The sequence below is a fragment of the Phaethon lepturus genome, unplaced genomic scaffold (assembly GCF_000687285.1).
Source record: "Phaethon lepturus isolate BGI_N335 unplaced genomic scaffold, ASM68728v1 scaffold18289, whole genome shotgun sequence".
In the NCBI taxonomy this organism is placed as follows: Eukaryota; Metazoa; Chordata; class Aves; order Phaethontiformes; family Phaethontidae; genus Phaethon; species Phaethon lepturus.
This window is the reverse complement of record NW_010561525.1, coordinates 3,536-64,611: the sequence shown is the minus strand read 5'-3', so window position 1 is coordinate 64,611 and position 61,076 is coordinate 3,536. Positions and strand designations below refer to the sequence as shown.

Below are 61,076 nucleotides of genomic sequence, written 5' to 3'. Positions count from 1 at the left end.
GATCCTTCGCTCCGTAGCCCTTCGTCTCGGCACCATGTTGATATTTTATTTCCAGACTGCAGCACCTGTCCCAAATGGGATTCCTGTGTCGTACAACTCAGCCTGACTCCATGCTGTACTCCACTCAAGGTACAAAACGGGGCAACAAGAGCAACCAAACCCACCATTTTCAGTAGAATTCCCCAGTGTCAGGACTGTACCGTTAAGTCAGCACGCACGTCTGCCATTTAGATTCAGTTATGCGACAGATGTTAATACCACCAATGCAATTTGTATTTGATTTCTTAGATCTAACTCCTACTCATGTATATCCTCATTCAGTAAGGAACACAGATCTCCAGGGTCTACTGGTAGTAAGCTCCATTGATCAACTTATTGACAAAAGAGAACGATGAATAAACTGACTGCACTGAAAAAGTCTGCAGCACCATAGAATTAGTACTACCAATCCATCATTTACACATACTCTGCTTCATTGCCCAAGTTAAACCTGGTAGTACTGTATGAATACATCACACAAATATATAATTGCCTTCGATGACTTTGATTACCTTTAGTACTTCCTGTATGTGCTCGTGCAGCTCCACTTCAGTGACTCGATCAATATGCCACTTCAGTACTTTTATAAGATCTCTAGAATAGCACATCAGAAAGTATTATAACACAGAGGTGGGAGAAGGGTTAACTTTGCATGTAAAATGCAAACCAACAGCTGTCATATGAGAAACGCTGACAAAATAAAAAAATACATGACTAGATTTCGCTAATCACTACACACCCAATATTACGCTTAGTTTTCATTCTGCTGAAAGCCACCTAGTAGATCCCTGACAACCAGCGTTACATACACAGTAGAAGGATTTTGACAGGGATACACAAATTCAGTTAGGCCAGAAGAGTCCCTGCCAGCATGGACTACCGCTGCTGTCCCATGCATCGCTTTGCAGTCTCATCAAACTGCATTGTTTTAATGGAAGTTCAGCTAGCAAATAAATACAAAGTACAGCAGCGTTAAGTGATTCTTGTTAGTGCGCTGCTCTGCACAGGCAGTGAACACAGTTGCAGCTGGATGATGTTAAGTTTCCTATGCTTTTCGAAGTAATTCAAATAAAGAAATCCACTGAAGAAAATGATATAAAAATGAAGCCAATGTTAGAGCATTAGCAAGTAACCTTTCTGGCAACTTAAAGGTATTTTATTCTTTTTTAATGGCCTAAACCTGGGCATTCATACGAACATTGCATTTTATTTCTAATGATACCGTTTAATTTAACCTAATGATTGATTCTGCTTAGTTTACCAATAACTGTCAGTATTCAAATCAGATAGAAAAAGTACAGACTTCACCTGTATGCCAGTGCTCCTGCAAAATGACTTTCAATGTAAGTGTCCATTACTGGTTTAAAGTGGTAAAACTTGCTGTCCTGCAGCAAATTTATTATGTGAACCTAAATGTGAGGGAAAAAGAAAAAAAAAAAAGAGCCTTTTTTTTTTTTACTTAGTTCTTAAATAGTGTTAAGCATCATCACATGATGAAACTTACCAAACAATCAAATACTTTTGATCCATATTTTTGAGAGTTTTCATCTAAAATCCCAAATAAAGTGTCTAGTGTATCTTGAAGAAACTGATCGGAGAGAATAAGAGACAGTTTGTTATTAAATAGGTATTTCTGTGACATGAAAATACATTATTTTCCTCATATTATCTAAAGGGATAGAAAGGTATATACCTTCACTATTTCCGAACCATCAATTTCTTTTAATTTTGAGAGGCAACCTGCAATTTTGTCTGGGTGGGTTCTCCATTTCAGAAGGTCAAGCATATCTCCTGCAAAAACAAAATGCGAGATGAAAGTTGGAAGCAGAGCAGCACTTCAGATTTTCAATTCTACTATTACAGTCCGCTCGGGAAAACTTGGCATCATTAAAACAAAAGAAAACATCTCAAGATTTGCTATGATATGATCTGTCCAAGAAAAAAATTTCATTCCATCCCATAACCGCTCCACCAATAGAAACATAAGAACATGGTACTGGGTCACTAAAATGAGGTTCCTGTGGCAATTATTTCATGCAATCAATGTTCAGATATTTGTCAACTGCTATCTTAAGAACAGTAATTCCTTTGCTGTCTCTCGTCCCATTGAAGGATGCCTTCCAGAGCTGTCATCTGGTGGCTAGAAATAGTCTCCTAATTACAAGTTTGAATACATTTAAAATACTCATCTTCCTATGTGTTTTTTAGGGAACAACACAATGCCTCTAGGATCCTGCTTTATTAATAAGTAACACAATCTCTTCTGGAAAATAAACTCTTCTGAGCTAAAACATACCCGAGTGTCTTCACACCTCCTCCAGTTTTAATTCATTCTCCTTCAGCTTTCTTGACCAAAATGAGATTACATTTGGTCAAGATTACAACACTGTTTTCTGTATCATTAGCAAGCTCATAGGTCTGCTGTAAACACGTGACATACATGTTCTAGAATTTGAGGGCTTTTTTAGATACATGATATTGGTCACACCAATAGGATTAATACTGTTCAGCTCCCTGGCTACGGCAGAATACCCAGGAGAGTCCATTAGGGAATGATCCTCTCTTTTGCACCACTGGATTTCATCTAATTTCTACTCTTTCTCATTAAGTATTTAAATCAAATATTACTTTGCTTTGCCTGTATCGTATTTGGACTTTGTCCTTCTCAACCAATGAGCCCTTTCAACTACATATTAGCAGCAAACTTCGTTAACAGGCTCTCTAGTGTCTCAGGTTTTAGTGAAGTAACTTCCATCCCTACCCCCTTCCACTCCTTTAAAAAAAGAGATGAATCCCAGGCCTAATTCTTCAGACCTACTAGTATTTTTCTTCCACTCAGGAAGGAAATTCCTTCCACTACAATGCAACCTGTTTATTCCCTTTTAGCCTTTATTTACCAGTTTTAAAATTCTTATTCTAAGTTGTATCTTTTCTAATATCCCAGGTGGTGTGCTACTGCAGTCCAGACGGTTTAGATATGCTACATTTCCTCTGAAGAATAATAATAAAAAAAGCTTTGAAAAGAAAGATTGAGTGTTTATTCTGGCATGATATGCCTTTGATAAACTCATCTTACACCACACTCCATTTAGCTACATGTCCATTTTTTAATCCATGATTTCTTGTAAATACTTGCATAAAATTCATCGAAGGGTGATGGCCCAGTTAATACATCTGCTCTTCCACCTGTCTTAAATGTAGGTACTATACTTATTACTTAGGTCATGTGTTACTGCTTTCAGCTTAGAGATGTACTAAAAAAACCCACCTCGCTATGAGATGGGGAATTTCATGCCCCATACCATTCAATATCCTCAACAGAGTTTTGCAAACTTGGCTTGGCTTTTCAGCAGTTTTCACTTGATCCTGACCCTTGCTGAACTCTGACATGTTGCTGTTATTTTTCACCCTTCTGTTGCAGCTTCTCTGCTTACCCCTCACGTTTTCTGCCCGTGACTCACTCGCTCAGGTCTGCAGCACTCCTTTCAAGTTGTATTCACATATTTTTGAATGTATTCAAATTCACATATTTTGAATTAAATAAACCCCAAACTTCCTTTACATTTAAATTTACTACTTCCACATTTCAATTTCACTAAGCAGCTTTTCAGGATTTCTCAAAGACTGGCCATTTGAAGCAGAAAACCTTAGCCACCATCAAATCCTTCCATCAGCTTAAGCTGAACCACTGTCTAGCTGATCACTGTCCAGCATCATGTGAGAAGGATCCAGCTCTTCTGAAATGTTTTCAGTACTTATCAGACAAAGAAGCTAATAGCAAGCTTTCCTCTTGGTTCAGCAACTCTGTGGATGCTTTCTACCACAGACTGTTTTCACATGTAAGTAACATTTGAGTGACACCCATCTTTGTCTCATTTCTTTCCCAGTTTGTTCCAGGAAAGCTCCTCTCTCCCACAGCAAGAAATGAAGTAATATTTCTGTCTTTAGTAACATGAAATAAATCACCTATATTCAAATCTTGCCAGAGGTCTTAAGGGCAAACACCCTACATGCTATTCCACTAACATTTTGCTGCCTTAATTGATTTTGGTGGGCACAAGTTGTTTTTATGCATTTATATGTTTCTCTTTTTTTTTGCTTCATGCTGTGGTAGTATGCAATGGTTTGGATTAAAAAAGATCTTTGAGTTGCACTAAGGGTGCTGAAGGTCCCGCACGTGCATCAGAGACCCACCCCAAAGATCAAGGACAAATGATATGTCTTATTATTCCTTCTGTCAGGAATTGTCAAGAAACAAGCATTACAAATCCAGTGAACTACATTTGTCTTTTGGATAATTAAATGGACTTCTACGCTTTATTCTGTTTAAGCCTCAACTTAAGTCGAGGAGTAGCGAGACGAGCTGAAGCTGTCAGTTCATAGCAGGAAAACCACTTCTTTACAGGTTTGCTGGAGGAACTTGGTGGAAGATGGTTGACACTGAATATTAGGGATTTGTTGGGGGATTAAAAAAGAAAGAGAAAGTAAATGTAAGACACTCACTTCAAAGCACTTATTTCAAGGGAAATGCTAAGGAGGAAAGACATTGCTGAGATAACATTAGCGAATAGCCCAAGCATAAATGACGCGAATAGGAAATCTGACATGTGAATCACAAGGGGAAGGGATAGCAACGTGTCATGTATTAAGAGAAATGAGAATATAAAATTGTCCCCCAAAATAGGCCCACTAGGAAAACATAGTTTTGGAAGAGGGAAAAAGTCAATGCTGCTGATAAATTTTTGCTAAAGAAGAAAAACATTTCTAATGCCATCTTTTAATCATGATCAGATTTGTACATTTAAAATAGGCTACACCTGACCTACCATTCCTACCAAACAAAACACTTCCCTTCTCCAAGTTTGCAATTTAACTCCAAAGCGCTAGGTTTAATAAAAGGTTTAGAATCATGTGTATAAGGAAGTGGTTTGGGATGATCTCTCCATCTCTCTCCTGTAAATCCTGAGACATCAGAAATCGGCCTGGTGTAGCACTACTGCACTTCAAAAGGACAAAGACGAATTCCAGAGCTGGCAATCTGCATTCCTCTTCCAGCAGGCTCGCTTCTGTGGTTTCCAACACTCCCTCCAAGCTGCGGTCACTCTGGAAAGCTGCCACCTGTTACTTCTGTTTCCTTAATAACCACTTCAGCTTTTTTTAAGTGCAACTAGAGGGATCACACCTCTGCCTCGCGATAGACTCGCTGTACGGCACGTTGCTCCGCCGAGGAACGGCTGCTGGCTGGGGATGTGCCGATCAGTGCTGACAAAGGAGTAGATGCCAACTCGCTAAAATATTCTGACTTGCTGGATGGATCCTGAGTCTCTGGCAGGCAGAGATCCCTCCTATATGTCAAAAACTAAGTAAGACTGTATTGATAATGACTCAGTAGAAAAATACTATGTTCTTTCTCGGTCTTTTGGGTTTGGTTTTTTTTTAGGATAATGAAGTTTAACTATCCAGCTAAGAATATAATATATAAAAGCTGGTACAGTTTTTTGCTTGAATTAACAGATTAACCATCCAGCATCAAAAGTCAAAGTAAGGAAAAGCTAACTGGCAGACGATTAGATAAGGACATGTTCTGATGAGATATGTTGATGAATGCACAGACTCCCCCGGTTAGAAGGTCTCTGAAAATTCTTTGGAAATAATCCTAAAATCCCCTCCAAAGTACCCAGGGTGAGGAAGTTACATATTCCAACAACTGGGAGTCAGCCTCCTTCCCCCAGTCCCCATAATTTTAATATGCATGAGAGCTGATGGCATGTGGGAACAATCAATGAGAGAATGACAGCTGAGTAAAATTTCCCAGCAAGCTAATAAAGCTGTGGCCTAATTCAGTCACACCCTTTACAAGTCTGGGTTTGGGGTCCTCTCCCACCCCATGGCCAGAACAATAACATAATTTTCAATTAATTTCCAGGCTGGACATTGCTGTTTGTAGACACAGGCAAGTTCTCTGAGAACTTCAGAAAAATCTCCAAACTTAAAAACAGGTTAAAAAATAATCATCAATTTTCAAAAATACTAATACAAATGTTTACTAAAAATGTAAAAGCACAACTCTTTTTACTCCTGTATTTTTTGATAAATATGCTACATTCTCTCAGGGATAACTGAAGTAATGCTCACATGACCAAATATCCACATGCTTTGCTCTATGTCTATTTTCTGAGCATGCAATAGGTTTTGGCAGATTTTTGTTTAAAAGAATGGGGATTTGGAAACTCACCAAGATGAACTTCCCAAAGAAGATCCTTGGAGAAAATATGAGCCTGTCTATTGAAAATATTTCCACCCTCTGAAGTACTGCTGAAATAATTGTTAACTCTTTCAGAGCTGAAAAGGGGATCAATATTATTCAGATATTCTACACCCTCTTACTCAGAATATGGTTAAAAAAAAAAGGAAATTTTATGCCCTATGTCACACATCTAGTTACATTAAGTAAGAAATAACTCCTCTATTATGAACAAAAATTAGTATTGTAACCCCAGACAATAGCACAACTATTTATCAGAGAGACACTTAAGTTCTGGGCAGCACTTCCATGCATGTGTAAGTACCAGCAGATTCATGTGATTTCCTAAATCAAGGTCTTTAACTGAAGAAAATTTAGTCTCTGATTGCCTATTAGCAACCTTTGGGAAAATCTTTTATTGGCTAACTTTTATTACTTTGAAGCTAATTGCTGTGAGAATACAGAATGGATGTGCACAGTGAAACAGACCACTTACTGTTTGCACATAGTTCTATTTTGGACACTTGCTAATAAATGGTGAAAATTAAGATGATTATTTAAATTTAAAAAGCTGCTCTAGTTGTTGTTAAACACCTATAATCAATTTGCAAGAAATTATCAATATTATCATACATATAAGAAGGGTAAAGGCACAGTCATACACACAAGAGAAAGCTAAGGAAAAATCTTAAAACTGTGATAAACAGTTTAGAAAAAATAATATACAACTGCGGGGTTATCAAAGAATGGTCAGAAACACGTTACCAAGCAAATACACAATAATTAGAAATTTGTGGAAAACTGTTTCACTTACAAACTGCAGTTAATATGGTAACTAAACAAGAATTTTATACAGAGCAATGGAAGAGCGCGCAAACGCATTTTCAAACATATCTCTGCTGCTCCTTATAGCCATTGTATAAGAGTGTTTTAAGTAGCAGAAAATGTTTGTTGGCTTAAAGGAAGGAAGTGATACAACAAAAAAGCAATTTGTGCCTAATTAAAACCAAACTGCCACAGCCTAAAGCCTAGAATAAGTATTTCATAAAAACTCTAGGAGAAATAGATTAAGAGGTTTTGTAAAGCAGATGGGTTTTGATAGTTGATTCCCAGAGTGCTGCATTTGATTCCAATATCGTGTTAATCTAAAAAGGATTCTTTAAATACTTAAAATCAGTGGTTTATCATGCTGCAGTGGTTTCCATCTGGATATAAAAAATTATGAAGAAAACCAGTTTGTAAAATGGATAGAACATAAGCTATTTTTGAGTACATCCATGCTTACTTGGCACGGAAAAGGCTAGCTATCACACTCATTTGAATTCGTCATGTTTTAAATAATCAACATATCCTACCATTTTGTGTGAGTTTAGTGGAGCAGAGAAAGGACGTAATCCAGAAGGACTCTTTAGTGGTTTTTACTGCTTGGCTGTTGTTTCCTAGGAAAATCCCCTTTGAAAAGGGGAGTTTGAGGTAGCGACCAGAATCCTGAAGGTTTGTGTTTTCTTCACACTGTGAAAACAAACCAGCTAAAATAACTGTACTGCATAAAAACAAAGGACCAAATCCCTAAATTGTATGAATTATTATTGTATCTTTCTGCCAGAAAGTGACAAATTTTCACTATGACTGTTGCAACTTTGGTTTTGGATCATAGCTTCATATCTCAAATTGATGTCTAAAAAATTTGCACAGGTTATGCCAAATGAATAGCTACAAGTTTTGATGTTAAAATCTAAAATTTATCTGGGAGCATATCGAATCCTCTGAACAAAGAGATAACTGTTAAATGTAGAAACAGAAAATCCACAAAACTAAAATATCTAAAAATGGTAACACTGAGTAAATCTGCATAATTGTGCTTGCTTGATTTTCCAACTTCTGCAATTCAGTAAGAGGGTATCATGGAGTTCATTTTGTGTGTTTTAACTGAACTGAACTTTGTGAAATCCATTATAAATACAATGGATATTGGATTTATATACTAATAAGTATAGTAAATATAGTAATATAATAGTAAGACCTAGTAAAACCAGTGCACTGAAACACATATCTAGATTCAATTGCAGTTTGTAACAGGAAGCTTAATATTAAACAATCAGCAATAGATATTTTAATGGTGACAAGATTATCACTCATTTGGTAATGAATGCAGACTCTCTGCACCTAATGTTTCTGGGCATTTAAAGTATGTTCCAGAGGAACCATTACAGATAATGATTACTAATTCAAATTACCTTGTGTACAATGAGTTCATGGGTGCCATCTGGCAGAGTCCTCCCGTTTTCCTGCATCAGTGGCACGAAAGAAAAGCCAAACAACTTCTTCTCACCCTTTTCTTTCGCTGAAATACATAGGTAAATAGCAGCATTTAAAGTTAATATTATACATTTTGGACAAAATAAATGGATATAATACAGCATAAGAAAGTATACTGGAAGATATTTGCAGCTAGTCAGACTAAGATTATCTTAAATTTCTTTTCAGATTGGCACGTTATCTCCTGTAATGGTTTCTTTTATCTCACTGTAAATCAGAAAGCAGTATTCTGGAATGATTTGATATTTATTAACAATAACGGAAGCCATCAAATATGCAGTCTCAGCAGCATACAGAATGCCAGGAAACCCAAATGAATGTGACCTAGGCAGTTCAGCATGAAGAGAAATGGGGTTTTTTTTGGTCACAGTTACCCCCTATAGTAGCTTCTGCTTATTGGTCTCCATTTTAGGCCAGTCTCAGACTACACTGCGCTTCTATTTTCAAATAAGGCATCTACCTCTATAGATATGACTGAAGATGTCACTGTTCCTTACATAAATGTTAGACAGCAGATAACGTTTTCAAGCTTGGATGCCTAAGCTGAAATTCCAAAAGTCATACATCACCTAATTATAAAGCACACTACAAAACACTGCGATGGCACAGATTTTACTGAAGCCAATGAGTGCAGATGCTGAACACATTTGAAAAAACAACCACTTTTTCATCAAATGTGTATATATGTCTTTTGAGTCCAGACTTTTAGCACAGTTGGGGTGGTGTAGGCAATCATAACAAAAATACCCAACTTGTACTGCACGGGAAAGATCGTGCAAAAATGTATCATCTGTTTGAAACACACCCTGATGTTTTTCCTTTATTACTTCATAGCTTATAAAAGAAATCTTAAAAAGAAATCAATGAAATTTCTTCTTATATTACCTGTTCCTTACATTTTGAAGTTAATGTTCCCAAAATCTAAATATACTATAACTTACTGTGTGTGCCACTTTCCACAAAGGCAATCTAAATAATCAAATCTCGCTATATCTACATCACCAAAAAGAGCCAACAACAACAGCAGTTTAAGGCGTACAATTTTATCCACCTTTCTCTTACAAGTTTGACAGCAGTCAGCACCATAGCTATAAAACCCGTCTCATACCTTGGTACTCACAACATCGACGCAGACCTCAATTATTACCGCAAAATCATCTCTAAAGTTGTACAGAATGTTTAGAGAATTTTGTAATTTTATTTTATAAGTAAAAAAAAAAAAAAGGCAATAGAAAAGTGGTGTTAATTGACCATGATGCATCTACGTACGTTTCCCATCGGTTGGATTGCTAAACATGTATTAAGGAACAAGTATAGTTTTGGATAATTCACCAGGTAAATTCTCAATTTGCATTTTGAGTTTACCTGAAATTCTGTTTACATTTGCAGCTGCAATGTTGTCTATTTCTATTTTATAAAACTAGACTGTTTTCTCCTGGTATTTAGGCTTTACCAAAGCACTGAGTTCCACCAAGCAGAGCTGCAAGCCTGAGAAGCTCTTCAGGTGTCACGAAAGCATTACAGAGAAAGTTCACGCAGGTGTCTTTTTCCTGAGGTATCATGGAAACTCATGTGCCGACTGGAGCTGTAATGGAGAGGACTAGGAGAAGTTGTGAACGCTGCTTACTGGAACAGTGCCGGAATTCACAGCGGATGTGTGCTCCTCTGAATTTATCCACAGGAATCGGAAGTTTCAGCAGCTCAGCCCATCTGGGGCCATTGTTATGATAAAGCACAAAGGAATGGTACTCGCTGGCTGGTGGCTCTCCAGAGCCGAATGAGATAAAATCCTAATGAAGAAAAAGTATTGATTAGAGATTAAAAGCAGGTTAGTTCACTAGTAAAATGGCACCAAGGACTGTTCGTACAAGGAAGACTATTTAATATTTACATTAATATGATGAATGACACATATGGTATAATGCTCAGTATCTTAAACCCCACAAAAATAGTAGCACTTTGTTAACATGTGCTGGTTAGAAAAAAAGGCAAAAATTATACACACCCATGAGAATCAAAGTATTATAAGATGGGAAGTGGGTGATTATAAAGGCTTAAGCAACAAATGTGATGTGGAGTCCCATGACACAGCGCGGTCCATCCAGTGTTATACCCAAGCCTCAAACAAGAATTTAACTGAGACAAGAACAGTCCAGGCTTAAGATCTTTAGTCCTCTGAAATAAGCCTATAACTCTGCTGTTATCAGTGATACGTCCTAGCATGGAAAAAGAAAGAAATCTGGATTCCCTGATTAGGAGAAGCAAAACGTTGGCTGCCTTTGCAACACCCATGACAGTTTCTCCGTAGCAAAGTAGACAAATGGATTTGCCCAAGTCCTGACTTGGATATACCTATTAATTCTCTGTGGCAAAGGTAAGTTGTAGCTTTTGTCCTCAGCAATTATAAGGGATCACCTTTGCATCTCAATATCCTTTTTTTAAAATGGGTGTGTATATATATAAATATTTATGTATTTTAAATATATAAAAATACATATACACACGTATATACACACATGTACATATATATATTTACACATATAAAAACATACATACATGACATGACACACATTTATATGCACAATCTCACTTTACACACACACACAATTTGCACCAGACTATTTGTGTCAGCCTTTCTTCATTTTGTCACCCCATAACCCTCAACATCATGCAGAACATGTGAAAAAAAGTACTTTCAAATAAAAGGAAAAAAAAATGATGGTAAAAGTGTATGGAAAAGGTTGAAGGTGAACAGAAATCTTTTGGTACAGAAAAAAATCTGAGAAAGTCACCCATTATAATTAATAATTAAAATATAAAACAGTGCCTGTTTGTAAGCTATCACCAGCAGCATGCAATCAAATCAGAAGAAGGAACATTAATTTATTCTTTTACTGATACAGGGTGGTGATTTTTGCATCAAGGATCTCTGATTTATTAAAATCAGACAAAAAATTGAAAATTATCAAAACTTGTTCTGTGTAACATGAGGAAAGGCATAGCTACTAAGAAGAATTATGAAATAAAAAATTCTCCAAAACTTGATCTTGCTTCAACATTTTCCAGCATCTTAATGGAATCATTAGTTATTTGGATGGCAATTATAGGTGTTTATCTGAATCATGTAATTGATCACAGAAATAAAAGAAACATGTATTTTATAAAGGTTTTAAACAAAGTGAAAATACTTTGAATATCTAAAGACAGCAAAAGATGCATGACAGCAACAGCATGACCTTTCCAAAGAGATTTTGTACTCTTCAGACAGTGACACAGATGATTCATGTCTGACAAAGTGTATCAAAATTAACTACAGCAAAGAAAAACATACAAAAAGGATACCTTTAAAATTTGACCACTGCTGTCCACAACATGCATTGTCACTTCCACATTTCTGGCCACACTTTTCCCTCCTTTCTCAAATTCTCCTCTTTCTACAGTGATATATAAATCATTCCTCATTTCACCTATTAAAAAAACCAAACAAAACACAAAGTGTGCAAAAGTCAGTTAAATCATTCCTCATTTCACCTATTAAAAAAAAACAAACAAAACACAAAGTGTGCAAAAGTCAGCTCAACTTGCTTACTTTTTCCTTTTAGGACTTTAGTAGACTCTCATCTTCTCTTCCAAAAAAAGGACAGAATCACACCCACAACTTATCAGTATTTTTGGATTTTAAATAATAACAATTGTTTTCATAAACCAAGAAAACCAGCAAAGCCTCATCGCTCTAAAAGCCCAAGAAATTACCTGCCATACTAAACCAGTTCTATGGGCTTTTACTTCTCTGTTAGCTCTTTTTGGTCTTTACAGTGGCATCTCCAGCTATACTGAAGCTGGTGTCTAGCTTCACCTCATTTAATTCCCCTTTTAGTCTAAGGCAATATTAATGTATTTTTTTTTCTTTTGCAATCTTTACACTTCTATTTTTAATGTCTCCTTGAAGAACTAATTACAACTTTTTTTACATTTAATCTTGGAAGAAAGTGTATTACTTTGAAAAAGCAAAAAGCTAGAGGTTGGTGTTCTTCCCATGAGAAGGGCAGGCTTCCCAGATTGCTAGCATTCATATCTGTCTTTCTGATCTAAAAGATCTCAACACATTTTACACTGACAGGGTGTTCCGAAGTTTTCTAGCAAAAAGTTAGCTTAGTTAGCTTGTTTTTTGCTTGTTGGAAAGGCTTCTGAGAAATTACGAATCTTCATCAACACATTCAAATACAAATCCAATAGAGGCACTACCTACGTGTTCCATAGTATGTACAAGTTATTAAATACTGCTAGCATGTTAAAATTGAAATTCTTTGCATGTTCATACATTAGCATGCTAAGTATTCTGTCAGACCATAACCAGATCTGGATGAGATCAATGGTAATTTAATTTTAGTTTCAATTGACACAACCACTAAGTTTATAGTTGATGAAAGGAAGAAAGATTGTTTGGCAGTTGGGGTGCGGGGAGAGAAGCAGTACTGGTGGTGACTGGAGTGCCATGGCAGGGAAGCCCCTGTTCTGTTTGAAGATGCTAAATATGTTTCTAAAATGTCTGTGCTAATCTAGCTCTGGAAAAACATTTCCAGAACTACTGGGAAGCAACTGGACTTGTGAAACACTAGAAAAAAGGATGAACAGTGTCATAAATAGGATGCTCAGAGCATAATAATCAGGAGCATCTTCTAAAATACTAATTTCTAGATTTGGTAGAAACAGATATTGAGAATATATGCTTTCATCTAGTGAAATCCAAGGGAATATCCTCTTTTAATAAAGCACATTTTCACTGAGCACTGGTGAAAAGAAATCAAGTATGACAGTTTTGTCTATTTACAGGTGTACCACTTAAAAATCAAACATGAGATGGATACTTGTGCTGTTGGTAAAATTAATTAAAATACATGTAGCTGATAAATAATTAGTGCATTTTCAATTTCCGGCTTCATTTTAATGTGCAAGCAGGATTTGACCTGCTTGAACTTTCCAGGATACTCTCATGTTTCACATTTCTTGCATTTGTTTTACTGCATGCAACTCTCCAGTGATTTTTAAGTACCAGAAACAATGCTCTTGCAACAGTCTTCTAATATTTTTATAACATTATTCCATCACTGTATGCAAAACAATTAAATCATTCCTCCAAAGCACAATCTAAAACATTGCCAGATGGAAAAAAAAAAAAGGGAAAAAGAGGAAACTGCAGTATTATCAAGCCCCCAAGAACCATGCCCATTAAAAAGCGGGGGGAAATCTGCTATTGTATTACCTTATCATCAATTACCTACTGAAACAACTATGGACAGAGGCTACCATACAGTTACACAGAATGAACACAAACAAGTACAAGGACCAGATGGTACACACTTCAGAATTTTGTGTGAAGTCAAGGATGAGAGAGCTGAATAACTAATAAGCATGTGCAAACACTGAATCAATCTCTGGTTCCCAGTGGGAACCACGTTCAAAATAAGCAAAAGATGGTGGTTATTCAGGTAATGGAAAGCAAGACTTGTTAAAAAAAAAAAAATCCATAAAAGGAACCCCAAACCAAAAGCTAAACACAAAACAAAACCTTCCCAAAGGATGTTGTGAATGTGTGAAATGTGTAAGGGCTTAAGGGGAGAATGGAGAAGTCGTGGAAGGAAGATCCACTGGAGGATATGAAACAGACAGTCACAAGTAGCTCCAGAAATCCCTTGAGCTGGAAATAACTGGAGGCTGGGAACGCATCGGGGGTAATTACCATATATGCATATATGCTCTGTTCTTATTCTTCCTTAGGTATCTGTTTACAACACTCTAGATGGGCCCTTGGTCTGAATCAGTAAAGCTGTTCTTATGTTTATTCAAGTCACAAATTACCCTTAAAACTACTAGATTGTGATTATTTCCACACTGCAGTAATGTTTTATTATAAATGTTTTAGAAGCTAGTACAGTATAGTTACCAAAGGGTCCTTGCTTAGCATGCGCTTATGCTAGGATTGGTTCTAGTTAGTGCTGGCAGTTGGTCACTTGCAAGAGTTTTACATTCAGAAAAAATGGCAACAAACAGTAATCAAAAAAAGAAGTTTGTTATATAACTGATTTTAGCAAACAACTTGTAGATGCAGCAATTTCTCTTTAAAGATTAATTTGACTTCTACATGCATTTCTGCTACATTCAGTCATTATTTTTATTTATCAGCAAGGTATTATTTCCGTTTTCCATGGGGTCTTCACAGAAACGTAACCAAATAACCATTTCCACTACAAATTTCATGACCTAGCCCAGAATAAACCCAGTGAAAACCAAATTTATTCCTTTTTAAACAGAGTAAACTGTACAGGACTTAAATTAAAATGAAAATTATAGTGGAACAAGTTGCCCAGAGAAGTTGTGGATGCCCTATCATTGAAAGTGTTCAAGGTCAGGCTGGATGTGGCTTTGAGCAACTTGAACTAGTGAAAGACATCCCTGCACATGGTGGGGCAGGGATTATAATCTTGGTCTTTAAAGATGATGTTTAAAGATACCTTCCAACCCAAACCATTCTATGCTTCTATGCAAAAATAAGAAAGCGTTTCTAAAAGAAGTAGTTAGAGCTTCACAGAAGTTAAGCAGGCTTTCAAAAATGGTGTCTGCATTTTAAGGTTTTTAGAAAAATCCAAACCCAGTGAGTTTCAGCTTTTTAATTGCTAGAAGAAACCAATTCACAGGAGTAGGATGTATTTTCACAAATACTGTCCAGTTCTCCTCTTACAGAGCCTTGACAGAGTTTTAATCAGTGTCATGAGAGGATAGTTCAGATGAATTTTGTCCTGGTCTACATCCATTCAGGAAGCTCTACTCTGTTTTCAATGTCTCAGAACAAATCAAGACACGTGGGTGATGTTATTAAAAGAAAATTACAGATTTTTTCCATTATCATGCAAGGCAAATTAAATCCAAGAGGACACTAATCCTCTCACACTATATGAAGAAGAACAATGTTTTATATGGAAGGGAGATAACTGAAATAGATTGGAAAATTAATGAAAAAGAACATAAACTATAGGCTGTATACCAAGGGTATAGACTACATCAGGCAGATATAAGAGCAGCTTCCTTTTCTCAAAGTATGTGACATATCTGACATTTTATAAGCTTCACAAAAATGTAGGTTTTGGTTTAAATTTGGCCTTGTGTCTGGATTTATGCTCACACATATTTCACTCTTGTTTTAAAAAAGATCACAGTTGCAACCAAAATGTAAGAAAACCAACTGTATTGAACTTGGACAGTTCAGATAAGTGTACTGGAACGTTAAGAACTTAAAGCCACGCTCCTAACAAATCTCTAGCACAATATTTGTATGGACATATTACGAGTAAAAGCTCATAAGATCAAAAAGTCAAAGGGGTTGTAAAAATCAAGCACAAAGCCCTATCAGAAAATAGCTGACTGTAAAAAAGAAAATGGATTTGGAAAGTAAATTTCACTCTAGAAAGGAAAAAGGAAAGAAAATTATAATAAAAACTTAGACAAATACATTTGGATCCAAATTTTAAAAATTATTTCACTCTCAATATATTGCTCTGGAGATATCTTAATCACTTTTACTTCTTCAGTGTGGAAATACCATTGCTTCAATCTTCCTTAACAGAAATTGTCTCTCCAAAAACTGAGATTGTCTGTGTAAAACTAAGTTAGGGCATTCTTTTGTGGGCTCTCTTCCAGTAAAAACATTCCAACTTCCTCTATAAAGTATTCAAACATCAGCAAATTGTTGAATTTATCTATATTCATTTAAATGAACTTTTTAATTTATGGCAACTGCAATTACACAACTGAGTACAAGAATATGCACCATTTTTCTATGGGATCTTTGCCTTAACCAGCATACCAGACAAATAATTCTGACAGACTAAATCATCTTGTTTTCACTTAGAGTTGCAATTACAGCCATAACTAACACTGAAAGGGAAATTTTTTGCTGAATATCTGAGTTCTGGTAGACTTTGGTGAGTACAAATGGTATCTCAGCTAAAGCATCTGCATGACTCAAATCTCTCCTAGGTGTGTATGTATTGAGATTTCTACACAGTCTTATACTTGACCAAATGTGAGGACTTTATGCAGAAACAAGAGAGGCACATCTTAGTACCGTACCTCAGACTTTAACTACTGGTTGAAAACATGCCTGTAGGATTGAATCTCAGTAAGATATGATGAGACTTTAAACATGATGAAAAAAGCATCAGACATTCCAGGTTATATCCCTCAAATCTCTCCTAGGTGTGTATGTATTGAGATTTCTACACAGTCTTATACTTGACCAAATGTGAGGACTTTATGCAGAAACAAGAGAGGCACATCTTAGTACCGTACCTCAGACTTTAACTACTGGTTGAAAACATGCCTGTAGGATTGAATCTCAGTAAGATATGATGAGACTTTAAACATGATGAAAAAAGCATCAGACTTATTCCAGGTTATATCTATGTTGAGAAATACAAAGTCCTCTTCTCTGTTTCAGTGAAAACATCCAATGCTTATTTTCAGCATGAAGTTTGGTACAGGAATAAGCAACTGAAAAGAATATAAAAAAATGATGCTCAACTTTAAGGTGACAAACCTACCTCTACCTGTGATGAAGTTGTCTGGTATGAAAGATCGAGATCACTTGCAAGTATTTTTTTCAAAAGAAAGGGCAGCTCTTTTTTGCCTGTTCTTATGGAGCATCTCCATCCCCGACTCCCGTGGTAACAGTTTCTTTACACTTTCTGAGTTCACCAGGGCTTCTGGACTGTGCCATGAACATGTGGATGTGACCATCCAGTTAGTAACACTGTTAAACATTATAGGGACAAACCCCACTAAAAGTCAGCTTTGTCTAGGACTGATGCACAGTTTTCTGGGTAAGGAAATACTATAGAATGGTCAACCACACACACTAAGATCATTAAACATATTTGTCCTGGTTTCAGCCAGGATAGAGCTGGTTTTCTTCACAGAATCCAGTGTGAGACTGTGTTTTGGATTTGGGATGAGAAACTGTTGATAATGTGCTGATGTTTTGGGGCGTTGCTGAGCAGTCAAGGACAGTCCAGCTTCTCATGCTGGCCTGCTAGCAAGGAGGCTGGGGGTGCACGGGGAGCTGGGAGGGGACACAGCCGGGACAGCTGACCCGGGCTGGCCAAAGAGATATTCCCTACCATACGACGTCATGCCCAGTACATAAACTGGAGTTGGCCGGGGGCGGAAATCACTGCTCAGGGACGGGCTGTCGATCACCGGGTGGTGAGCAATTGCTGTATTGGGCATCACTTGTTCTTGTACATTCCTTTGTTGGTGTTATCATTGTTGTTCCCTTCTTTCTTTCTGTCCTATTAAACCGTGTTTATCTCAACCCACGAGGTTTTTTTTCCTAATTCTCTCCTCCACCCCACTGTGGGAGGGGGAGTGAGCGAGCGGCTGTGTGGGGCTTAGCTGCCGGCTGGGGCTAAACCACAACAATATTTTGTGAAGCTAAACCACCTGGGTCTCTCCTTAGATGTGAACGGCACTTCTAGACATGTGGGTTATGGGCTGAGTCAACAGAAGCTGGAGAAAAGCAAATTGAAGGAGCCATGTGTTGCATTTCTGCGTTGTCTCAATCATTTCACTGCTTAAAAAGCTGCTTATCTTGGCACAGCTACTTTCTAGCCACTACTACAAAATGAGGTTAACATGTTACCATGAACCATAGGTAAGGCAGAAGGTTGTTGTACATTGGATGCGAGATGACAAACAACAAAGCAGAAAAAAAGGAAAAAGGTTGGTGTTGGTCCCTCTGAGAGCAGGAAGTAAGAAGCTGCATCTTGGAAAAACGGAAGAACTGTGAGGATCAAGGACTGTACCTAGGGAAGCTGTTTGTTCTTACTTCAGCCACTAATGCAATGTCTTGAAAAAGGCTATCAATATATTCTTTCCTAATTACAGAAGTGACCCGTTAACCCCAACACTTTGGCACTACTTACTTAGCACCCTGTTAATTTCACATATTTGGCTAATCAAAACCAGCTTTTTAAATATTAAAAGCTACAGACTAAAGCACTCCTACAAGAGCTTCTACTATGAAGTGAGGGCTAGAGCTATATGGAAATTAAAGTTCCATAGAATTGAACAAAAAAATATAAAGCTGCAGTGATGTGGATGATTATACAGCCTTAACTTTCCCGTGCAGCACAAGTGTGATATTCTTGTGATATTCCCATATTCTACAGGGACATTTAGTCTGGTAAATGAATTTAATTTTATGTGAAAGCTGCTGAATGGAAATGTCTGGGCCACTAAATCAAAATGTGTATAGCACAGCATTGGCAGTACCCGCCTCTTCATATGGTCCTGCCAATACATTTCAGCCTTTACCTGGCAAAAATACCTTGAAAGCACTATTTATATGCTGAGAGGGGAGAAACTCCAAACCATTCTTGCCCCAGATGTAGGGGCTAACCAGGCACATTACAGTTCAAGGTTTCTGACCTAAGAAGAAACAGAAGAAGCTTCACGACTTCAATCCAACTAGCAATGAAGTGTCCAAGGGCTGAATGGGAGCAGAGGACAGAGACCTGATCAGCATCAATTACGTGAAAGAGGCAATTACAAGGAGCAGGAGGAAAGGCCAATTAAAGTCGCAAAACAACCGCAAGACAGACTGCTGGAGGAGATGCTTAGCTAACGGAGGTCAGCCTGCCTGAACCTGCCAAATATAAAACACAAATTTTAAATACTCAGTAAAGAGAAAAAGCCAGGAGTAATTTGCAGGTTGGAGATGACAATGCATGCTCATGGGTCTCACTATCTCCACTCTGCAGGCTCCCTTTCCTTCACAGACAGGAGGCTGCATCACCACTGTTCAGGACCTGTGTATAAGCACCGGTCTGCTGCTGCTTACAACGTGTAGTCCCAGCTATGGGACCTACACGCAAGCTGCCCCCAGCTCACAGAGGTTGAATGCTCCCACCAAACCTCAGGTGACAGGAACAACACAGGTAAGCACTACTAAGGAGAAGGTCAGATCAGGACAAGCGTCAGGAGAGCATTTGTATGAATGTATTGTTTGTTCTTTTATTTTTCTAGAAACATTTGTACCTGAGTGTCAAAGTAACGATCCTTCATCACAAAACTTTTTTTACACTTACACGGAGGAAGCTGTGAGTTACAATTGCAACACAGACACTGTAACAACAAGACTTTTCTCATATTCCAACCACATTTAGAACTGTAGAATTTCTTGTAGCATATTAATATGGAACAAGGTTTTCAAGCTAGAAGACAGTTGTCAAAGATCAAAGGTAGCTGTCTGTTAGAAAGAAAAGATAGTTTAGTTCGCCAGCTACCCTCGAAAAGCTTTCTAATGAAATAAATTCCAGTTTGATTATTTAGTACTGTAACAAAACACAGTGTGATTGTATTTGAAGAAGATAGCATCTCTGATAGTTATAGCTTTCAGTGTACAAATCTAAACTACCCTGACAGCAGCCACTAACTTAAAAATAATTACACAGAACTCACTAGGAGCTTTTGTTAGGAACTGCTTTTTTGAAAGCTTTGCTTCAGAATTACAGGTCCTTTAGAACCATGAATTGAAAAGGAACAGAAGGCATTATTTTGTTTAGAGAAAGCTCCAGTTCATTTACATCTCTCTAAGATACAAGCTAATCAGTTGCTTCGTTTTATACCCGAAACATGACTTGAACAGCTTTTAAAACAATTTCAGTTGTAGCGACTGAAAATCTCTGGACGTGGCACAGACCAAATGGTATTATCCAGGATGTAAATCTTGTGGATGCAAAACTTTTTAGAGAAAAGCTCCTTAGAACACTTTCTAGAATGGGACATGAGCTGTGTAGCTACTGGCAGTGGGAGGATCTCAAAAAAACACACAGAAGATGATTTTAAGTTAGAGGAGAAGACTAGGGACCTTTAGTCCATCTTGCGTCCCGCTCTATAAGTCAATCCATGCTACACCTTTTAGCAGCTAGGATGTTCTATGATATTACTATCCATGCTGATATACTGACAATAACAAGCAAAACTGTAAGATAAAAGACAAGGACAGGAAAACTTCCACTCCCTTTTTAGCCAAGTAAATGTGGAACTGGAACAGCTAAAGTTATGATAAGAACAAGCAGTTTCCAGAAATAGAAAACAAGACAGAAAAGCTCAATTTGAAACTAGGTGGTCCTATGTCTGGGCGATGCAGCACTGACCACCAGCATGTAGCTGAAATTTCAACAGGTTACACTACAAGCCGATCATATTTGCAGTAGTCACAACCTGAAGGTTGTAAATACTTTAATTATCAAAATATATGTTTATTAATATATACACTTTGAGCGGGGAGAAGAGATTAAGTCCTGTAATACTACAGCAATACTAAACTCTTGCTAATGCCTTTCTGGCAGTTGAACTTTGTAGAATCACAGACAGTTTGGGTCGGAAGGGACCTTTATAAGGTCCTCTAGTCCAACCCCCCTGCAATGAGCAAGGACATCTTCAACTAGATCAGGTTGCTCAGAGCCCAGTCCAACCTGACCTGGAAGGTTTCCAGGGATGGGGCATCCACCACCTCTCTGGGCAACTTCTGCCAGTGTTTCACCACCCACACTGTCAAAAATTTCTTCCTCAGATCTAGTCTAAATCTGCCCTTTGTTAGTTTAAAAACATTACCCCTTGTCCTATCGGTACAGGCCCTACTAAAAAGCCTGTCCTCATCTTTCTAACAAGCCCCTTGAAGTACTGGAAGGCTGCAATAAGGTCTCCCCGGGGCTCCCTCTTCTCTTCAACAGGCTGAACAACACAGCTCTCCCAGCCTGTCCTCACAGGAAAGCTGTTCCAAGCCTCCGACCATTTTTGTGGCCCTCCTCTGGACCTGCTCCAACAGGTCGATGTCTGTCGTGTGCTGAGGGCTCCAGAGCTGGATGCAGGACTCCAGGTGAGGTCTCACCAGAACAGGGCAGAGGGGCAGAATCATCTCCCTCCACCTGCTGGCCACGCTGCTTTGGATGCAGCCCAAGATACGGTTGGCCTTCTGGTCTGTGAGTGCACACTGATGGCTCATGTTCAGCCTGTCATCCACCAGTACCCCCAAGTCCTTCTCGGGAGGGCTGCTCTCAATTCCTTCATCCCACAGCCTGTGCTGATACTGGGGGGCTGCCCCGACCCAGGTGCAGGACCCTTGCCTTGTCCCCTTGAGCCCTCATGAGGTTCACAAGGGCCCATTCCTCATGTCCAGGTCCCTCCGGATGGCAACCAATTCCTCCGGTTGGTGTCATCTCAAACTTGCTGAGGGTGCCCTCGATCCCACTGTCCATGTCATTCATGAAGATATTAAAGAGTACTGGTCCCAACATGGACCCCTGAGGGATATCACTTGTCACAGTTCTCTATCTGGACATTGAGCCATTGACCACTACCCTCTGGATGCCGCCATCCAACCAATTCCTCATCCACTGAATAGCCCACCCATCAAATACGTATCTGTCCAATTTAGAGAAAAGGATGTTGTGTCAAAGGCCTTACAGAAGTCCAGATAGACAACATCCGTAGCTCTTCCCTTGTCCACTGATGTAGTCACTCCATCATAGAAGGCCACAAGGTTGGTCAAGCAGGACTTGTCCTTGATGAAGCCATGCTGCTGTCTCGAATCAACCTCCCTGACCTCCATGTGCCTTAGCATAGCTTCTAGGAGGATCTGTTCCTTGATCTTCCCAGGCACAGAGGTGAGGCTGACAGGTCGGTAGTTCCCAGGGTCCACCTTGCTGCCGCTTTTAAAAATGGGTGCAATGTTTCCCTTTTTCCAGTCTCCAGGGTCTTCATCTGACTGTCGGGACTTCTCAAATATCACGGAGCATGTCTTGGCAACTACATCAGTTAATTCACTCAGGACTCTGGGATGCTTCTCATCGGATCCCATAGATTTAAGGGGTCAGGTGGTCTCGAACCTGGTCTTCTCTTACAGTGGGAGGGACTTTGCTCGTCCAGTCCCTGTCTTGAGGTCCATCCATTTGAGAGGTGTGGGAAGAGAAACTGCCAGTGAAGACTGAAGAAAAGAAATTGTTCAGTATCTCAGTCTTTTCCTCATCTGTTCTTACCCATTTGCCAGTCCGGCTCATCAGGGGGGTACGCTTTCTTTAACCTTCCCTTTCTGGATGACATACCCATAGAAGCCCTTCTTATTATTCTTTGCATCCCTTGCCAAGTTCAGCTCCAGCCATGATTTGGCCCTCCTGACCCCATCCATACACAACCGGGCAACGTCGCTATAATCTTCCCAAGATACCTGTCCCTGTTTCCACTGCCTGTGCATTTGCTTCTTGCTCTTTAGTTTGACCAGCAGGTCTTCTTCTCAGCCATGCTGGTCTCTTGCCTTGCCTTCCTGATTTCTTACAGATAATCTAGAGTTTATTTAATTAAAAAAGTCAATTAAAAAAATTAAAGTTAGCCAATCTAGCATCATTTGTGAAAATCATGGTACAGAAAGATGTTTTCTGAGAGGTCATCCTTAAGGAGATCAGCTCAGGAAGATACAGGCACAGTGCATTTCACGAAGAATTTCATCACTGTAGGAAGTGAAATCCCGTTATTGTAACAATTTCTTTTTTGTTTTGCATTGTAGCACATACCAAAAAGTGTGGCTGTCTGCTTATCAGTGAATGTATTCACCAATTTTTAGAAACGGGGCAAAACTCATTGACATGCTTGAAGCTGCCAGTGAACGTGTGTCAGATTTAAAGACCGTGACAACGACCAGTCAGCTGTCTGTCCAGTGCTTTCTCCCCATATGGCAGTACCTTGACTTGCCCGTTATTGTGGTAAAGAACAACTCTGCTATTTGCAAGAAGCTTTTGCATAGACTCACAATAATCACTACTGATGAGTAATACTCACACATGACTCAAGAATGAGAAAATGTTGTACTCGGTGCTTAAATATATACATACACAGAAAAGGTTTGAGATTGGGATCCTCTGGGTGATACTTGACAAAACTTATTTGGGACAGGATGTGTGTCTGCATTTAAGTATATGACAGGCGATGGGCAGAAAGAAATAAGACCATTTATATTATTTATATACTGCTATCTAGTTTTAATATTATCACTGATATTCCTGTTTATGTAAGGCAAATATTAAAACAACTCTCCACGTGTTACAATTTTGGGAGCATTAGTGACTTTGGTAACACTACTGCCTTTTTTCTATTGGATTAAGTAAGTCTTGGCATTTAAATCAAAGGCAAAGATGAATAAACAGATTCCTTTTCTCAGTTACCCCACTGTTCTTTTTCAACAGAACATCATCTGCATTTTCAGCTTTATTACAGAAACTCTCAACAACCCCTAAGAAACAGTCATCAGAAAACAGCTGACTACACAAATGAAATGCCCTTTATGAGGGATTCTCAAACTGTAATACTTTTAGATTTGAAATGGATTGTAGTTCTACCATCTACAACTCAGTTGCTCTGTGACATTTGTTTTTGCTCTTCCTTTTAACAATGAGGTGTAAAACAAGTTCCTTTGATTAAGTGGGGAATAAAAGTCTTACAAGCTTTTTTAACAGAAAACTTGACCTGTTGATTTTTTATAGCTACAATATAAAGAAAATATCCCCAACAGAATTTTGAAAGACCATTTAGTTTTACAGAGCTAAACCATTAATTTGTTTGCTAGTGCTCCATATATCTGGTTTACGGAAGAAAGACTTCCAAGCCATAACTATCCTTGTATGCACTTTGCATGCATCACCATTACTTATTCTATGCTCAAAAGAAAGCCAGTTTACTCTTCCAAATGCTATAAACTGCAGAAGACCCTTTTCCTCATTCTCTCCTTCCACAGATTTTAAATCAAGGGAAGTCCAATTAAATTCTGGCTTTTCTTTCCTTTCCATAGTTTTTTTCTATTTTTCTCTCAGGTCCTAATGAACCAAGAAAATAAGACACAGGAGATGGAAAGGAGAAGGAAAACTATATAGAAGTTTCTTGCACTTGTCTAACCAAGCGTGTAGTCATGTATTAGTATCTTTGTTTTCTCCAGTGACTTGTAGAAATTATAATTCCTTTGGTAGATAAGATCAAAGCTTTAAAAAAGCATTAAAATAGGATTTGGAAAGCAGATGATATTCCCCACAGAGTACTACAGTTTCCTGAAAGGTCAAAATTCAGGGTGTCTTTACACAATATTGCTTAGACATATTTTGTGTAACTAATATATCCAGGCAATATTGCTTTCAGTAATTAAAAATACATATTTCTGGATTCTTGGAAATCAGAAGAGCAAACAATGGCAGGGGTTACATTTTGGCTCTTCATACTCCATACAAGATAAGAAGACTGGAAAAACTCATACCACTGCTCATGGAAGAAAATTGCTTTAAGTGTGTCAGAAATGCATTTCTTTTCCTAGAATCAACAGCTCTTTACTAAGTCCAAGATCACTGACAGATACAGACAAATACCATGATGAAGAGAACAGATTCCATAGCTTTCTTCGTATTTTTGCACTCCAGACTCTTATTCTAAGCTTTGAAAGAGGGAATACGCTTCTAGTCAAAATCACATCATTGAAAAATGTTTGTCACCATAAGGATAGCATTTTGTGAGATCATTTGTATAAAAAGACAAAGATTCTAGTTCTATTTTCATTTTAAAAGCTTCTGAAAATAGAAAGTAAGAAAGATTGGAGAGTGTGTACTTGCACATGAAAAGAATAAAAGACCTTTTAATAATCCAGATGAAGGAATAAAGAGTATATTCAGCAGCTTTCAAAGACAGGATTGTGATGAGATTTAACTGGACAGCTAAAGGACATCTAACAAAGTTAAAAGTTGACAAACGCAAAACAATGCAGATGTGATGGTAGAAAACCAAAGTTATTTTTCCTAAATCAAGCACATGAAGGCTTAATGTAGGAAACTTAAAAGTACTGCAACATCCTGGGCAGCTCATTCTATCTGCTGAATGAGCAGAAATTGTAAAAAAGAGACAGAACATTGAGAAACAAAACATGACTTATTGCTTGACAAATAATTCTGAAAGTATGAAAATTCCATTACAGAAATTAATACCGCAGCTTCACGTAGTGTCTTTACCTATGTTATTTGTGAATTTTTATTATAGCATTAGAAGAGGACCAAAAAAATTCAGAATGAAGGACTACAAGCCAAGAACAGGACTGACTAGCTCAGCTATAGATACCAGCATTATAGACCCTCTAAGCTTACGTATAAGGGAAACAATGGTCAAAGTAATACCATTGTACTGACTTGTTGATTCTTTAGCCTTTTCCAATATCATCAGAGTTTAATAATTTGGATGGACAGGAATAAATATAAACTCTGATCTTAACTCAGAGCCAGTGGTGGTCAGTTCTTAGCAGCAGTAATGTCACCAGTTCAGATCATAAGCTGAAAAAGGGTGTCTATAGCTAATTGATATCCATCTGAAAATCTGTTGAGATGTCAGCCAACAGACTAGTTGTTTATACAATGCAGTACATTTGATGGAGTAAGACACTTGGAGGCGAGCTGCTGTCCTCTGTAAGATACAGAACCTTTCAAAATTGTATCTATAGCTGTTCTAACTAAGAATTATCTTTGCTATTATAGACAAAGCTGCATAGAGCAATTTTGCAGGTAAAGTTCCAGGAAGTAAGGGTTCGACCTAACTGAATTGCTTAGTGAAAAAAGAATTCTACAGAAAGACACGAGATTACTTTATGTGCTGGTGTCTCACACTGAATGGATTTTGGCTTTGAATGTACCAAGTCGATTACTACCAGTAATAGACTTAGCACTATTAAGAACTATATAACTTAAATAAAGCAAAGCAAATGCAGTTCTGGTCTGATAAGCTCAACAAAGGATGATATGCAACTATGTGGATGCTTACTACATGATAGTTTAGGGTCTGTTTACAACCAGCAGTCGTAGCAGGGAGCTATGGCTCCTCCAGTAAGTCCTCATTTAGACAAACAGCTGTGCTAGGGTTTATTCCAATTCTAAAAACCCCAGACAACACACACTAACGATCAGGCTTCTTTATGGAATTAGGTATCTTCCACAAAGATGCAAAAGAGTATGTACATGCATATGTGCTAGAACACATGAGCATATATGCACTAATACAGATGTTGTAAGTAAAATTTGGAAAGAGATTCCGTAAGAGCACACTACATAAAACAGCAAAAAAACTGGTAAAAGTACGTCTAGAAAAATACAAAAGGGCTTTCACATTCCATCACCTATTATGTACGTTAATCAAGCTTAAAGTACTGCGCAAAAAGTATAGTATTTTCATAAATAACACAAAAGGGCTTTCACATTCCATCACCTATTAGGTACGTTAATCTAGCTTAAAGTACTGTGCAAAAAGTATAGTATGTTCATAAATAATAACTCCTAAATTTTATATACTAAGTAATGATTTGGTTGTCTGTCCTTTCAGGAATGGTGAACACAGAAATTCAGGGTGTAAGCACAGTTGTCCTTCGATGCTGTACAAAGCTTTCCAAGAATACTGGCTTGTGCATTTGCAGACTGCCACACTAGGATGCTGGAAAAGAATTTACTAGTGGATGCACAGAGTCTGCCCTTAAATCCTGGTTAAACCTAGAAAATGCATGTTGATGAGACTCACAAGATGACACTTTCACTGCCTCTCCTTCTTCTGTCAGACAGTACAGCGAGTTACATATTTCACAGCCTTTCTGAATCATACGCTTTTTTCTATCTATCTACCTTATTTCCTAAAACATTTGGGAGTTCTTCATTAAAAAATTGCACGGATCCTGGAAAGAGCATTCTGTTGTTTCACCCCATCAGGCTCCAGTTACATAAAAACCATTGCTCTATAAAAACATGCATTATTATTGTCCACAAAATTCTGGTTTGGCATGTACGCTGATCCTAGTTACTTTTAACGGCAAAACCTCCAAAAAGAAAAGGATTGATATGACAAAAAAAAGAACGTCAGAGAGAATTTATATACACCAGAATAGGACAGAGACTTAAAATACGGCATTTATAAAAGACATACTGTAGTTTAGCAGCATGAAGTACTTCGTCTTGAATAATTCAAGAGAGTCTGGTTCAGAACCCTAACCTAAGTACTAATTAGCCACAGCAACATACTTACTTCCAACAAAAATATAAAGTAAGATCGAATTAATGACCATTTCCAATGGCAAAAGATGAAGTTCTCTAATTTATCTCTGAAAAAAGACACTAGAAGAGAAACAAAATGAAAGGGGAGATTTAAAAGAAAAAAGCATTTCAAAGGCTAGGTTCCTGTGGGCATTTCGGTGCCTAGGGCAGACTGCTCTGGTTAGCCCTCGGAACTCATCATTGCAAGAGTGAAATTATTGCTTCTCTTTAGGAGAAACCTCTTCTATGCTAGTAAACATAGACTAAAAGTTGTACATTTTATAAACTGAGGTATGTATACATTTGGACTGAGAAAGCAGCACTCCAGCAGCCATATATTATTTTTCAACTAAAAAAGGGACAAACTGTGCAATTCTTTCTTCTCAGACAGAACTGAGTCAAGAAACTCCCCCGCCAGCTGATTACACAGCACTCTGCTATAACATGTGATTCACAGCTCAGTACATCACATTATTTCACAACTGGAAAGTGAGGGGATATGAGAGCTATTTATAGAAATTAGAAAATTTGGTAACACAGAGCAGAAGGTCACTAAATCATAGATAAATGGAGAAAGGTTTCTTCATGGAAGTTACAGTGTGCTCAGTAAAACTCTCCAGTGTTATCAGCCATATTATCCACAATACTCATTCGATTCAAATTACAAATCCAACAGTAATACCACAAATAAACCCTAGCTAATAAGCCGTAAGATTTCAAATGAATGCTTCCATTAAACATACACATATATGATCTACCTTCAAATTAAATGGCACCTGACTCATGCATTTTATTGTTCTAAATATTGCAGTCAAACCAGCGGAGTATTTTCATAGTAATGCTAAAACTGCTTTATTAACTTGTGTTCTGTGCATGTTTTCAGTGATTAGTAGTACTGATCAAGGACACAGAAGGACAGATGTTTAATTGGCAGTAAGAACACAAGCGTGAATTCTCAGTTGTCAAGTTTCAGGCAGAAGTTCAAGAGAAATACATACCCAGGGCTAAAGCTGAGTCTCATTACTGAGTTTTAAATGCCTATTTAAGTGAAGTACTGAAGTTTGTTTATTCTTGCCTCAGAACCTTAGTTTATTTCTGATTTAGGTGCATAGGAATGCAAAGACAGATCTTTATAAGAAGAAGGTAGTCTCTCTTAAAAATCTGCAAGTCATGACGATGATTTACATTTGAGAGTCAAGGCACTGTGTGTGGACTCAGCTGAAACTAAGATGTTTGCTCCTCCCTGCAACATTTCTCAGCAACAACATAACACCATGATCATGCCAAACTAGTCTGCTTGCAAGTATGCCTTTCCTTTAAAGAGACATTTGCCTTATAATTTCCAGCAACCCATTAAACTTTTTTAAAATGTCATTTCAGGAATGGAAGTATAGATATTACTGTGATCTTCTTCCTGTATTTTCTTCTTCACAGTCATATTGACACAATCTACCTTCCTTAGCATCTGTTTAAGTGTTTGCATATTATGTCATACGATATAATCAAAATAAAGTCTCCACATCCTTATTATTATCCATTTCCAGTATCCTCAATTCCAGTATTTGACACACAAACATCACGAAACCAGAAGCTGTACAGTGTCAGTGAAATTCTGTGAATCCTTATTTAGAAAGCTACAAGCTCCCAAGGACATTAATGTTCTGCTGGTTATCTCTTTTCTCTGCATAGAGCTCAGCAGTCTTGCATTCAGTCATCTTCACGCGTATAAAGTGGGATTCCATCTCTCAAAAAAGGCTGCTATGGCTGTGTGCCCTTTTGACAGTGACGTGGTAACTATACAATGTATAATGCAATGGGGCCACTGGGACACAGTTTTCTTCTAACTATCTGAAAAAAACCTAGCATAAAAGTCTCTGGAAAAGGTTAAGAAGTTTTAGAATACAGTATTTATTTGGAAAGCAGCTGAAAACTAAGTAATTTCTCATTAGTTCTTTCTTTTGCTGCTTACTGGGAGTTTTTTCTTTTTAACTTACCAGGCATTATAATATTGGAAAAACCTAGTTTCCTTGTTATGGATACTCCATGGGTAAACATGGATGTATACTCTCTCCTAATTTGTTCTATGTCTCCATGAAGCAACTGAAGAGAAACTGCCAGACCTGAAAATGAAGAGAAAAACGAGGAAAAATAAGATATTCAAACAGATTATGGTCATCACTACTTCTTAAAAATTATATATATTTGCAAGTATACATGCATTCCCGAGAACTCAGAAAATTCAGAGGGAGTTCAATAATACCATGCCAGCCCACCTAAAATTTATTATGTGTTTAGGAAGGGTACCAACATCCAGAAATCAATAAAGACTTGGAAACAACTACCCATGAAAAAGCAGTAGCAAATTACTACCGATGTGTAACTGAACTAAGATGACACATCGGATCAATATTATCTCAATAGGGATGGATTGAGGCCTTAACTGGAAAAAGAACTAGAAAAAAGTTCAATTTAGGGAAAAGTCAGTCAGTAATACTTGCTACCATTTCAATTTTTCACTTCCTTCAACACAATGCTGCCTTCACTGGTATGCAAGAAAAGGTGCAAACACAACGGTCCCTATCCATGGGAGAAACGCGGAAGTCTCATTATGGTGCATCACTTAATTTGATACAGTTATACAATTTATTAATGCAAAATCTGAAGAAATAAAATCTAATAAACCAATATAGCATAATCAGTATTTTTTACTTAGGCACAATAATTTCATAATGACTGAAATGACAACTTCAGTATTCATCAGATTTAATCAATCATGCTCTTTCCTATGTTTGCTAGAAGACGTGCAAAATGCAAGGGTGGCCATATAATCATTTTCCAATATTTATTCCTCTAGAACCAAGGCAGAATAACTTCATCTACTATATCTGCAGTACACAAAGAAATTGCAAACAGTATATTTCATTTCAGCTGAGATTAACAAAAACAACAGGCATGCCTTTTGGTTATTTCAAATATAATCACTGAGGTAAGTGTCAGGATGATAGAGCTTGTAAAGATTAATCTTCCCTGACCTTGAACATTACTACAGCGTATCACGTGCCAACATACAGATCAAGGAGAAGATAAGAGCACACTCTTCATACACACTGAACAACTGGTGATAAACAGACAACTCGGAAGAGTTGTAACTAACTTCAGATTAAGCTTAAGTAAATAACATGTACACACAGACTGAACAACAAGGTCATCAGTCCTTTGGGCTTTGGAAGAAATGTCCCACACACCCACATCACTATTTAACTGAAGGAATTTACTTGAAGTTTGATGGTTCTTAAATCAGAGCTTGAAAAATCTATACTAAGTACTGCCAGTCCAAGCTACTGAACTAGAGATCAGAAATCTAATTAGCATGACAACTTTTATCTTTTACCTCTTACCTACATTTACATTTTATTATTTTGGCAAATCCAGAGAACATGATACTCTGACCAGGCTTCCACTCTCTTTGGAAAACCAGCTTATCTACGTATGTCCAACTGAGTACATAAACAAATCTTACAAGTAAAACCAGTCAGTGAAGTCTTTTCTATTCTAAGGACTGTATTTAATGCCATGGACATTAATTATTTTGGTAATGGGAATTTGTTCTGTGGTTATCCAGTTAACTTTTAGGAAGTAGTGACAGTTATTACTGGTGTAGATGAGAAAACAAACGACACTGTGGCCAGCTGATGGTACAGGAGGTTGGTAAGAAGTCATACATGGAAAATTCAGGCTCTCTTAGAGCAGGTGAAAAGTTTTTCATTGCTGGATAGGAAGAGTTAGGCTGAATATAGCTCACTTACAAATATGGATTTAGCCCACCTCCAATCTTGTTTCTTTTATATTTTAAGAAATTGTTATACATACATATGTATATTCATACCCCCATATGCCCTTATTGCCCTGTTTCCTTGGAAACTTAAAAATCACTTGCCATTGTTCCAGGTCACATCAACAGCAGCAGTGTTAATCAGATACTGTACACCGCCTGCTGCTGAGTAAAGTTACTGTGTTTTTTAAACAAAAACCTGAAGACCTCAAATCCAACTAGTACTACAGTTTTCTTTGTGTACAAATTTCACAATTTGTACACAAATTTTCCTTGAAGAATTTTATTTAGCTCAAAAATGAGATAAATGTCAAAAACCCTCATCAATGGCAAAATAGTTTTAATTTGAGAAATAAGCTGCCTATCAAGGATTTGAAGTACTTGCTCATGCAAAGCAAGAAAAGTATTAAAGCTCTGTATTTCACAGCATTCATAGTTAGAAAATGCCAAGTCATCTTTTTATATCCAAAAGCATCACGAAAATCTCTCAGTGAACATGCTTGAAACATGGTTTATCCATTTTGCCTATAGTATAAATACAACTTTGCAATATAAATGGCATGCATTCCCCAACTCTTCAGAATAATGAAGAACATGGGATTAAACATAGCAAAGTTACTTAAAAATGTTATACAGTGTAAACATGAAAGAGTGAAATTAAACCAGAATGGAAACAGAGCAAAGAGGCACCGGGAAGGAAGTCTGAAGAACCTCTGAAAACCAAGGTTTCAAGCTAACAATCTTGCCACTGAGTATCCAGCTGCCAAATGAGAAAGGAATTGACAAGAATGGAAGCATAAGATCTGGTAAACCGGGTAAAAATGCTAAAGTTAGGAGCATATGGACTTTAGGTAATCAATGAAAAGAAGGCAATCCCCAGTTAAGTGTTCTGATGTGCTCTCTCAAAGCTCCATTAATCTTGCAAGGCAACTAGGCCCCTCTGCACTAAGGACCTAAAATCAGAAGATGCGTCCTGTCACTGAGGTGTGATGCCCCAGTTACAGAACAGATTGCTTGAATTCCCACTGATTTGTTACGTTCAGGATCTTGTGATGGGCAAAAGGAACAGTGTAGATGAAAAGCCAGTACCTTATTTTTAGTCCTAACAAAAGTTGTAACAGTTTAATCAAAGAGTTATTATTAGTCCGTTTACAATGATACTAACACACTCCAAACAAACTACTGTTAAAATGACATATACATACACAATCTTTCCAGCATTTACTCCTTGCACACCCTTCCACTGCCCCCCAGGGGTCTTAAGGTCAATGGTTTCAACGTGGGAAGGAGGGGTTTGGTGACCGAGTTATCAGCATCCCAAGTCCTTTGCCGTGAGGAGTAGGATGTTGCCTGTTTCTTCCTCCTCTCTCTCGAGGCTCCCCTTGGAGTAATTTTTATGTTTGTTAATGTGCTTTACACCTTGTTATTTCTTCACTGGTCTGCAAGTCTGCATTACATCTTCATTCATCATATATGATGTGTTTTATACACGCTACATATCTGTTCTTTGTTCTCTTTGCTTCCCATAAAACTAGTTGTATTCTGCTTTCAAAGTCACACTATTTGCTGACCAGTAATAGGCTACCTGTGAACTGTTCTGGGGCCTCTAGTATCACCCCATGCCAGTACTTTCACGGCCTCAGTCATGGTCACATGTCTTTACTCTTCCATGTTCCATTTTAGTCTAGGGTTATAGATAGCTACCCCTACGCAGAGTAACTACATGTTATAACTATCTATTGAATACAAAGCATATATACCAAAGTGGGTTACACCACACAACTGTGCAAAGCTAAGCAAGAGTTAAAATAAAGTAGATATAATTTATTATTTTATCATTAGATAAATGCTTTTAGAAGTCAGAACAAATCTCCAGGCAGGCTAAGACAAGTCCAGCCAGCCAAAGCCAGATCGGTAACGAGGACTGTGCTGTCAGCTAAACACAAAGCCCGCGGCCAGTTACAAGCCACAGCAATCCCATATTCATGGGTCTATAAAAATACAATGCACTTGCCAGAGAAACTAGACACCCACCATGACTGAGGAACCAGGTATCTGAAATAAATGTAATAGGGGAGAGGTACTTTAAAAAGATGGAATAATTCACAAGGGACTAAAGTTTGTATCCTTATTATAAATCAAATTACCTGACTATCAGTTAGAGCTACCTAACATCATTTAAAACATACTGACATGTAACAGAGCAATTCAGATTTTCAGGAGGTTGCACATTCAGTTGAAAGGGACTCCCTCAGACACACTGCAGAACAAAATGGAATGAAGAGAAACCAACTAGTTGAAAGACACCACCCTCCTCATCAAACTGTAACCAGAATTTTGCGTACCATCATAGCCAGAATGCTACTGAACTCAATTTACAAGTGCCTAAAGCTAACTCTGTGGAGAAGAATGAAGGGGTGGATGGGAAACATTACTGCTCCTAGAAAGGAAGGTTTAATCACCAGACAGTAATGAGACAGGGTCAAAGTGGAGCAGGCTTCCAAAGAATTGGTCAGCAGACAATCTGGGAGAGATGGAAAAGATGCTCAAGGAAAAGGAATGCAATCAAAAGAATCCAGAGATATTATTTTTGTATAGGGAAATAGAAAGTTAACTCATTAACATTTCTCCTGTGGAAACGTGTATAACTTTTCTGTCATATAACAAAGGTAATCTCTTTTATTTTTAATTTATTCCACTCTGATGATGTATGTCAACATCAGTTCTTTCTCATCTCATTTCATGCACCACACAATAAAATGATCAGCTTTAGAGCATTCCTGGTGGAGCAGCTGTGCACAGACAAAGCAAAATAGAAAACTGCAACATGCCACCATACGCTGCACCTGACTGTGGTTGATATGATCATTACACCAGCTATGAGGCCTAGAATCTATCCAAAACTTCATAACCATAAATTTTTCATTTCTAGAACTTTATGAGCTAAAACATAACAATGAAAATTATTATCCAGTCTCTGAAGGACTGGCACATTTTCTTTAATTAGGTACATAGTGTAGCTTTGTCCCCTCAGAATAAATTTCAATTACCTCCCTAGTGGCAACCGAAGCCTCTTGTGTTAGCTATTATTCTTTATTTACTCCAGTTTTGAAAATATTACTACAAAACTCTGTGTGGTACTGCAAACAGATCTGCTTTTACTTCTTTCGCAAGCACATGAAATTCCTCACAATTAACTTACACCATAGTTCACCACAGATTACTTTTATCATTCAGATGAAAGAGAATACAGAAAATAGACAAGTTGCTGAATAAGCATTCCAGATTTTTCTTTTTATATCTCTCATTTTACCTTAAAACAGCTTTTATACTGCATTATTGATTTCTGCATTTAGTTATGACAAAAGGCAACTGTTCATTATGCTTACAGACCACTCATTTGCATTTCAGCTTCTGGGGGAGAGGGGAAAACATTTACATTCAGCTTCTATCTACCCGCAGCAGAGAATCCTAGATCAGATTACGAAGAAAATGCCAAGCAGCTGCTCAGGAAGCTGATAGGAAAAAAACCACCAAAAACTCAGACAGAATGCTGTTCATCACTGTTTGTGTTTTAAGAAAGGTAATAAAATAAGGCATCTGTCCAAATAAAGCTGCCTAAGGGTGTCAAAAGTATTCTGACAGCATACAGGTGTTCCCCTTTCTGGTAGTGTTTAAAGTGTCCAAATTACCACAGGAAAGATAAACCCAGTAGTTCTACATAGTTATTGTCAAACAAATGATTTATTGACTTAAAGTGATCTCGGAAAAGTAACCGTGTAAATCTTCTGCAATTTGGACACGGAAAATCTATGTAGTAAAGCCCACAATTACAGTCTGGGAACAGAGAGGAAAAAAAAAAAGGAGAGGTAGATTCAGTCCTCGCTGGCCTTGTTAAAGACTTGATTGTGATTACTTCGAATTATCAAAGGAAACTCCAAACTCTTTTTTCCTCAGCTTTAAATTCTGGTTTTTATCTCAGTAAAAAAGAATGCAAGAAAAACAGCCTTTGCAAAATTCTTACAACTTTCTTGGAGGTCATGAATTAAATGAGCTCTTTGTACTTGAGGGCTTTTGTCAGAAATTCCCCCAAATGTGGAAAGTTGGGATTTTTTTCTTCTTCACATGGAACGTAAACTCTTAAATGCAAATGGCATTATTATTATCACAAGAAAACTGGCTTGGAATTTCTGTACAGGGGAGATGGTAGGGCCTCAAGGATTTCTTGCCAGAATCATCGCAGGATGAAGGTTAAAGGACTACAAGAAGGCTAAATGACTATTATAAGCCCTTAGTCTAACCTCCTTATACAGACAATAAAGATCTCAGCAATGATTTCTCCAATTCTTACCTTAGTAAGCCCACTGACGCCCTTTTCTATTAACAATACACACAGCATGTCAATACTCATTTCCACACTATGTTGTTATATTGCAAACGTGAATCATCTTACTCAAAAGCTTTTAAAATGACATTTTTACATACTATTTTGTTAACTACAATATTAGGCAGTGCACAAAATACACAATTTACAGTTGTTAAGTGTTTTATATTGCTTCTAATGCAAATAACAGACAAAAGGTTCCAGGGAAACACCTGTTATTTTCTCCTTCATGAAATGCAGCTCTGTCATGCAAACAGCTTTCACACCATTGTATTAGAAATTTAGCTACTTGCATTCCAATTATGTGTCTTATTTTAAACAACGTTTAACTGGGACCTAAAGAAAGTGTTAAAGCATGTATGTTCTATAATTTCTCATTCTAAGTAGTCTTAAGACTTTTTGTTCTTTCAGTAGATAAAGGAAGTCAACAATGCCATTTAATAGTAACAAGCAGAATGAATTTTTGGGAAAGGCTTACAAAAACTGCACTGCTAACACGTAACCCAACTTCAAGACAGAAATATTAGCTAGCTATTCTCATTGTGTAGCCCTACCTGGGACTTTCTGGGTTTAAATTGGGTGCCATCTCAGTCACGTGCAGAAATAGTGTGGCCAGCAGGAGTGGGGAAGTGATTGTGCCCCTGTACTCGGCACTGGTGAGGCCGCACCTCGAATCCTGTGTTCAGTGTTGGGCCCCTCACCTCAAGAAGGACATTGAGGTGCTGGAGCGTGTCCAGAGAAGGGCAACGAAGCTGGTGAGGGGTCTGGAGCACAAGTCTTATGAGAAGTGACTGAGGGAATTGGGGTTCTTTAGCTCAGAGAAAAGGAGGTTCAAGGGAGACCTTACTGCTCCCTACAACTACCTGAGAGGTGGGTGTTGGTCTCTTCTCCCAAGTAACTAGTGATAGGATGAGAGGAAATGGCCTCAAGTTGTGCCTGGGGAGGTTTGGATTGGATATTAGGAAAAATTTCTTCACTGACAGGGTTATATCCAGGACTGGAGCTGGCTACCCAGGGAGGTGGTGGAGTCACCATCCCTGGAGGTATTTAAAAGATGTGTAGATGTGGCACTTAGGGACATGGTTTAGTGGTGGACTCGGCAGTGTTAGGTTTAGGGCTGGACTCGATCTTAAAGGTCTTTTCCAACCTAAATGATTTTATGATCCTATAATCACAGATGAACAGCAAGTCACAGCTGCTACTGGATGTAAGATGTCCCTCACAGCACCACAACAGCACATTTTTCATTATTCTCTAAAAAAAAGTCTTTTAGCAACACCCAAGAGCACTGTATGAATTGAACTTTATTGGGGCTCTCGTCTCCAGCAGCCTACAAGTTACGCTATATGAACAACACTTACAGATAACTACACCAAAAATCTACCTTGAACTTGATTTTTTAAGTCCTAATGGTAAAGCCAGAACTTTCACAGAAAACAACACAAGCTTGAACTGCTGTAAAAATGTACAAAATTACATCTGACTGATCCATGAGTCTAACACCTTTAAGGATTAGTACCTTTTCCCAAAATTATAATAATTAATATTACATGCTAGATTAGGCTACAAATTTCAAAGATTTGCTTACTCCTGAATTTGGGAAAAGGGTTTTACATTAAATTGCTGAACAATATCATCCACCTTGTAAAAAGTACTTGAAAAAGTAAAGTTCTATAAATTCTTGTCTAAAAACACACTCTAAAACTGGCTTTTTTTATATGTCAAAGTTGCCGTTCAGGGACAAATGATCTTGAAACAACAATTTATGTGAAAAATTCTCTGTATATTTAATTTTTCAGCTTTAGCATTTGTTGAGAACAAAAAGGAATGCCTTAATCCATTGTGCATTGTGAAGCACATATAAGCATTATTATTTTAAATGTATTTCAAATAGCAGCCTTCAGTGACAACTAATTCTTAAACACATCAAAATGGAATACACATAATCTCCTTGTCACAAAATGTCACAAAGATTAAAGCTGACAGATTAATAAATTGTCATAGAATGAGAATAATTAAACAAATGCACTCGCTGTTTAAATGTTAGTGATGTGTAGATACAAAATACATTTCAGAGTACCACTGACATCTGTGAACCCTGCTGAGAAAAGACAAACACCAGAGAGTTTTTCTGTGATTAATCATATGCCCAAGAGTTACCTAAAAGTTAGGTACTTCATTCTGTTCGATCTTCTCTGTCGAGTACATGTTGCCACTCCTGCTCTCATTCCTCCTCATTTTCTACTGGCCATTGCTCCACTCAAGTTCTCCACCGTGAGGCTATGCCTCCTTTTTGTGGCTAACAACTGCAGAGCTCGCAGCAGGGAATGCACATTTTGTTTCCCATCCAGTATTTCTCACGCTGATTCACAGGAAGAAACTCTCCTTGCCACACCTCTGAGCAGGGTAATGCTCTGACCTGCTGGGGTAGTGTCATGCAAAAACAGTCACACTACTCCTGCTATCTAGAAAATACTGTAGGTTACCACAGCTCTGTTCCTAGAAATACTGTGCTCTGTAAATTTATACAGAGCTCCCAATTCCCTGCTGTATTTGATCTCTTCTGGCTTTTCATCGTACAGAGCATGGAAAAATGATGCTCCTCAGTTATCTCACTTCATGGGGCCTCTGCAGTTTCTCCACTGAAAGGTAAATAATGACTCTAACAGGCTTCCCCCTTGGAATCAAAGAATTTGTAAGCCAAAGCTTACTTTTTGTGAAATAGGAGATGAAACCGACAAAGTATATCGTTTTCCATCTGCTTTTTTTAAAATTTCTTAGTGTTTGACAGTAATCGTGGAGAAAAGATACTATTAGACTGTCAAGAGGCTGTTGAATGCAGGTAAAATAGGCATGGGAAGACATGCACGTTCCACTGTTTCTATCCAGCTGCCTCCATTACCATATACGACCACTGAGCTGGACGGAGATTTAGTGCCAACTGACATGTACGGTGGAGGAAAAAAAAAACACCTATGAGGTAAAAATAGTTCCCTAAAGCCAAGGATGTTCACTTTATGAAACTTACTTTGGTCTGGTTGAATTAAAATGATAGCAGTGTAATGAAATTTGCCTTTGAATGAGCAACCTCACTGAACTTCAAAAAAGCAAGATCCCACTTTGAAGTTGGTTCCTCTTTGAGCTGGTATTGAACCATATAACCTCCTGAGGACTCTTCCAACCTGACTTACTGTATGATTTGATGAATAACTCCCCCCCTAAGATGACAGTTTGTCCTTCCTCATCATGGAATTCTTGGCAAACATCTGTCAATAATATGGCCTTTGAGTCCTCCATGCTTCAATCGGGGCATTATGCAGTTGCCTGTTTATTGACCAGTCTCCTTTTCTTAGGCAGCATCACTTTGGATGACCCTCTGCTTGCAGATTTTTGCACAGGTACATGGAAACGAGGTTGAATTTATTACAGACAGTAAACTATTCATATGAAAAACCTACTTGTGCATCTCTCTTTTTTAAAGAAAGAAATTAACAGTTCGTGGCTGACAGACTTAAGACAACCTTTTACAAGTGAAACCACAACCTGGATTTGTCTTAAAAACAGCCTCCCAGTTCAGGTCTTGCCTCCATCATATTTGAAAATTCACATTCCTGACAACTACTAGAAACAATGTAGTCTTTTCTGATTTTATTATTTTTATGACCTAAACTGTATGCAAGAGGTAGATTTTTCAAGAGATGTATCATGATCCCCTATGCAACAGCTAAAAAATTAACACTGCCCCCATATTCAAAAAAAGGGGGAAGAAATCATGCTCAAGCCAAGAGTGACAAGAGAAATCCCATCACTTTGAATATATTTCCTCTAAACCCTAAGGCGCTCCCACCAATTAAAGTTAATGTATAATTAACAGTGTTTCCAGTGGTGTCGCAATGTAAGTTTGGCATTGCACCCACAGAATACGCCACACTGCGTTCAGTAAACATGCAATTAGGTTACATCACTCTTGTCTAGTTCATCAGAGCATTCCAAGATAATGGCACAGGAAAAGACCTTTCCATTACATTTGCTATTTTTGTGGAATCCACACAAGAGTCCAAAGCTACAAAGCAGCTAGATACGTTTCTAATTTCTTACACCAGTAATTTAATCTTTATAGGACTTGAAAAGGATTTTCACCTCTGCTGTAACAACTGAAAAGTATGTTTATCCTTGTCTTGGCTCTCAGGAATTACTGAGAGGCACATACAGCTTTTCAACATTTTTTACAAGGGGATCTAAATTGGCATTTACACAGGAGCTTACACATGAGAATGTCAGGAACCTAAAGTAAAAAGTGGAGCAAAAAGGAATGTTTTGCATCTCCTTAAAACAAAGCTATCCGGTCTTTCTTCTCAAAGGAGGGTGAAGAAAGAGGAAATTGTTGTGCATTTTTCATCAATTTTTTAATATGCTTTTTGTAAGATAACTCATTGGGGAGAATATTCACATGTAACATTAGACCAAGGTTTAAATGTCTCATATATAGGATTTGCTAAGAGGACATGAATAGAGATCGCACTTAGGAAAATCATGCACCACTTGGCAAGCTTTAGAGCCACTTTCACTTTCCCCATGGTATAACGAACATTTTCTGATTGTATACAAAGCTGAATAGTTGCTGCAGGGAAGTCTGAGAAGCCAAGTGATTAGCATGCTCATCTGGGACATGCGAGACAGACTGAAAATCCTTTTCCAAATCACAGTCTGAACCAAGACATTTTCTGTCTTTGAAGAATGTCTCAAACACTGTAGTAAATAATTTCTGTGGTAAACCCAGTGAATATTTATGTATTCCCTGAAGTAGCACGGGCATGAAAGTCACAGCAATCATCTCCAGTGTTTTTTTTCAGCCTAGCGCCCAAGCAGCTAAATCCAGCTCACCCATATCCTGACCCTGTCCTGGGTGCATCCAGATACCCACCTGTTCTCAGCTTCAAGCAGCAGCAGAAATGGAAGTTACCTTAGCTGTAGGTGCCTACAGGAAGATCTTGTGCCTAAGGAGGTACTTTGAAGATGCTGATGGCGTTTAAGTAGGGATTACAGTAAGAACCATCACTGTTTAACTGTGTAATTTGCTCACAGTCATAAGTGGGTAATTTTTGTGGACAAGAATCCTCTACCTTCAGAGCCCAATGGACTGCTCCAATCACTAGACATTAAGCACTGTTCCAGTTACTAGACACTCCTTCCATCATCATGTGCTGTATTAAACAAAATACACTTCAACTTTTGAAATTCTAAAGAACTGAGGAAAAAAGAAAAGAAGTAGTGCTACAAGTAAGAACATAAAGTTGCACATGTCTTACTAAAAATCAGAAGGAAAAAAGAAATCTCTGATGCTGCATAAGTATGCACTATTGGAGTAGCATTCTCTGATTTTTATTTCTTTATTTATTTATAGAACCGTGTTTAATGACAACTAGATTTGGCCTTATTCTCTTGCCCCTCATCCTAAAACGCACTTCAAACCATTTTAAAAATCAACAGGTTCACTCATGGCACAGTAATTCTGTGAGCAAATGAAGCAGCTATTATGTGATCAATAACAGTTTACAAGGCACTTTTATGCATTAGTGCCTGCGTTGTTAAAGAGAAAAGCAGCCCACATCCAATACTATTTGTTTATTGTAGTCCCAAGAAAGGTCCAGAGTATAGTTTCACAGTCACACCCAAATAATAAGGTCTGCAACTATGGCCCACATTGCAAACCCTACAAAGAGATCTTGACATTTGACAGCAGCCCAAGCTTTGATATGAAAGCAATGACTTTGGCTAAGCTTCACTATCTAAAGTACATCATAAAGGGACAGAAGATTATTTTATATGGTTTGAGAGAAGCCAGTAACTGTTTTCTCTATCTGTAGTACACATTTCACTGATCTCTGGTCCTAAAAATACAGAGAGAAATGTGTTATTTTCCTTGTAAGACTGATGTAATTAGGTGCGATCTCTATGCAGGACTATTCATTCTTTCACAGATTTTTCATTTAAAAACAAGTAACTAGCTTCCAATTCTAAAAAAAAAATTTACAAGAAAATTAGTTTTTATAGCCAGTTCCACTCCATATTACTGAAACCTGGTTTAATAGTTACAAAATCATCCAGATCTAATAGTACTTATCCTACAAATACTACGAACCCAATGTAAGAAATAACAATGCTACTATATGCAGCAAAGGCTGTATAATTTGTCCTTTGCATTAATGGTATGATCTCCTACACTAGGCAACCAGGTGTCTTCCAGTAAGCTGGCACCTGACACCAGCTGCAAAGACTAGTGGTGAATGGGAATTTGATCTACTACCTGCTAGTCTAGTCTTTGCTATGCTGGAAATTCATACAGAAAAGGAATGAAAATAGAAATAGAAATGCACATTCCAGTTTCCGCTCCAGCAAATGATGCTAAATTATCCATGAGACTGAGTCTTTCCATTCCTGCATCCATTGAGAAGAGGGATGAAGAGGGATCAGTATCTGTCCCCTGCTCCTTTCTGGGCTGTATTAAGAAGTGATGGTCATTTGCCTTTATTTGATCTTTTTTAGACACAAACTGAGAATAAGATGCAAGAGGATTCTGTACTTAAGAATTGTCATGAGTTGAAGTAGCAAAAGTGCTTTTTTGGGGACTGGGGGTTTAAATGCTAAATAAAAATGCTGTAGTCTGGCAATACGTGTTTAGCATGCTCGACACTGAAAGTACATTTTAAGTTACTTTTCCATTTTCTCCAGAAAACTGGAAGATTTTTTCTTTCTGAAGAGTATTACGAATTATCTGATAAACTATTTCAGCAGTAGGACATAAAATTTGTGAAAACTAAAGACTTTGTGTGAAAATCTCATGAGCTGAAAGAAACTGTACAAGAGAAAATCTGAAGAGGGAACAAGCCTAGAGGATAGACAACAGCCTGAAGCATCTTTGCTGTTTGTTTACTGTGTTTCCTTTCTTAAGTCTTTTTAACGTGATTTGAAAAGGGCAAGTGCGATATAAACCAAAAATTCAAGTTTTCCGGTATTTAGCTCATACCTATAACAGTTTCCAAGAGAGAGAAAAGACCCATGTCTCCTATAATGCAAGATTTTATCCTTTTCTGACAACTATAAGGTGGCAAACAAGGCTAATGAAGCTTCAGAACCAGGCATTCAATACTGTTACAGAAAAAGATGGCAAAGTTAAAATACAGGCTAGCGTAACAACAATATTTTCCATGAGGTGTCAGCAGAAGTACCTGAACGTATTGCTAAAATCTTGCAAGTGCTTTTTCAGGCTGCTAAGCAGTCACAGAGGAACAAATTTCACGTGTGCGATGTAAATAACCTTTCCTAGTTTGTCTTTCAGTTACTCAGTACTCAAAGTGGCATTACCGCTTGCCTCATCTTTCCCTCTCAATCGTCATGTGCACTACTGGAATTCTGTGCTGCTCTCCTCTCTGCCTCCCTCCCTCTGCAACACTTTTCAAAATGCAACTGACCTTCAATTTGCCAGCTTTAGTTGCCAGCTCCCTGTAACCTGGAAAAAAATCCATGTCCCACATGCCTTTCATGTTGAATATTCACGTAGTTAAGAGTATTCAAATTTATCCAGTGTCTCCTAGGGCACCTGGGTATTTAACTGTGAATTCTTATTTCATGAGAATGGAATAGGATAAGTGATGTATCACAGAGTAAGCAGATATTGCATGGACAGTCAGAATGACCAAGAGTAGGTTGTTCTTCATGAATACGATTAACTTATTTAAGAAGCCCAACAATATACTTACTCAGTAATGTGCTCTTGTATTTTCACTACATGATTTTTACATTTATTGTCCAATAGGATGCATGATATTCTAAACCTTAAATATGTATGTATATATGTGGCTAGACTCTCTCTGAGAAAATAATAGCATTAAAAATGGTTAAATACGTAACTTCAGTCTTGATAAGTAACATAAGCTTTTATGTGCTTCTTGGTTATCCACTAAAGGTTGTTGAACGTAAATTTTCAAGATAATCATTATGCCCAAAATCAAGTTAAAGGAGCATGAAGTCTACTACATGAAAGGGGTTACAACTACAGTATAATCTGGAAAATGAGTTCATCTGAGATTTCTCTACATTCATATTTCAACTAATTAACATTTCACAGGGACAAAATAATATTTGAATACAAGGATGAGAGACTCATGAGCTTCCATTTCAGGTTTCATTTCAAGTTTGCATCTCTGGACGACAGCATTCAGAAAAAGTTAACAAGTTGGTATTAAAAAAAAACCCCAACAAAAAATTGCAAATCAACCTCTGCTATGGGTCAAACCACCATCTCACAATAAGAAAGGTCTGTTTTCTCTCATTTCTTAAATCTCATGCCCTAATTTATTTTGATGACAGTTATAGTGACATATAGCTGACTATGGAGGACTGTTGGTAAACTCTTAACTATCAACACTACCTCTAGGAATGCAGAGCACACTAGTAGCTCCCATTTAATTTTTTTCTGAAGTTTAATTGACGTACACTGCCAATGGTAAATTTTATATTCCTGATGAAAATGTGAATCAGAAATGTCAAGCAACATGGATCAAGAATTTGATCATACCCACATGTGAACAGAACTCCACAGCAAACTGTAGCTCCTCAGCATAGAATAAAATTACATAGGTCCTTAAAGAAAATTCAGTGACTTTTTTTTTCCTAAATGTGCACATGAACGTCAATATCATACATTTTCACCTAAATTTCACCTAATTTTTTCTCTATGTGAAAATATATTTCTTTCATAGACATTAGTCCTTCTAAAATAGAGTCACTTCATTAGCAAACTAAGAAACCCCTAAGAATGCAAACAGAAATGTGGCAAATTGCTCACCTGCGTTGGAGCCTGTCAAGTTGTAACGTGCGTTCAGCTTTTTAATGATATTTTCATGGATCTGATACCAGTCACTCTCTGTGTTGCACCTAGAAAAACGATAACTTTCTTAACTGAAACAGGAACACAAGTTTTTCAGATCAGCTTCACCACATATCTCTCAACAAATGCTCTTATTTACAATTAGAGCTAATAAAGCCCCCGAACCTGCCTGACTCAATGGAAGGGGTGAGAGTGCTCTTACCATTTGAGAAAGGCACCATGGAAATATCTGCTTCGTATGGCAAAGGGCAGCAGAAAGATATGAGCAATTATGCTCAGGAACTCAGCTGTGACCAAGTTCATCATCTGTATACATCTATCCTTCAGCACTAAACCACACAGAAATCTATCTTGTGACACTCAAGAGGAGACACAGGACTCAGAGACGGTCTTAGCAGACAGAAAAGAATCTGTGCTGTACACTTCAAAGTTATTTAAAACAGGATGTGATCTTCAGGAGGTAGTCAGTGAAAGAGCAAATTACATTTCAGTATACATTTAGAAAATAGCTGCTTTTCCGTAAGGAAAAACTGACCAAGTTCTAATGCTCACTTTTCGTGGTTTACACTGGAGTTAGTCTTACCACCAAATCTGGTTTTGAGTGACATTTCTTTTTCCATTATTTTTGTTATTTTAGAACAAACAGGCAAGATCAAAAAAAATAGACTATAATAGGCAGACAAATCTAACAATTTGTTAACTGACAGCAAACATTTATTTGACTTTTAACGTCCCGGGAGTCTGAATAAGAGCCAGCCCACATGTCCACTGTCACACTAAATTGCTTTTCTGCAGCACTGATTCCAGCAGCTCTAATTCAGCACAAAGGGATACAGAAGAGAGGAGAAAGGCTGCCTGAAAGAATTCCATGCCTTCAAGATCTGAGTGATAACCCTTGGAGGGGCAGAACTTCCTCGTGTGCATGACGATATATGTCCCACGTTTATGTACTTAGAATAGACCGCTCCACAAAACAGTTCTTACTATAATGTCCAAGATCAGCAAGAAATTACACGCACTGTGTTGCTACAACTAGAAAATTGAACTTTCTTCCAATTACTATCAGTCAAAATCCACTATTTACTCAACAATTCATTTTGAAATCTATTTTTGAGTTCTCACTCTCCAGCACTGTCTTTTATACTTTTGTTATTCCCATTATATAATTGCTTCATTTCACAAAATGATACTTTGCCTGCTTTTTTCTCTAGTTATAAAGTACTTCCACTAGCTGCCTAGGCAGCACAAGAGGTTTAAACAAGTCCTAAAAGCACTTCATGTTGCCATAAAGACAGAGCTCCAGAAGCTCTTACAAGGATGTGAAAAATGCTGAAACATACACAAAGGTCTAAAAGGATGTAACCTTTATCTTTAATATTATCCCACTTTATAAACACTAGACAAAATTTCCAAACTATGGCTAAAAAAAAAAAAAAAAAGAAATTAGCTACAATACTTTTTTGGAACAGAAAGGAGCTACAGTTACTTACTTGCATTGCATTTAACACCATTGCTTCTGATACAAACTGACTCTAAGATACTTCTAAAAACTAAGAAAAAAGCATTCCTTACATGTATACTTTCAAGACGAGGTCATCCTTCGAATCTCCTGCCAGCAAATCTGCAATACTGAGGACTGCACAGCCGAAGGGCCGTCTATATTGTACGTTGCAGGCATTTTTCTTTTCTCCAGCTCCCATTCGTCCTGCCAGACAAAATACATATTTGATGTATAATCCCTGCAACAGTCTCTTAAATCCACAGAAGGGAGGCAGAGAACAATCCAGCTCAGTATGGTGACAGGTCTGAGTAGATGATGCCAAGTGTACTCACTGTGAACCTGGTCCATTTTTACACTATGGTAAGATAACAAGTGGTACAGGACGCCCACTAAGTATGTGATGATCTTGAAAGGTCTCAGACCAGACGTACTTCTCATCCTCTCATGACCTCCACTCAACAGACAACACTTTCTGATACCCAGTGATAGCACACCCATAACACCACCAAATTAAATCTAAAGTTCAGACATGACAGTGTTCAACGTTTGCTGTCCAATAAGAATTATTTTACTGTGGTTGTTGTTAGCCATGATTGATACGAGAGGTGTTGTGATTGCGCCATTACAATTTAATAATGAAATGCTGCTTCCAAACAGGCAACTGGCTAGCAAGGGGATAATCAACGAGCTGCAGAAAAATCAAGTGCAAATAAAATACAGGGAGGAAAGATGACAAACGTCAGAAGAACAATTTATGATAAGGAAAGAAAGAAGGCAGCCAAGGAAAACAGATTTGAAATAAAATATTTTTTCTAGCCTTTTCAATTTGATTTAAATACCATTGATCATTCTTCTCGCTGTGTTCCTGGCATTTGAAACTGCCCTCTTTCTAACCATTTTATTCAATTGTGCACTGGCAGCTACGTTTCTTTCCCACCAAGTCCTAATTTCTGACAAGAAAAGCCGATGCTTGCAGTCGCTGCAGGGCAATGCCTCCTCCAAACATTCCCATGCATCACAGCAGCTAGAAGAGTAATTGTTCATTTTCACACCACGCAGCATATAAATCTTATTTTAACTTTTTAATATTTCAGTAGTTCACTTATACACTTGACTAAGAATATATTTGAAAACTCTACAATAGGAAAAATTCTACTCCTTATTCCTCTTTAAAGCATTTATTCTCACCAAATATACTTACATCAGAGTTTACCATAGCTTTTCCCAATCCTTTCCAATAAAAACAAAACACAATATTTTGATATTCTGATGAAATACTAAACCAGCATCAAAATGCAAGGAAAAATCATTCCTCAAAGCTGTAAAAAAGTGTTTACTTTGTAACAAATAACAAGTTGCTTCTGAACTCAACACAAGTTAGAGCAACTGTATTTCAAACCAAAATAACTTTCAAAAATAGGAAGAAAATTTAAATTTAGTACTGCAATGGTGCAACTACACAGACAGTTTACAAAGAAAACAACATAACTAAGAGGTGAGAAGCAGACCTGAAGATTGTTTCACATCAGTACAGCCCAGAGGATAACTTAAAATAAATACCTAACGCAAACATACACTCTTCTTCTCTTCCGCTTTGTTCTAGAGGACTTGGTATCTGTCTATAGCATCAAGGATTAAAATTATTACGAGACTTTATGCACTTCTTTCCCTCCCCCTCTTTTTAAAGGGGTCAGGGAGAAGGCAAAATTCATAGGAACAATTTCAGATATACATCAGATATATAATATCTGACAGTATATAATACTAATTAAGCCAATTAATTTAACTAATTAAATTTCCAGGCAAGTTTTTCTTATGAACAAAGGATGTTTGAAATTACTCTCTTTGGAACAAGAATGGACTCACCAATGAAAACTCGATCTTCTTAACACAGTTCATATTTGACACTTTCATCTTGTTTTGTGATAGTAACAAAATATCCTGCATCTAAACTCAGTTAGCACTGTGCTTGAAAAATAACATAAAACAACGAGGAGAAATCCAAAGCTTTTTTTCCATCAAAAAACTGGCATTTTATTTTTAAAAAAATTTATCCAAAAGCCTACCTAATCTAACAAATCCCAAAGCTGACCCCCCAGCAGTTTTATTTACTTTCATATGTCTAACAAATGTAAGATTACTACTCACAGATGATTATACCTACCTATTCGGATAATGTGCACAGTGATATAGATGTCCTTCCTGAGTTCACTGCTACCCAAATCCTGCACAAGATCAGAACCTCATCATTTCTGATTCCTGATTAAAATGTGACGTTTAAAGAGATCTTTACACGTTGCTTTCACTGCCAGTGAAAGTGATAAATGAACAGCGAGTTCATTCATACAGCATTAACAAATTATGCCTTTAACACTTCAAATTGGCGGTCATGCACTCAGAACGACTGTCCTAAAATATCATGGGCTAGAATATGCTGTAGTGCAGCAAAATCAGTGGGAGGACACAAGAGATTCGCTGCGTGCCTTTAACAGCAGCGATATATTTGTGCAATTCCTAATATTCTGGAAGTACAGAGAGTGCTGCACAAACAGTCTTTTCGGTGTAGAACGCACAAGGAGGAAAACCAGCTGGTCCTTGTTGCAAGGAGAAAGACTGGTACGTATGCCCATGTGGAACTTTAGACGAGTGTCCACATATTGCCAGAAAACATTCACGTTGGGAGTTGAGCAATACACTTCAACCAGCCTTTAGGGTTGATGTTCATGTCAAGCTTAGGGAACAGTTCTGAGTCGACCACAGAGTAATTTAATCCAACTTGTATTTTCAATACCCAGCACAAAAAAGACTGAGAATAGGAAAAACTCACCACAAAGAGAGAACAGTGTCTTTCAGGCTTTTCCGGACATTTTGGCAAACCATTTCTATTCAGTCTTAAAAAAAATCTTTCGCTGTAAGAAAACAAATATGACAGATACATTGAACAACGCTACAGCAAAGTAGATCTTATTTTGATCTTATTTCCAGATGCAACCTTCCTCAAGATATAAAAGAATGAAATAATTTCTTTCTAAAAGTCTCAGCCGTATCAATAAAAGAAAAGGGATAGACTAGCAAAGGTGGTGATTTACCTAATCATTTAACAAAATTACTAAAAACTCAACACAAAATAGAAGACTGATTGTCCTTTGGAAGAATGATATTCTATATCCTAGTACACAGAGAAACACAAGCAATAAAATCTGTTCCTCCTAGAACTGAAATTAGTGTGTAGTATGTTGCTATTGATTCTTGCTAAACAAATGTCAACATCGCCATGCTTGTATTCAGCCAGTATTCGTTTTCATAGATAGGAAGATAATCCTAGGGGACATTTCTCCTACTTAACTCTATCAAAATCTCTCACTGGAGTACACGGATTTTAGCAGTCTTGTAAGAGTCTTGGAATCTGTTTTGCAGTCTACAGTGGGATGTTAAATGCTGCAGCTGATGCAAGTACTAATACTGCTAGTAGGGAGATGCAGAGAACCCTTATTTCAGAATAGAAGAGGGCATAAGACCCCACTGAAAGAGAAATTACTTTTTGAAACATTCCTATTTGATAGGTCCATTATGGATAATCTTGAGCAAACTTGGCAATTCATGCATGGGAAGTTTATGAAAAAACAAACTTTCCATGCTTTGGATAATTTTCTCCAAGATACAGCCTCATAGGAAATGTAACAATCATTTCTGCAGTGAGAGAGGTATGGAAGATGGGAAAAGCAAAGAAGTCAGAAGTGTTATATATGTTTCTCCTCACCCTCTCACCCCCAGCCCCAGCCGGCCAGACATCTCTGTCTGGATGCCCTGTAATGCTCAAATCAGAAACACAATTTCCAAAGTGCAACTAGGATTTTTCTCAGCTGTATCCACCTCTTCTGCTTATCCCGGAGGCTAAACATGGTTTACCAATGCTCTATACCATCCACAGCTTTTCAAAATGCAGCTGGAAAATCACTAGGAATATGTTGGATAAGATCCAACTCAACAGAGACTAATTAAATCCTTATTGCACCAGCATTTGCCTTGTAGAAAATCTGCACCGATCATTCACAGAATCAGTCATTCGCATTGAAAGGGACCTCAAAAGGCCTCTAAGTCCAACCTCCTGTTGAAAGTAGGGTCAGCTATAAGGTCAGATTAGCTTGCTCAGAGATTTAGCCAGTTGGGTCTTGAAAACCTTCACTCAGGGAGACCACGCAGCCACTCTAGAAAACCCGTTCCAGTGTCTGACTGCCCTCACTTTTTTCTTTACATCCAGATGGACCTCCTCTTGTTTCAATTTATATCCCTTGTCTCTCATTATCCCACAATGCACCGTTGATGCTATTGATCTTCTTGTAGGTACAGGCAGGTGACTTAGGTCCCCTCAAAACCACTTCTTCTCCAGCCTGGACAAGCCCCGCTGCTTCAAGCCTGACCTCCCAGGGCATGAGCTCCTGCCCACAAACAACATGAGGTCTTCTGCTGAACTCACATCATTTCACTAATATAGGTCTCATACTGGAGGTCCCAAAACCAGCACAGTCTAAGCAATGCTGAGCAGGGGATGATCGCTGCCCTTAAGCAACTGGCTATGTTCTTGTTGACACAGCCCAGGATGCTGTTACACTCAAGAGCACATTTCTTAAGAGCTATGTCTGGAGAATGCTTTATTTTTTTAAGTGCCAGCTATCTAGGCTGAACCTACAAACACTTAAGCTTTTTCACTGTGATTATTTGAAAACATTTGTGCAATCCTCAGCTATGCAGCTTTTTTTATCAGACAGCATAAAAGGCAGAACCTAAGAATACCAGAGTTGAACTCAAATACCTCAAAGTGCATGAAAACGCTATTTTCTCATAGACGTTCATGTTCTATGATACAGCCAACTTCTGAAGCTTAGGTCTCCATGGAAACTTTAAAATTGAGTTTTAAAGTCTGTTTATGTGAGTATATTTTTACAGAGAAACAAGTTGGTATTTTGCTGTTGATTTAAAAATGGTTTTCAAAATAATCCTGCCCTTTCTTTTAGATTTAGCTCATTTGCAATATTAGAAAATACCATACAAGAAGTGCAGAGTTTTGTTTACAGGTCTCGCACGAAGTTATTGTACATTGAGCAGGAATTATTACTTATATTACCAAAGCAGTTTTCGGGCCCCATTATGTCGGGCACCATGCAAAACTGAGTAAAAAGAAAAAAGTCTCTGTTCCAGCAGTAATAATACAGCTTCTGTGCACTGGAGCCTGCAGTACGTTGGTAGATGTCAATACAAATTTAGCCAATAAGAGCCGATTCTGAATTTCACCACCTTATCTTCAGTTTGTAGAACTGTTTAAAAGTAATACCTACGTACACACCACATTTCACTACAGTTTTGGGCTTTAAAGCAACCACTAGACATGTTGGTTCAAAGAAAAATACCATTCAACAAGAAACTGTCTTGCTGTGGATAAGCTATCTTCGTAGTTTTACCTATGAGCTGTCAAATACTGGAGTTAACTGGGAGTGTATTCTGTATTTATTGAAGCTTACATTCTACAGAAACAAAGGCACATCTTTGGAAAGCTTCCTACTCACTATCCACTACAATATGAAATTTTTAAGCTCTGCTTATACTCACAGACCATGAGATTATGATTCACAACACAATTAGAAGCCAAGGACTTTTGTCATGCCACAAAGAAATGCCCTGATTGCAACAGACATGTAATGGTTATGCAGATCTAATTTCCTCATTTGAATTTGGAATTTTGTTTGACTGAAGCATAGGACCCAGTGGCAATGAAAACAGCAAACTGGAAACAACAAATAAAAACCAAAAAAATTTAATCCTTGTTCAGTGCTTTGATACATTTTTTTGCTTGAAACATATCACGGTACCAGTTACAGCTCAGATTAAAACAGTTATCTTTGAACATTACCAGAGAAAAAATGCAAGTGGTTAGATTTGTAAGATTATATAAGAAAATGGCAATGTTATATCTAAGTATAGAGAGCATGTGCATTTATATACCATTTCAAAGCATTTCTATAGAGACAAACAGGTTAGAAAACGGGTGAGGAAAGTAAACAACCTTCCTAAAACAAAATAAAGACAGAATCCCCAAGATCTGAAAGCTTGGTTTCAAACAGCAGCAAAAACTCCAGAGGGTTAACCCCAGGGCTGGCATCTTACTGCACAGCAGTTTTCTCAGCAGTTTTCTCGTACATAGTTATGGCAAATACACGCAGCAGCACCCCAAAGCAGAAATAACTTTCCTTTCTATTAAGATGATTTGATTCTAGTTTCGACTGCAATTAATTTTTTATGAGTACCAATCTCGCCCCTTAAACATGCTGCACGCATTTAAGCTCTGCTGCCTTCCCAGCGAAAATAAGGAAATAACTAATGCTGGAGAGATTAATTTAAGAAGGTCAGCGAGGGATTTTTGTGCTGTAACTTCCCGTGTATTAACAAAGTAACAATGTGTTCCAAATCTCAGGCTTAACACAGGCATTTAAAAGAAACACGGCCACAAACTGTTCTATTTTCATAAGTGACCCCCATTTCCTCAGTATTAGCAGGAAAATGTTCCCAGTCACATGTTATCAGTCTAGACAGATTGCTGCTTCTGTGATTTATAAACACACTAGCAGAAAGCGAACCAGCCAGGTTCATACCACATGGCATATTCTCGTGGTAAAGCTATGTCATCAAACACTCACAGTTCTCAGTGGAGCTTCAGTTTCAGATATCTTTATAAATGTTCTCTGCTTAAATACAGGTTACAGTGATCTCTAAAGCAAATAATGAGAGGCAATAAGAGAATACTGCCGCGTAATTCACCAGCTCAGGTTTATCACATTCCAGAGAACCGTTAATGGATGTTCATTAAGAACTTGAATCTGAATCGACTTCATTTACAGCTACAGGCTCATTGACTTCATAAAACCAAGATCAGACGCAAAATGTTGCCCTCATACTTAGCGGTGAAATGCAGAAAAACGTGGTACAACCTAAGTTACTGAAGTAAAGATAATAAAGCCTTAAAAGTACATTCTTAATCAGAGAATAACCAAATGATAAATGTGCCAACATGACTTAGCAGTACAAGCTGTTCCGCTCTAAGCCAGCCCCTGTATTTTATCTCTGTTATGCACTTATGAAAACGATACGCAAATTTCTAGCTGTAAAATAAGTAGCAATGAGCAAAGGGGGAGAGAAAAGGAAGAGTGAGTACCATAAAAATAACATTTTGGCCAATTTCAGTTCAAAGCATCAACAAAAATAAATCAAACAAAACAATACTATGATGTTACATCGAAGCTTATCTCCCCGTCCCCTAGCCATGCTGACAACATGGGGGGAAGAAGAAGAAAAACATTTTGAAATGCTAGCTTTACGTTGTGGAACCCAATTTCCCTTGGTTAGCTGTACTGTTAACACGGAAAAAGGAAAAGGGAAAGCAGAAAGGGAGATGAGAGGGAAAGAAAAACAGACACATGTAGCGAAATCAAGCTCCTGCTTTCATCTTCTGTCTCTTTATTAACTGAAGACAGCCTTGAGAAACCCGTTTTTATGAACACACCCTTCATTATATTTTAGATATTTGCAGCTGTATTTTAACTGAAAGGTGCCATCACACATTTCTTGAAAAGAGTTAGGAAGCAGTAATTTTAAATTATTTTTCGTGAGGTACCAAGAGCCAGAAGATGACGATACAGTTTTAAAAGACAGACAGCATGCTGGAATCTATCCGCAGGTATTTACAACTAAAGAAACAACATACACCAGAAGCTGGAGCTCCCAGTAATGGTGAGCTTAGTCTGCCACCACGGATAAACATTTTGCAGCACAGCATTATCAGTGCGCAGACCTACAGATCCTTTAAGCTGAATTACAGTCTTAGTTATCATCCTAGTCACTGACTGAGGTAACAGCAAGGATACAAGCAGATTTGCTGTTCCCAAAAATGGAAATGAAACTTGAAGAGAGCAGGAGGGATTGGTAAAAGTGAAGGGAAACAAGAGCATTTAAGAAAACGCCCCTCCCGCCAGCGACACCCGGGCTCCTACGTATTCATCGCTCTTTGGGGGTTTATAAAGAGCAAGTCTGTGTTTTTGTGCTGGCCCTAAAACGCCTTTTGCCGGTAGCCAGTGCGACTGCAGCGTGTTCCCAGTACGATCATCTGCAAACCCACCAGAATACCACTGGTGTAGAATACATCTCATCATTACCTAAATCTGTCACAAATACGTCACGGCTGGTGCGCACACACCCCTGTTCTAACACCGCATTCATTCCTGAATGTAACTAATCATTTAAGCTCCACCAGCTACAAGACAGGTCACGTCTTGCAGTGCTTTCATCACTGCAATCAAAACCAATTATTTCTCCTGTTACTTTGCAATTTTTACAACACAAACAGTAAGAGGGTTATTTGTTAATGCATATGAGAGACCTAATTGATACCGCAGGTTCCTCTTGCCTGGGTTGGTTTGTCTGCTTTAAAAAAGCACCTATCTACACAAGATCAGCTCAAAGATCTATAGAAGCTAGCACCCTCAACTCCAAACGCAGCACGTAAAAGATATATGAGAAAGAATCTTTAACCAGTAGATATGTAGGTGCATTTGTTTCACTGAATTCATGAGAGGAACTGAGCTACATCATGAAACACAACTGATTTCTAACACACCCTCACACCTGGGAATAACGCATCTGTACTTATTGATTTGAGAGCACATGAAAGATACGATTAAAAACAGGCTCTGTCACCCCATAAAATACAAAACCAAGCCCTTTCACAAGCATTTTCTTGCTAGACCACACCTGTGCCTTTTTTTAGAAACTCACTCCTACCATATCTACCTCATTTTACTTATCCACAAATGTAGTTATTTTGCTGCAAATTCACATGCAGCAGCTCCCATACAATTGCCGAACAGGACAGTCTGGGCAGTCAGGCCAGTGCAAATGGGCTTGCTGAAATGTCAACTCCTCCAAAAATACTTGGAACACTACCCTGAAGTAAAACGTTACTCTCTTTCAATTCAAAAATGTCTCATTAATGACAGCAAATTACACAGCTTTGCACAAAGTCAGATTAAATGAATGATTTGTAAAAAGAAATATTATTAAAACATCTAAAACCTCCTAAAGCCAGGACAAACCCTTTTGATCACCTGTCTATAAAGGGCAATACAAATCTGTAGAAAAGACATTTATTGCAGAATCTAGCTCAAGGCCAAAACATTTGGAGGATGCAGCTGTGCCAAACATTCATACACATTCTTCCTGCTACATAAATCATGTCTCCTTATACTACTGCTGTTGATGAGTATGTAAAACTGGGCTATCAAAAAAATTACTTACTTGTGAGGGATAAATGAAATATATTTTGCTATTGATATCTGAAAGGTAAGAAAAAAATAAATAATTAAATATTAATAGGAACAAGAGAAAAAGAGGACAGAGTTACATAAATCTTTGTAAGATACCAACCCACTGATTTTGAAAATTCTCATTGGTCACGGTATGTTCCTGTGAAGAGTTTCTAAATCCAGATCTGGTCAAAACCAGACTCAGGGAATGAAAAAAAAAAAAACAATTTAAAAAAATCCTCCTTACACCATAAGGCAAGTAGCCTGAATATTCATGGGGTACCTAAGAGGCTCAAGTTCCACAGTTTGATTAGTGTATGTTGAGTACTTTACGGGTCAGGCTATTAGTTACTGTGAGCGCATCTTTTACTCTGCTTTCAGAACTGTTTTGCTTTGTAAAAGAAATGAAAGTGTAATTCATAGGGCACACTGACTGACTGAGCCAGCTCTTCAGTGTTCTTACCTCCGACGTGAAGGAACTCCACAGCAGGAAGTTCAAGTCAATGTTCTCAAGGCAAAAGTATTATTCACCTGAGGCACATCCTTCACGTTTCCAGTCTGACTGGGACCAAGAAACAACTTCTTTGCTAATCTCCTCTGATGACTGCTACTCCAGAATTTCTCCTCGTCTAGGATCCAAGCAGAGGAGAAGCCCTATGACTTTTACTACATCACTACTCCTGCCAAGAAACGGCTGACTGACTATATGTGTCCTGACTGTACTCCTGCACGTAGGAATCTTTCTGCTCACAATGAATAACTGGAAAAAAATGAGGCACATTTTCTGAAGGGAAGTTTTTGAAATTTCCGTAATTTCAGGCTTCTCTTTTAAGCTGTTTTTTATAAACCTGTATTTACTTCCAATTACAATCACACCAAACACATTCTTGTCCACAAGGGCAAATTACCAGGTGTTTTGTCTTAAACAAAGCCAATAATGAAATAATTAAGCCTTCTTATATATTAAGTGTCTGTGTGTATGTATATATATATATATGTATATATATATGAAATCATAGAATCGTAGAATAGTTTGGGTTGAAAGGGACCTTTTAAGCTCATCTAGTCCAAACCCCCTGCAATAAGCAGGGACATAAGATCAGGTCGCTCAGAGCCCCGTTCAACCTGACCTGGAATGTTTCCAGGGATGTGGCACCTACCACCTCTCTGGGCAACCTGTGTCAGTGTTTCACCACCCTCATGGTGAAATATTTCTTCCTTCTACCTAGCCTGAATCTACCCTCTTTTAGTTTAAAACCATTACCCCTTGTCCTATCACAACAGGCCCTGCTAAAAATTTGTCCCCATTTTTCTTGTAAGCCCCCTTTAATATGTCATTATAAAGGATGACATAAAATTGTTAAAAAAAATAGCAACCACATTCACAAATGTGCATACCAAGTTATCCATCTAAAGAGGTATTTTCATTCCAAAGGCATAAAGGATTGTTAATAGAGCAGTGGCTGTTCTCTTGCCAAAGCGATATTTACATTTCCTTCAAGGTGTTTCAACCCTTCTGCTAAAATCAGGACTACCTCCTGAATGAGCAAGAAGTAAATAAGACCAGGCTGGCTTTGTTTTATCTTGTTTCTGAGGAAGGACAACACAGAGTAACAGAATGGAGGACTGTCAAAAGAGTCTGCTAGCCAGAAAAGCCAAGATGCTTCATCTCTCCTGAATCTGTGAGGTACAGATATAGATGCACTGATTTTATGTAATTTGCTGTAGCACAGTTTTAATACTGTGAAAGATGAGATATTTTTGTGCACACTGCACAGGAAAATGAAAATAACACCGAGCTACCCTATGCTGTGATCCAGTAAAAATGCTTTTGTGGAAATACTATAAAGGAAAAGTAGCCCTCGGCGAGTTCATTGCTTCTGGTTCCCACACGTTGCTCCCTCTTACCGGAAACCCTGCTAGCTCCTTTAGCTCAAACCCCTGCCCTGCCTAGCAGGCACATTTGCATGGAGCAAGTCAAGATCCAAGACTACTACAAGACAAAAAGCATCCATGAGTAATGTGGAGGTATCTGAGTAATAATTTGCAAGGAACAGTATTAATGAAATGAAGGTTACACACAGTAAAAAAATAGTATTTTAAGGGGAAAAGGCAGAGTAGCCTATCACCTAATGACAGATTAACAATTATAAGGAGGACCTAGATTGTATGTGTAGCATAACACATAGCATTCTACTAAGCACACTTTCATGTACATAATTTTTTTCTTTATAAAAATTCTATGTTGCTGAAAAACTACAACAAAGTCCAGTCCGAACTCTGCCTCTCTAGTCAGTGTTCACTCCTCCCAGAAATTCTGTGCTATTGGGATCAGTTAACTTAGTTCAAGATACAGTTAAAACGTATCCTTAAACAACTGGAAAAAACAGCACACAGTTTTTTTCCCAGAATGATATTAATTCTCACAGATAATGGCAGGAACAAACCCCTCTCTTTATGCAGGGTTATTTATCAATAAAGCCTCTGAATTTCCAAGATTTAAAACCACAAAACTTAAATATTGAACAATGAGATATTGTACATACAGCAACAGAAAATTGCAATATCAACTAATGTGTGTGCATGTATGCACATATAAAAAAATGTATGGGCTGGATGAGTAGATAGCGAAGTGGCTTGAAAACTGGCTCAATGCCTCGTCCCAGAGGGTCCTGATCAGTGGCACAAAGTCTAGTTGGAGGTCAGCAACTAGCAGTGCACCCCAGGGGTCAATACGGGGTCCAGTCCTGTTTAACGTCTTGATTAATGATCTGTGTAACGTCTTGATTAATGATCTGAGTGTACCCTCAGCAAGTTTGCTGATGACACAAAACTGGGAGAAGTGCCCGATACACCAGAGGGTTGGGCTGCCACTCAGAGGGACCTCAGCAGACTGGACAAGTGGGCTGACAGGAACCTCCTGAGGTTCAACAAGGAGAAGTGCAGAGCACTGCACGTGGGGAGGAACAGCCCCAGGCACCAGTACATGCTGGGAGCCACCCAGCTGGAAAGCAGCTTGGCAGAAAAGGACCTGGGGGTCCTGGTGGACACCAAGTTGAACATGAGCCAGCAATGTGCCCTTGTGGCAAAGGAGACCAGCAGTATCCTCGGCTGCATTAGACAAATTATGGCCAGCAGGTTGAAGGAGGTGATTCTTCTCTCCTTTACTCAGTGTTGGTTATGCCACACCTGGAGTACTTTGTCCCATTCTGGGCTCCACAGTACAAGAGAGACATGAACACACTGGAGAGAGTCCAAGAAGGACTGTGAAGATGATTAAGGGACTGGAGGGAAAGGCTGAGAGAGCTGAGACTGTTTATCCTGGAGAAGAGAAGGCTCAGAGGGGACCTTATTAATATATATGAATACCTGAAAGGAGGGTGCAAAGAGGACAGAGCCAGGCTCTTTTCAGTGGTGCCCAGTGACACGGCAAGAGGCCATGGACACAAACTGAAGCGCAGGAGGTTCCCTCTGAGCATCAGGAAACAATTTCTTTACTGTGCGGGTGTCTGAGCACTGGCACAGGTTGCCCAGGGAGGTTGTGGAGTCTCCATCACTGGAAACATTTAAAAGCCACCTGGACATGGTCCTAGGCAACCAACTCTAGCAGAGTTAGATCAGTTGACTTTTGGAGTTCCCTTCCAACCTCAACCATGCCATGATTTTGTGATTATATGTAAGTACCACATAAAAGCAGCACAGATAGACAGCTGGGTCATCTGGATCTTTACAGAAATACTGTTCTTTACACATTCTTCTCCATCTTCCACCTCTGCAAGTTAATAACTGCCCCACTACCACACTTTATCACTTGTCTTTACTTGTCCTGAAGTTCCAAATTACTGTAATTAATGAACTGTTCCTCACAACAGGCAACATATTCTTCATTATCCAGGGGACCATCCATACAGGATTCTTCTCCTGTACTTTTTTAATAACTTCTCTAGCCTTGCACTGAGTACACACTCTACAGCTTCACAAATATATACCCTTCCTCTTTTGTAGTCTAGTGTTCAACATTGTTAAGAAGCAACAAAGAATTTAACTATTTGAGTCTCCTGCATTTAGAGTGCTGATTTCTGGAGCACTGATCCTAAGAAAACTAGATATTGAAACTCAAGTGTAACCCACTTACATGCCTAAAGTAATACTGAATTTTTGAGCTCTTGCTCAAGAGAGGCCACAGGGATATCTACGAAGACAGACGTCATGGGTTCTCAATAGTGAGCCTTCTGGGTAATGGAAATGTATTATCAGCTTGATTCAAGAGGTATTCAAGCCCATCCTTGCTGTTGTTAATAATAGTCAGTTGTGTAAACTTTAGTTAGAGGGATGATTAAAAGTTGGGTTCTTGCAGCTGTGCTAGAAGAGAACAAATCTCGGGTTTGAAGATGCTGACAGAGGTTGCAAAAAAAATGCCTTTAAACATTCTCTTACTATACCAAAATCCTTTACGATTTCAATACGATAAGGAGGGAGGAGAATATTGTTTTTTAATGGGAGAAAAAAATGTCATTATGGCCTTTTTCTGAAAAAAAAAAAAAAAAAAAAAAAACCAAAAAAACCCCAAAAAATTAGAACACGAAGGAGTAAATATTTTCACCAACAAGAAGCGGATTTCCACTTTCGGCAAGTGATTTAACTGATTTAAAGTAATAGCAGAACTGAAAGAAGAAAGGCATAAAAAGATTGATGATGTGTATGAATGTCACTAAAAAGGTGAGGTTGAAAATGAAACAAAGGAAGAGTAATCTCACTCTTCGATACGGTCTGGAGTTTACACAATCATTAAGCATATAATCAAAAGCTCAGACAATAGAAAATGCAGTTTCGCTTTCATTGGCCTTGGATAAACAGCCTATTCCTCTTTGTGCTGCTTAAGAATCTGTGTTCATTTGAGGGCAATATGATAGTTACAAATAAGGTTGTTCAAGGTGATAGGAAAAGGAGGATTAGCATGCCAACTTATCTCTGCTCCTCACACAGATGAGGCCAGAGGCATCAATCATTTGTGATAAGATATTCATATCATATTGACACAGACACAAAGTGTATACCAATGAAAGACAACCTTACCACACTCCATCTTTCTGAAGTGCTGCTTTGAAATTGTCCTATTAATAGCATTGCTATTTGGAAAAAATTATAACATTAAGAAATTGGTTTAGAAAAGACACTGGTACAGAAGAACCGTGTGTCACATTCCAGATTTAAGAAAAATTATTTTTATAGCAGTATGTTCACATAACACTGAACAAACTCTACATAAATGTAAAGGACAGCAAAGCAATTGGGACTTTGGGCAGGAGATGATGCAGCATTCTTACACATACTCATCAACGCCAGGCACGGGGTCCACAGTCTGAATT

The 61,076-nt window shown here is 38.0% G+C and overlaps 1 protein-coding gene across 1 annotated transcript; it reads right to left on the bottom strand.

Moving 5' to 3' along the window:
- Nucleotides 1-551: 551 nt before the first annotated feature.
- LOC104626182 (dedicator of cytokinesis protein 4-like) lies at nucleotides 552-51,504 on the bottom strand (the record flags this gene model as incomplete). Its single annotated transcript, XM_010294040.1, has 14 exons — nucleotides 51,431-51,504; nucleotides 49,185-49,266; nucleotides 48,522-48,582; nucleotides 46,429-46,561; nucleotides 44,815-44,903; nucleotides 29,745-29,870; nucleotides 11,945-12,069; nucleotides 10,230-10,392; nucleotides 8,521-8,627; nucleotides 7,639-7,795; nucleotides 1,733-1,830; nucleotides 1,544-1,627; nucleotides 1,348-1,448; nucleotides 552-633 (listed from the first exon to the last, which is right to left on the bottom strand). Coding segments are annotated over exons 1-14 (1,482 nt in total), but the record flags the coding sequence as incomplete, so codon positions are not given.
- Between the last annotated feature and the right edge of the window lie 9,572 nt (nucleotides 51,505-61,076).